The sequence below is a fragment of the Lycium barbarum genome, chromosome 3 (assembly GCF_019175385.1).
Source record: "Lycium barbarum isolate Lr01 chromosome 3, ASM1917538v2, whole genome shotgun sequence".
Classification (NCBI taxonomy): Eukaryota; Viridiplantae; Streptophyta; class Magnoliopsida; order Solanales; family Solanaceae; genus Lycium; species Lycium barbarum.
Window position 1 is genome coordinate 111,671,651 of NC_083339.1, and position 72,089 is coordinate 111,743,739.

General features: G+C 36.9%; 5 protein-coding genes and 2 pseudogenes across 6 annotated transcripts; 2 read left to right on the forward strand and 5 right to left on the reverse strand.

The window, feature by feature from the left end:
* The first annotated feature begins 2,233 nt into the window (after positions 1 to 2,233).
* LOC132631821 (uncharacterized) lies at positions 2,234 to 3,231 on the forward strand. Its single transcript, XM_060347523.1, has 2 exons — positions 2,234 to 2,767; positions 2,864 to 3,231. The coding sequence occupies exons 1-2, from the start codon at positions 2,309 to 2,311 to the stop codon at positions 3,134 to 3,136; spliced, it is 732 nt and encodes a 243-aa protein (XP_060203506.1). The 5' UTR covers positions 2,234 to 2,308; the 3' UTR covers positions 3,137 to 3,231.
* Positions 3,220 to 12,894, reverse strand: LOC132631819 (ABC transporter B family member 28). 2 transcript variants are annotated; one of them, XM_060347519.1, is made up of 17 exons: positions 12,378 to 12,890; positions 9,868 to 10,055; positions 9,098 to 9,121; positions 8,139 to 8,240; positions 7,664 to 7,754; positions 7,127 to 7,227; positions 6,961 to 7,011; positions 6,739 to 6,867; positions 6,439 to 6,501; positions 6,081 to 6,357; positions 5,569 to 5,717; positions 5,376 to 5,465; positions 5,055 to 5,189; positions 4,910 to 4,966; positions 4,759 to 4,815; positions 3,626 to 3,929; positions 3,220 to 3,526 (listed from the first exon to the last, which is right to left on the reverse strand). In XM_060347519.1, the coding sequence occupies exons 1-16, from the start codon at positions 12,757 to 12,759 to the stop codon at positions 3,693 to 3,695; spliced, it is 2,133 nt and encodes a 710-aa protein (XP_060203502.1). In that variant the 5' UTR covers positions 12,760 to 12,890; the 3' UTR covers positions 3,220 to 3,526; positions 3,626 to 3,692. The 2 variants fall into 2 exon arrangements, with proteins under 2 accessions (XP_060203502.1, XP_060203503.1); XM_060347520.1 differs by lacking the exon at positions 3,220 to 3,526 and having other exon boundaries at positions 3,894 to 3,929; positions 4,910 to 4,976; positions 12,378 to 12,894.
* Positions 12,895 to 16,942: 4,048 nt separating this feature from the next.
* On the forward strand, positions 16,943 to 25,632 carry LOC132631822 (uncharacterized). Its single transcript, XM_060347524.1, has 5 exons — positions 16,943 to 17,361; positions 19,513 to 19,774; positions 19,874 to 20,070; positions 24,121 to 24,308; positions 25,025 to 25,632. The coding sequence occupies exons 1-5, from the start codon at positions 17,267 to 17,269 to the stop codon at positions 25,309 to 25,311; spliced, it is 1,029 nt and encodes a 342-aa protein (XP_060203507.1). The 5' UTR covers positions 16,943 to 17,266; the 3' UTR covers positions 25,312 to 25,632.
* A 2,535-nt stretch (positions 25,633 to 28,167) lies between these two features.
* LOC132631823 (dehydration-responsive element-binding protein 1A-like) lies at positions 28,168 to 29,270 on the reverse strand (annotated as a pseudogene).
* Positions 29,271 to 30,001: 731 nt separating this feature from the next.
* LOC132631825 (dehydration-responsive element-binding protein 1A-like) lies at positions 30,002 to 31,424 on the reverse strand (annotated as a pseudogene).
* Positions 31,425 to 34,587: 3,163 nt separating this feature from the next.
* On the reverse strand, positions 34,588 to 36,009 carry LOC132631826 (dehydration-responsive element-binding protein 1C-like). The gene has a single exon (XM_060347525.1). The coding sequence runs from the start codon at positions 35,566 to 35,568 to the stop codon at positions 34,966 to 34,968; it is 603 nt and encodes a 200-aa protein (XP_060203508.1). The 5' UTR covers positions 35,569 to 36,009; the 3' UTR covers positions 34,588 to 34,965.
* A 6,028-nt stretch (positions 36,010 to 42,037) lies between these two features.
* LOC132634008 (dehydration-responsive element-binding protein 1A-like) lies at positions 42,038 to 43,439 on the reverse strand. The gene has a single exon (XM_060350339.1). The coding sequence runs from the start codon at positions 43,085 to 43,087 to the stop codon at positions 42,359 to 42,361; it is 729 nt and encodes a 242-aa protein (XP_060206322.1). The 5' UTR covers positions 43,088 to 43,439; the 3' UTR covers positions 42,038 to 42,358.
* Positions 43,440 to 72,089: the final 28,650 nt, after the last annotated feature.

Consider the following 72,089-nt stretch of genomic DNA (forward strand, 5'->3'; position numbering starts at 1 on the left):
GCATTGACATGTCCCAAACTATTATTTAAACTATAGTATTTTGGGGTTTCTCTTTTTAGATTGGGGCTTTGGGGAGTGGTCTTGTTCCCACCCCACATGGCCATGGAGAATCAAATATTGGTGCAAATACAGTCAATTAGCCTGGACATTGACAATAATAATGGGAAATGTGGATGTGAATATGGATGGTGGCGGGACCATACAACTTAATAAAAAAAAAATTCCATATAAGGGACAAAATCCACTATCATAATTTGTCATGTTTATGCTTTCCACGACTCTATTATCCTTTTTGCTCTGTCCTTGTGGGTACGCTTCTTCTACAGTTGTGTTTTTAAAGTAAAAATTGCACTATTAGCCACTTTTAGGGCTGCCATTTAGAATATATCCAACGTAGGTAAAGTAATTGAAAATAGGCACAACTTAAAAATGTGCCAGAGATTTGTTAGTGTAAAAATAGCCAATGTTGAAGTTCAAAGTTCTACAACTAAAACTTCAGGGCAGTGTCAATTTAACTTTTGAAGAATAAGGAGAGGCCAATAGGGTTATTTTAGTGGTTCCTCAATTACTATTGAACTTTTGAACTACCTGTTATAATTTTTTATTTTTTTTTAATTTCTATATATAATTATGGTGTTCAGATCAGTGTGTGCGTACCTCAATTAATCCCACGGTATTTATTTTATAATCGTGGTGTCCGGATCAGTTTGTGCGCACCTCGACTAATTTCACCGGGTATCTGCTACTTCACAAGTACCGGGTATCTCTGTCCACCAAGACTTGGACAAACGGGAAGAAAATCATCCCGTAGTATCGTTGTCTCCACTAGAAATTGGCATAAGATTTCATAATTTTTCAACTCACTTCATTGATCACATCACATGCCCTTGAGTGCTACCTGTTGTATATCTTTGTCCAAGATCAACTGACTTTATTAATTGGAGGCAAGATAGGGACAGACAAACACAAATGAAATTCGTTAAATTGACCAAGGCGACAAGAATGCTCAATGGACTTTCACATCATTGTAGATTCAGGGCAGTCCAATAGGATATGTCAAAACGATAAAATTCATTTGATCAGTAAGCTTTGAACTTACTCTAGCATGTGCTACAATCATAGGAGTAATAATTTCTTGGAGTACAATCCAGACGCCAAAGAGGGTAAATATTTCAAAAATATTTCCTACCCGGTTTGAGTAATTCTTGTGATGGCCAGACTAACATTTGAATATGATAATGAAAATCCAATTTTAAATAAAATATTTGAACTATAAATAACTATAATGTTCATTTACAAGCTTTTTGGATGTTAAATTTAATGTCATGTTGTTATTATACAATATTATCTATTTTAAAAAGTCTCATAATTACGAGTAAGTCTCATAGTTAAAAAGTATCTGTTGGTTTATAATGACTTATTTACTTTCATTGTTTTCATTTTCATAATTGCTTTGATTTGTTTGCTCGTATCTGACCTTTCTTATGCTTTTTCTTGAGCCGAGGGTCTCCCGGAAACAGCCTCCCTACCTAAGGTGGAGGTAAGGTCTGCGTACACTCTACCCTTCCCAGACCCCACTCTACCCTCCCCAGACCCCACGTTGTGGGATTCACTGGGTATGTTATTGTTGTTGTTGTTGTCATAATTACGAGTAAGTCAACAATTATCAGTAGTGAAAATCTTATAAACAATTTTATTAAACTTTGTTTTTATATTAATATGAACATTTCAAATAGTGCACCTTACCAAATGAGGAAATATCTACTATACCTGAATTTAATAAGATAGGATTTTGTAAGTTCATCAATCAAGGTTTGATAGAAGAACTTCGTAAGTTTCCAAAAATATCCAACAACAACAACAACAATAACATGCCCGATGTAATCCCACAAGTGGAGTCTGGATAGGTAGTGTGTACGCAATCTTACTCTTACCTTGTGAAGGTAGAGACATTATCTCCGATAGACCCTTGGCTCAAGTAAAATAGTTTCCAAAAACATCCAATTTTCTAAAATTTACATACGACCTTTTTGGTATATTGACATTACAAATTGAAAAAGAAACAAATATCCAATTTTTCAAAATATCTATTCCTAAGTGTATGGCTGCAAATTGCAATCATAAGGATGCATAATGACCCGACACTTTGCCCAACTAGTTATGATAAGGTCCTAACTCGTGGACACAAATTGGCCTTGTGTACTCCAACTTGAGGTTCACATAAATGGTACAAATCTTCAAACTTTAACCTTTCTGACTTAACTAAAATTCTCTCTCCATCCTCTCTTCAAGGCACGACATTAACAAAATGGGTTCTCAAATTTACACACCAACTCCTCAATTCTCATGCCAACTTCCCATAACCAAATCAAGACATGTATCTTCATATTCCTCACTTCAGTTAAAACCCAGAATCAGAATCATAAGTTCTCAGCAACAGCCACAGTCTACTAGTGTTGTTACTGAAACACCAATTCCAAGAACTAGTACATACAATGTGGACTTCAAGACTTTTGATGCTTGCAAACTAGGTATTTCTAGATATCCAGATTTTGTGTATAATGCCAAAGGAGGTACAGGTACTGGAACGGGAAAAAAGATTGAGTCAAGTGAGGAGATTTCTGTTGATTTTGACTTGGAAAAGTTGTACATTCCTCCATTAACATCTGCAACTGCTAAGTTCTTGGGATGGCCATTGCCCCCTTTTCTGAAAATTGCTGTTGAACCTGAACTCCTTAGAGGATATGTCAACCAAGAAACTGGCAAGGTACATTGCTTAATCCTGACTTAATTGTCCTTAGCAGAAACATATGAATTCATGAGAAGAAAGATAAACTAATTTTCAAGCTTATAACTTTTATAGGTTAATCTAGAGTTCAAGGCCAAGTTCTGGTTTTCAGTTGGAACCATCTACAGAGCGCCACCACTGCTCGTGGAGACACTTTTAACGTCAGAAGAAACGAAGGGAAGAATTAAAGAAGGAAAAGGGGAGAGGCTAAATGAAGAAGGAAGGTGCAAACTTGTTGGGATAGCAACAGTTGAACCTATTGACGACTTGTTTATGAATACATTTCTTAGCCTTCCAACAGAATGTCTTGCAAAAATGAATGCCACCCTCTTATTTTCCAGTACCTAGACACTTTGCTAAGCAACAGTTATGTGAGATCACATTGTATAGCTCTCAAAGATTAATATAGAAAGAAAGGCCAATAAATTGCGTACTTGAAGTTACATCTCATTTGTAGTTATAGAACAATCAATATTGAATTTTTGTAATACAGAAAGTGTAGAATTCATTGGAACGTGGACGTGTATGTATATTGATACCGGATTTGCATACATTATACTGCAATTATACCAATTTTTACATCAGTTTATAGTATGTAAACTTTGTACAACTTTGCTTTGTTCCAAAAGAAAAAGGGAGAACTTGTCTCTCTGTTTTTCATCCAGCTATATCCATCCATCCTCCAGCCTTTCAACATTTCATCCTAATAGTCGCCCCCCTTCACTGCACAATATCATGCTGCATCAAGCAAAGAAGTAACGATCAGAACGTTCAGGTGTGGTCGAACACAGTTGAACAAACTCTTAAAGCAAGAAAAACCAATTTAAATTAGCATACTCGCATAGTCACATGTTCTGCCTCTGAGATTGTTCTGATAAACTAGCAAAAACAAAAGTGCTATACATTATTCAAATGCAAGCCTCTGAGTGTCAACCAGAGAAGCATATTGACCCTTCTTTTCCAACAACTCTAAGTGTGTTCCCAACTCCGCAATCTTCCCATCAGAACAGAGGGCAATTTGATCTGCATTCTGAACTGTGCTCAATCTGTGAGCAATTACCAAAGTTGTTCGTCCCTTCATCAGATGGTCCAGGGCTTCTTGGACTAGACGCTCACTTACCGTGTCTAAAGCACTAGTGGCCTGCAGAAAACACAGAAAGCAACGCCATATTATCAAATATATATAGTATCATAATCAAAGGCGGATCCAAAATTTGAACTTTATGTGTTCGAGTTCGGAATTATACCACCCCAATTGATTTTTTTTTTTTTTTTTTTTTTTGAGGAAGTAACATGTTTGTCCCATAAAGACTATACAAAAGAGTGTAGTCCCCTTAATTACAGATTTGTGAAGTATAAGCATCTGATCCTGTGTCAGAATCAGAGATTAACACAGGATCAGAGATTAATTCATTATCTTCTAAACCTATTCCTTTACACCAAAAGTAGAACAACCCTAAACACTTCATTTTAATCTTCTGGAAATGGTTGGCTTTGTCTTCAAAACATCTTTGGTTTCTCTCTTCCAAAATTGTCCACCAATTGATTTATAGGGTTTGAAATCTATTTTTTTTTTTTTTTAATATTTGGTGGACTTTTCAATAAATATACATGGTCTAAACCAAAGCTATTGGGTTCAGACGAACTCGTAACTAATGTAGTAGGTCCACCCTGATCACAATATCATCTAATACCTAGGAATTTGTCATTCAGATTTTGCTGTTTTGAGTTGAGCTGGATGGGTATAATTCTATGATGTAAATATTGACTGCGGTCTTCCTAGAGCATATTGGAAAATATGCTTGTAATCCTACAACAATAAAAAGTTTAAATCTGCCTATGCAATTCAGGCTTAAACCAGAATTTACAAAGAGATAGAAGATACTAAAGCCATCCACGGGAACTCTACCGCAGAACTCACAATATGATAATCAATGGACAGAGAGGGAGCAAAGGTGGTCAAAGATTACCTCATCAAGAATCAAAATAGGGGCATTCTTCAGTAGAGCCCTTGCAATAGCAATTCGCTGAAAATGCAAAGATGGCATAATCAATAGAACTCTACAAACTCGTGAAGAGAAAAAAACATGAAAAGCTCTGAAAAGCGCAGCAATTTACTACCTGCCTCTGTCCACCACTCAATAGACCACCACGTTCACCAACCAATGTGTCATAACCCTGTCAGTTTCTAGAGAGATAATTAGCAGATAAAGGACTAAATATTAAATAGTGGGATGAAGAAAACAGCCTTTCAGAAATGACAAACCTGTGGCATTGAAATTATGAACTCGTGAGCATTGGCAGCCTTGGCTGCCTTTATCACGTCATCCTTGGATACATCCTCATCAGGGAGAGCATAAGCAATATTTTCTCCAACCGATACAGAGAAAAGAACAGGTTCCTACAAGCGATATTTTATGCATGTCAGAGACAACTAGAAAGTGGTTGCAAGGTTGAGGACAGTCACTGACACCATCCAGAATTTGACTTCAAGTCAAATCTTCGGTGAAGAGATTTGACAATCACCCTGAGAGTAGTGTCTCACTGCTTTAACAGTGAGTGTTGGAGAGAAAAGAGCAATACATACTTGATTCACTATAGAGACAACCCGTGCCCACTCGCTCTTATCAAATGTTCGCAAATCTTCTCCTGCAACAGTTATGCGACCTCGAGTTGGCTGCAAGGTCAGGTCATTGGCTGATGTATTTACCTTTAGACTTCCTAGAAGGACCACAAAAACTTGTATTCGGGAATATTCAAATAGATAATCGAAAGTAGACCTCATAGAAACGCGCTAATAGCTGTACTACTGTACTTTTCCCTGCACCACTTGGTCCCACCAGAGCTGTAACAGTTCCACATTTTAGAGTTAAATTAAGATCACGAAGGATTTCCACATCAGGCCTCACTGGATACGAGAAATCAACACCTGCATACGAAATATGAAAAGCATTTTATTAATTAGCAATGGTGCATTTTCCATTACTTTTACCCACCTTGTCTTTTTCAGAATATGGAAGAGTGACAAACAATAGATGAACATATAAGAATATGATCTGTTTCTCCTAAACATAAGAAGTCTCCGTAAGCAAGACATTTTACTGAAAAGAGAACAGAAAATCTGCTTGATAAAAAGTTACAGAAAGACCTACCCATCTAAAAAGGAACTAAATTCATTAATCAAACTGGTTATCTATACCCTGTTTGACGACTTATCAAAGTAAATACTATACCCACGTTTCCAGCATTGTACAAGCAGCACAAAATAAACAGATATGGCAAAAGTACATACCTTCAAGACAGATATCACCAGTCTCTGCCAGGTTTCGCACACTGCTACCAAATTTTAATGTAGACATGTATCTTTTCCTAGATTGCTTCTTCTCGTTAGAATCATTCACCAAGTATAATTCTAAAGTCTCATCTTGGACCTTCTTTTGCTTCATGTCTTTTTCTAAAGAATATGCAAGCGCTTCATCAATTTCAGCATCGGATAAAACAGAGTTAATTCTCTCAGTTGCTGCTAAAGCTACACGAAGGTCTCCAAAGGTATTTACGAGGCCTTGAACCTGTAATGCGTATCTGTTAAGAAGATGATGGAAGATAAAAATGAGGGGAAAAGGTGAGCAACAGCACCAAGAGTTACTCACTGCAAAAGTTAATGTAAATGTATATCCGATAAATGAAGCCACAATTCCCACTGACATTTCACCCTGCATGCGATATAATTTGAATGATCAGTTAATATCCAAATAAAATCAAATGCTTAGAGGAAGAGAGTCCAGATATCATATAAATTTCTACTATTGGATGGAAAAAAGTGCCGCCAGATGTAATACTCAAAACTTGAAAACAAGTTACAGCTTAAGATAGATATCTTGAAAATATAAATATCCATCTTTTTTTGCACGTAACATATAAATATCCATCACTTGGCTTAAAGTACTTACTGCCTTTACTTTGCTTCCACCAAGACAATATAAAGCCATCAAGGAGATATAAACGGCCACCCTAGTCACTGACTCATTGAAGGATTTGAAGGTTCCAAGCTTTATGCCGCTACTCTCATACTCGAGTACCTGTAACATGTACACTCTTGCATCTCTAGAACAGCAACTATGGCAATTCTAGTCCTTACTGAATCTAAGGAAATCAAATAGATTCTATGTTACCTGGCGAGCAAATACTGACATCTGACGCTTCTCCCCACTAAATGACCTCACCTGCAGAAGAGGTCAGTGCCGTCGTAAGCGTAAGGGCATCACAGGAAAATCTGAAATTTAATAAAGTTACAGAAGTTAAGGTAAAATCTGAATGGGCAATAGATCATGAACTTACAGTGCGAATGGCAGAAAATGATTCAGTCACAGAATCAGCTATTGATGCTTGGACCAGTCCATGAGCTTTGAAGACATTTACAGTTGACCTCTTGTACACAGCTAATAAGTTCAAAAACATTAGGAAGATGCACAGACAACTCAAAACAGAATACCAGTAATTAACAAGACCCACAAATTATCTTCTTTCTGCATTTCCATTTCGACTTATTACTTGCACCTTTGCTACCAAAAAATCATATTTGATGTGGTATTTCTTTTTTTCTGCGTATATCAAGATAGATACGATCTTGAGCAATATAACTAATCACCACATATAGTCAATACAATCAAGATAAAGTGACAATAGTAGAATTTATAAACTATATTAATTATATTATGTAAGTCAAGTCAAGCTGAAGAATATTTTACTGTTTTATTATGATTACAACTATTAAGTGCACAGTGAGAAACTGTGAGTTCAACAAATGTATTAGCCATATCTATAACTTGTTAGAGTGCACATAAAAGCCACTAATATCAGAAATAAAATATTTACCGACTAAAATAGACACGGCGAGCATGAGTACGCCCAGAATTGGTGCAAGTTGGGGAGATAGAGCAAACAATAAGGATAATGTTCCTACCACCTGCATGAAAAAGAGAATCCAGTGATGTGAAAAGATCATGATGCAAGGTGATCACAGAAAAAAAAAAAAGCAGACGGTGGACGGGAGGAAGGAGAAAGAAAATTAATGGACAATGCATTTGAGCGTCATTAAGGGAAAGCCAGGAGCTGAAAATTTGGAGTCATGAAATATGCTATTGATGCCTCACTGTATACACATTTCCAAGATAAATCAGCAAAGAATAGTTTGTCTAAATAAGGGATTTTAAGAACCAAAAATTTTGAGAAAAAGAACACTGAAATAGTTCTAATGATCCAATGTTAAGACTCACTTCGCAAACAAAGAGAAAGAAGACTGATTCAAAATAAATATAAAGCTCACTTTTGTTTAGTGAGAGTAGCTTGCCTCTGATAGTGCCCTAAAACCACGATCCCGTGAAGTGTTCTCACTGACAATATTTTTGAGCGAACCCAGATCAGATGTTAACAGAGCTGTTAATTCACCAACCTACAAGGAGAAAACCAAACAAATTAATAGGTACGCGTAGGAAGAGCAGTAAACAGAGACACCAAACATATGAGTCTTAAGTAGACAGCCAAACTTGGAAGGCCTACGGAAGAGCAAGACCAAGTATACACTGAGTAGTCCACCCTCCCCAACAGCATCCACACAGGTCATAGTATCATCTGCTCAGGGTTATATGATCTCTCTTATAGCTGAAAAACCTAATTCAAAGTTGCAAAACCACAGTGCTCATAGGCTGCCTCAGAATTTATAACTCATACTTGCATTAGGTACGTTTCTCGAGACATTTTTTAAAAGCTTTAAGCAATCAAAATGGCCACACGAAACCTTCTAGCTGCAGCATACTAATAACATAAGAACTTCTGGTTTGCGCAAGAAAATTGTACAAAATCATGTAGTCTTCCTTTGTTTTTTTCCTTGTTTTCCAGTCTCCGAAAAAGGTTATTCAGCAACTGGAGTATTTATGTATATTTGAAATGAAAAATACAGAAAGAGGTACATATAGAACACTCAAACGGAGAATAAATCAAAAACCATTACAACCACAGGTGCAAGAATTTTCTAGATCAAAAAGGCACTTTGCTTCCTTAATAGTAGAGGAGTCTTCCTTGAAAATAAAACTGGGAAATTGTTAACAGCATGTGTGAAAGGTAGTTCTCTCAAAAGCTGCAACTTAGACCAAATGAAAAGGACCTAAAATGCAAGCAATTTTAACAAGCGCGTCCTTAGACCTTAGGTACAGATAAAAGTAAAATCTGTTTACAATTCACACAAGCACGCAAAGGCATGTACTACCTTGTTATGATGGAAAAGATAGCACAACATATGAAGTATCGTACCTTGTAACGGTCGAAAAAGTCCACCTGCAAAGAGAAAGAAAAGCAAAGCGTTAAAACGGATGTGCTGAATGAGTTTGCAAGAGTAAATCTTGGAAAACATTTCCAAAGAGTTGAAGCCAAAAAGAAATACATGTGTTCCTGCATGTAAATAACTATTTCATAAATCAGTTGATTGATTTTTTTTAATAAGAAAATCAGTTGATTGATCTTTCCCATGCTACAATAAACCTTGACAAACATTAAAAGCAACATATGTCTTTTGGTGCGTCAATAAATATTTTGTAAATCAGTTAATTGATCTTTTCCCATTACAAAAAGGTTATAAGCAGTAACCAGTGATTCTTAACAAGGTTAGCAGAATGCTACAGTTACCAAGGAATCATGAGAAATAAAGTACTAAAGGATGCCTTAAATCCATGAGAGTAGTATGATACAACAACAACAACAACAACCCAGTGAAATCCCACATCGTGGGGTTTGGGGAGGGTAGAGTGTACGCAGACCTTACTCCTACCAAGGTAGGACGGCTGTTTCCGAAAGACCCTCGGCTCAATAAAAGCATAAAAAGAAGTCAGAGAGTAGTATGATAGCAATTCTAAATTGTCCTAGTCACACAAGCTACAAGAACATTTTGAGGTTTGAAAGCTGATAATTCATAGCCTTAGCATTCAAAAATTTTAAGATGTGACTTAAAGTTATGTCATCTTATAACAAACCAATATACATAAAGTTAAAACTGGACAGCTACCTAATCTGATTTTAGCGTTCACCTTTTGAATCAGTACTCTCTGAAAAATTTGAGCCCTTAAGCTAGACATAACCTTCTCCCAAATGGAATTCATGTTCACCACATAGACAATTGTAAAAATTGGCTCCAGGGCGTATAAAAGTCCCACTTTACTAAGCAGTTCCAACAGTGGCTCTGGTCTTGTTCCAATAAGTACCTCAAAAAATCGTCCTGCAATGATAAGCTCAGGCAATTGTAAGGCCTACACAGCATCAATTTTATATTATTAAACATAAATCATATATTTACTCTATCTTCTGTGGTTCCATATGCAATTGCATTGATATCAGGATTTTAACTAGTATATCAAGAAATCAAGAAATTTGGCCTAGAACCACCACTCTATCAAAGTGTCTTTTCACTTGTGCTGAAATTTCACCAATAATCTTGACTAATATGATTGATAGCATCTTGAACTACTAATATAATTGACATAAACACTTTTTTTTCTCTACTCTAAGGGGTGGAAAGGGGCTGACAGATTTTCATCTGCTTGATTTTCTGCAAAATGTAAGTAACACACCAGCATTTCAACCAAAATAAGCAGACAGAAAAGAAATTGGCAACTCAAATTCAACAACTGGCTCTGATTGGTCAAATAACTTTAACATGCGACATCTAAAACTTGAACCTTCCTGCAATAAAATCATATACCCTGATATTTGTTTCGAATTTTGGCTGGAATAGTTCTATGATTTTACATATGCAACCTCCTGTAGTATTGACCATCGCATTGCAAAACCAAACAATGAATACACGAATTCTTTTGCACTCAATCTTGTCATTCCAAAAATTTAAGTGAACTAAAATACTTAAAACTTCTCCAAATGTCCCTATTATCTCTAGCTTTAGCATGTTTAAGAGAGAAATATCCATCATCTTAAAATGCCGTTGCCAGAGGTGCTTAGCATAATCCTAAGCTACTCCACATGTTGACAACTGGTCTTGGATGAACTATATTCAATAGAAACTGATTTTTGAGTACTCACATAAAAGCATTCCACATCCTCACTCTTGAGATGTTTAATAAAAATTGTCCAAAGAGATCTATAATTCTCCAACTCTAATTGCTTTAGATATAGGGCTAGATGTTAAGTTGTTAACTATCGCTATTATTTGTTAACTGTATCATTAACCCACTAACAAGCAGTGGTGGAGACAGAAATTCTAACAAAGGGATTGAAGAATTGCTAGAATGCAACTTTTAGCCCTTGTCAAGAGACAATGTAAAAATATACAAAAAAGTTTTACTTTATTCACGCAGTATAATTTTTGGACGAAGGGGTTTCAATTGAACCCCCTTCGCAATAGGCAGCTCTGCCACTGTTAACAAGCAGAAAAAATAAACATTTCTACTATATTACAGTTTGTGGGAATATATCTTTTTAGACTGAATACTGAAATTTGACATGGAAAATAAGATTTGCATCGCCATCTTAAAACCTGAAATATCCATTATGAAATATATTCTTTCTAGAAAATGGGAATGTTCGCACTTTTCTCCTAATAGCAATCTCCTTTTTTCAACTTATACGACATTCTTTCCAATTTGAGACGTTACACAATACTCCCTCCGTCCACTTTTACTACTAAAAATAGATGTCCACTCTTTTCCGGTTTGGAAAACCAAGACAGAACTTATCACTTAGTTCCTAATTTACCCTTGTTATTAACTATAACCATTTCACAATGCATTTCGCAAAACATTGAATTTATTCTATTCAAGGGTGATATAGTAAGCTTATCATTTTATTAATCAATTCGAGGTGTCCCAAGTCAAACATGAACAAGTAAAAATGGACAGAGGGAGTATTTGATATTGTTCTAATTTTATTCAACTTTCACTCATTGACCTATTCAAATTTCAAACTTCGAGGTAGTGTTTTTCTACAGTATCATTCACGTTATATACTCCCTCCGTTCACTTTTACTTGTCCAGTATACTAAAAACAAATTTTCACTTTTAGTTGTGACTTTTAGCATATCAAGAGGAAACATATCTTCTTTTCCATGTTTTACCCTTACATTAATTACTTACTCCTCAAATCATTTCTCAAGACCTATGATTAAATATCAATAAATATCAGTATTGTGGTAAAAAAACCATATCAATTACTCCCTCCGTCCCAATTTGTTCGAAGGTTGACCAGTTCGGAGAGTCAAACAACTCTTTCTTTGACTATGATTTTCTCCAACTGTTTTTATATATTGTGAATTATTAATTATGCAGACTGACACTACTTTTTATGTAGTTTTCAAATATGTAAAAAATTATTAGAAACATACTAGAAGAATCTATGTTTAATTAAGTAAAAGAAAAAGTTACAACTTCCAAATTGGGCAACAAATGGGGACGGAGGGAGTAGTATTATTTATTTATGTGCAAAGTCCAAACTGGACGAGTAAAAGTGAACAGAGGGAGTAAATACCGTCGTACAAAAGTAAGCAGTAAATTACTACTACTATATTTTATCTTTCTCAAGAAATGCATACCAGAAAGTAAAGGCATGGTGAGAGTACAAGTAGTACAACCAACAAGAGTGAAAACACAAGCAAGTAGCCTCAACTTGTTTCTCGCCACAAGTTTCCACAAAAATCCCCAACTTATAACTTCAATTGGCTCTAAACTGCTCTTATCATCCGATTCTTCAAATTTAGGATCATTTTCAGAAACAATAGCATCAAAAGCAGGGCCTGTAATGTAAGCTGAAGACATAACGGACCCTTTCAGTTTCCGGCACTTAACTAATTGTGTTGAAGAGATGGAGAAATGAGAAGGAACATTGTAACGGTGGAGTAACGGACGTTGGTTGTGACGGCGTTGTGTAGTGACGGAAGTGAAGGGAAGACAGAAGGTGTTGGGTAGAGTAGCCATTGTATTTTTTAACTGACCTGAGTTCGAAAATTGAGCTCTTTAGATATTTTTTGATTTATACATAAATGGCCAGGAGTAGAAGAAGAAGAAGAAGAAGACACACATGTCCATGTCTACCCTTTATCCTTTTTTTTAGTCAATCATGATTTTGGGGATAAAAAATTTACTTGCAACGATATTTTCCCCAAGTTAATAAGGTTGTGTTTGAGTTCAAAATAATTGTCCATCTGTATAATCAAGAAGAAAATAATTATTTTTTTCAAATTTAATCCTATTTGGATAGGTGAATTTTTATATAATCAAGAAATAATATTAATTAGGTAGTACTTAATTAAGAATAAATTAGTCAAAACATCAATTTTTTTTAGAAGTTAATAGTTTCTTTAGGGGTGTGATTAAAGGTCAAGTGGACACTTGCGTTTGAACCGAAGGGAGTACGTGCTAAATTTTTTAGACTGTAAATTTACATAATTTGATATAAATACTCAGTAAAGATAAGTATTTACCCGGTTTTGAGTAACAACGTTCACCCTTTACTCAAGCCTTAAATTTGGACTTTCATTTGGTGTTAGGGGATGTTCTCCCACACGTACGTATTATAAGTTGAAAATATAACAGACAGTTTCAGTTTCCGATAACTAACAAATTGTGAACGGAACAGTTGTGTTGATGAGATAGAGAACTGAGGCGGAACATTGGAACGGCGGAGTAACGGTCGTTGGTTGCGACAGTGTTGTGTAGTGAGAGAGGTGAAGGGGAGACAAAAGGTGTTGGGTACAGTAGCCATGTATTTTTTAACTGAGTTTTGTTTGAAAATTGAGCTCTTTTAGTAGGCGTTTGGCCATAGAAACGGAAAAAAAAAAACACTTTATCTGGAATTTTTGAAGTTGGAGTTGGAGCTGTGTTTGGTTATAGTTTTTGCAAATAATATATTTGGTTGTTTGAATGTTTTTTTTTTCCTTCTAAAAACACATGAAATATGATTTATACCCCCAATTTCTAAAAACCACCAAAAAAATTCATAAACATAACCAGTTGGATGAATCAAAACAAGTGATTACACAATTACATCAAAATAACTGATACATTAATGAAAACAACTTTTAGCAGAATGAAACTTCGAATTCACATACCACAATCCCTCCCCTGACCGTCAACCCCCCACCCCTAAAAAAAGGAACCAAAGCCCTTTTGCGGAAGAGGGAATGGTAAAAACTTATCTGTACTAGATGTTTACACCCATCTCTGTTAAGTTAACCATAGTAATAAACTAAGGTCTAGAATTCTTTTTTTAATGAAGAAAGCAAAGTTAATAATGGAACATCACAGCGGTCTTTGTTATTACAAATTTCTGGTTACCAAAATCTTGTTAGCTATTGCAAATTTCTGGTTATTACAAATATCTGGACCAACATCCTGTTTTTCATTACCAAACCCAACAAGAACTAAAACAAAGAGTTGTAAACACTACCAATGCTAGAATAAACGAGGTTAAATTTATAAAAATAAAAAATTTAGGGTAAAATTTGAAAAAAGAAAAACAAAAGCAAGGGTAAAAACAAAAAGTGAAAATAGTGAAAACAAGATTTTGATTGTATTTCAAATACAACTTCAAGTTGTATTTGAAATTTCATGGCCAAACATTAATATTTTTTTAAAAAAAAAAAAGTGAAAAAATGGGGAATTTCAGAAATGTACAATTCGCTGACTTACATTGCAAAAATATACGCCAAAACTTACATGGTAAAAATATGGCCCAAAACTACTTTTATACAATGTTATACACTTAGGTACAAAAGATAGGTACATTATGTTTATAGGTGTATGAAAGTGTATGATGTGTAGGTATATACGACATAATTATACAATATTATACACGAAAATACGCATTGATCCATATTTATACACAATTATACGATATTGTATAAGTGGGTAAGTGAGTATAAACATAGATCTGAACTGGTTTTGAATAAGAATTGCACTTTTATACAAGACAGATACATTACATATATGGGTATAATAGTGTATAAGAGGTGTGTATATGGGTGTATACACACCTCTTATACACTATTATACATAAACTAACTCCAATACCACCAATGACGAAGCAGAAGTAGCCACCAGCCATCACCAGAGTTCCGTTCTCCAGCGAACTCCGACACCACCAACGACATTCAACAAGCAGCAATAGACTTTTTCCTCTCCGTTCACCTCTATTTCTCCCTCAACGAGATCACGCCGGAGCTCCGGCGAAAAATCACCAACGACACCACCTCGCTCACCGCCATCAAATTTGAGTGGATTTTTCGGTAATCAAGAGAGAGGAGGCGCGGTAGAGAGAGGAGGCTAAGAGAGAGAGGGCGAGAGAGAGAGAGAGAGAGAGGAGAAGGAGGAGGGAGTGGTTCAATTTTTATAAGATTTTAAAAAGTGGGTCAATTTTTGTAGCATTGTTACCCTAATTAACATACAATGTAAATATTTCAAAAAAAATTCGAAAAAAGTGAATAATTCTCATGGCCAAGCGGGTTCTTAAATTGTTGAATGGCCAGGAGAAGAGGGAACACACTTGTCTTCCTTTATTCGGAATACCCAAATTCCAACTTGTTGCCTTCTTCTTCCTTTTTTTTTTTCCCTTCCGGTTAATCATAGTTTTGGGGGTAAAAATTTATGGATTGTTTATAAATTACATATTAGTTACGAGAAAATCTATGTATTACATAAATTCTCTCATAACTTATACGTGTACTAGTTTCTAAATTGCAAACTAAATATTGTATTAGGTGTGTTGAATTTAATACACAACAAAAGAATGCTACCAAACATTATTTATGCAAGATTTAATGCATGAATAACTTAGCTCCTAATCAGCTACCAAACAACCACTAAATACATGATATATATGTTTGTATGTAAATTTTTAAGTATAATAACTTTATCGGATTTAATATAAATACTCGATACAAATAAGTATTTATCAGGTTTTGAGTAACAAATTCTACCCTTTACCCAAGCCTTAAATTTGGACATTTGGTGTTAGGGAATGTACTCCCACAAGTATTAAGAAAATTACTTAAAATAATTTTAATTAAAAGAGTTATTTGATTAAATTATCCTGAAATTTATTTAGATTATTTATTAGACAACTTGATACTTTTGTAAAAATAAAAAAAAATATTAACATCTTTTAAGTACTTTTAAACAATTACTTATTTTGGACAAAATTTGAAAAGTTACAGAAAATCTATAAAATTTGAGATGTTACGGAAAATCTATAACATTTGAAAAGTTGTAGAAAATCGAAGACTACCTCATGTGGCTACACATATTTTTTATTCCTTTGCTCTCCGTGCCACTATTTCTACCGTTAATAACTCTTTGCTCCCATGTTGACTCCTATGCGATTACACCTATATTAATATTAAAATAGTATTCTGTCTATTTTAATTCGTTTAAAAAAATACATCTTTCATTTTTTGGCAATTCTTTAATTCTAATTTTCTACATGATATGTTTAAGACCACAAGATTAAATGACATTTTGGTACATTCTACATCGTTAGTTTTAGACTACAAGATTCAAAAGTCTTATTTATTTTCTTAAACTCCGCGTCAAGTCAAAATCAAACAAACAAATCTAAAAGGGGAGAATTTTGTATTGCATGTTCAAGTCATTTAGCACATTCTCTCCTAGTGATATAGGTGGTGGCGGGATGATGGGAAGAGAGAAAGAGAAAGGAAAGGGGAAGAGAAGATGACAATGGAGGTGGTGATGACTATGGTGGCAAGAAGAGACAAGGAGGAAGGAGGAAGAAAAAGTAATGGGTGGTAGAGGCAAGGACGAAAAGAGATAAAGGAGGAATACTCAAAATTAGGGGAAAAAAATTAATTTTACTCTTGAACTATGTGAAATGATCAAATTTGCCCTCATAAATTTTGTCAAAGGTTTAAATTTACCCTTCGTTTAAGAAAATTAATTCATAACTGCATGATACGTAACATCATCAGGTGCTAAACTTCCACTACTTAAAAATAAGAGGGATTTTATTTTATTTTGCATAGTTCAGGAGCAAATTTAACTCTTTACTCTTAATAATATATATAATAAGTATATAAAAAGATGGAGGGCAATAAAGGAAAAAAAGAAGACGGAAGGCAAACATGTAAAATAGAATGATATTCCACGTGTCTTATCGTGAAACGGCATCTCTGTTCACGAGATTCCATAACACACACCGGTGTCACGCTTTTCAGCTCACCTCACTCTTCTCCCAAAATCCCCCCTCAACTCCCATCTCTCTCTCCGTTGTTATTCATCGATTCCACATGCTTAATATCCTCAAATCAAGACTTCATCAGTGTGTAAATAAATATCCTTTTAAGACACAAACATATTGATGGAAAACAATCAGTCAACTCAATACGCAAAGTTTCACTTTCGTCCGTTAATTCTGTAGCAATTCTTTCCCTTTTGACTTTATTAACTGCTCTCTTCTATATCACGAATCCCGATGGAACGGTGTCGTTTGCTTCTATTCCTTGCTATTCTCTCCTCTATTCTTGGACTCCTTCATGCTAGTGCCGGCGATGCCGATCCGCTTTACAGGTAAACTCATATTTACTATTTTGACCTAATTTAAGGATGTATCGTGTTCCTTTTCAGTTCTAGCTAACTTTGTGGTGAGTAATGTGACTTATAAGAGCTTTTTTTCGGATTTAATTGCCCGATTTACGGAATGCTAGTTGTATTTTCTGATATTTCTCTTCACTTTGTCAAGTAGAGGTGATGTCCCTAAGTTACTTGATTTATTCGTTTGAACTTGGATATAGAAATGCTAGATGAAGAGATATTTTCCGTTGTCTATTGAGGTTTAAAGCTATTCCCTCCGTTCACTTTTACTTGTCACGTGTCGCGTCTCAGAGAGTTGATTTGACTAATCTTTGGAGCTAAATTAAATTAAATTGATTCAATATTTTAAAATTAAAAGTTAGATGTTCAAAAACTATATACAAAAATACTACAAGTTGCAGTTATGTGATGAAAAAATACGTCTTAAAATGTTAGTCAAAGTCCATGTAGCTTGACTCTCGAGAAGCGAAATGTGAGAAGTAAAAGTGAACGGAGGGAGTATTTTGTATGAGATGACAAAATTTAGCTCTATCTAGTGGCATGAAGCTACACGTTGTTGGTTGAGTTGTGCAAGTTTCATGATCCTCCTCCAAATGAAAGGACTTAAATTTCTCTATATCTGCCTAAGCCATGGTGGATGGAGTTACCTGATACCTATACTGATGTTGGAAGGAATGAGTACTCGGTATAAATAGTGGAGCTGTGTGTAAGGTGACCCAGACACCACCATTGTGAAAGAAGAAGTGAATAGACTTGGATTTATAGTCTAACGACTTGAAACTAATAGAGCTTTTTGTGATAAAAACCTGTACATTATCGTCTATTGGTTTTGGGGATACTTAAGTCTGGATTGGAACTTTGTTCTCAAACAGCCTGTTACTATAAGAAAGAGGTGTTGATCTTTAATGAACAGCAATTGGAGGTAACTTGTCAACCATATCGGGCTTTTTGAAATCCTTAGATATGCTATATTTGAGCTTTCGATTAACTTCTGAATGCTAAATCATACAAGTAGGTGCTAGAATCCTAATTTTACTATTGGACAGTGTTCTTCTTTGTGTTCCTTAGATTATAAAGCGTTTCTCGATGCTGAACTATTTGTAGATGTTCCACTAGATGATAATCCCTTTTTAGGTGGATGCATGAGTTTATTGAAAAGTGAAAACTAATGCATCTTGGCCTAAAAGTTTTTGTAGTGTGTTGCCTAGCTAGTTTGGCATAATCGAACTTATATAGGCTCACCCTCAGTGTTCACTTTACCTTTGTTGACTTGATTTTTAATGAAATAAATTAGACAGCCAAACAACCAAGAATTTGCACCAAAATATTTGCCTCATTTTGGGCCGTTCAGCTTTTGTAAGGAATGGATTTCTTTTTCTCACGTATTTGGTTCGATTAATAAATTTAGAGAGTCCTATAGTTGCATTTTATCAAAGTTTGTATTTGATGGATGATGTATTTATATAATGGAACTGCAAAAAAAAAAAAAAAAAAAAAAGAAAGGAAGAAAAATTATAGAGAGAATTGATGCCCATGAGTTGTTTTAGGCTGTCTTTATTTATTAATTACTGGAGGCATCATTATGTCCTCTGGAAATATGGTTGAAGATGTTCACTCCTACTGACAGCTTCGCTGAGGATACCTAATTGATGCCCCTTCCCTTCCCCTCCTCCGTCCCCGCATGGAGAAAAACGGAATTATGTGGCATCGGGAATGACCCAAAAGTTTGGGGTAAACTCGAAGTAGATATTGCAGCTCAAATTTTTTATAAATTTTTGTTGGATTAAATACAACCAAAAAATTATAACATTCAACTGTCAGAGGCATATGTAATCCTGTCAACTGCAGCTTCTTGCTTCTATGCTGAACATAACTTGATGCATATATTGTTCTCTATTTCTAAGCTCTTTTTTTCGTTCATGTAAGTTTACCATTTGGGACATGCTGTCAAAAGCCCAATGAACCAGGCTACCTTCTGGTGTCTTGGGCAGCACCTGTCTTTCACTAATTTACATGGCATTATGGGCTGAAACCCAAAAGACATTCAAGTATCTGTTGTTAATCTACCACACTTCCTTTTGATGTTATGTTCATGCCCTTTGATCTTTGAAATTGCTGGTTTTCCAGAGCTTGTGTTGATCAGTGTGAGAAGACTGGATGCGTGGGCGACAAATGCTCTCAACATTGTAATTTCACTTCCGGTGGGAGTCCCATTGATGGTCCATGGTATCTGCAGGAACCACTTTATCTGAGATGGAAACAATGGGACTGCCTCAGTGATTGTCGTTACCACTGCATGCTTGTCAGAGAGGAAGAACGGAAGAAAGCTGGTCTTAATCCTGTCAAATATCATGGAAAATGGCCTTTTCAGCGTGTCAATGGAATCCAGGTTCTTCACACTATTAAGTTAGCATTTCCTCCTTATTAAGCACACTTAGTTCTAGGCTGCATTGTGGTTAGTCTACTAAACTGTGTCTTTCATGGTCAGGAACCTGTTTCTGTAGCTCTTTCTGCTCTTAACCTTGCTGTACAATTCCATGGATGGGTATCCTTTTTCATTTTGGTGAATTACAAGCTGCCCTTTGGACCAAACAGAAAGCCATATTATGAATATACCGGCTTGTGGCATATTTATGCTACTTTTTCGATGAATTCCTGGTTCTGGAGTGCTGTTTTCCATAGTAGGTGAGAGATTGCTTACTTTTCTTTTTCAGCTCTTTATTTCTTTCAAAAGAGATCGTTGATTAAATTTGTTGCATTTCATATACTGCATTCATCCACAAATCAAGTAGCTTGAAACTGTCTTCTGAAGATATATAGTTTCTCCTTCTTGGTTATTGGCTTCTAATCAGTATATCTCTACTGGCTAAAGTATGGGGTTTTTTCACTGATAGCAAGCTTTGACTGGTGTGTTCATGGATAATTGTGCAAACATTTTGAATTTGAGATAGTCTAGGTCTCTGGGATGCATTTGTTTATCAGAATTTTCAGATGTCAATTTCTCATTTTTCTGGGTGATTGTGCCACAGAGATCATATGAACACCACATTGCTGCAAATTATTATTTTGGTGGCTGAGGGGTGAGGGCTCTATGTTCTCTAGCTTCTCCTAAGGGGTGGAATTGTTAGGGGCATAGCAGGCAGCAGAATCTGGTGTATGTAAAACTAGTTGCTCGCAATTGTTCATTTCTGGGACGATTAGGGTAGAAGAGTAGTGTCGTAATAATTTTTCTACTCATCTTCTCAGTTATTAGTAGTATATCTTTAGCCTTCACGTAGTATCGTGTGTATTCTCCATTTCTTACTACTACGGTTGCTTTATTTGCTTTGTGTGTCTGCCTTTTGCCGTCATTATTTTCCTTTCATTACCGCTTGGATTGCTTCCTTTGAGCCAAGGATCTATCGGAAACAGCCTCTCTACCCCACAAAGGTAGGGGTAAGGTCAGCGTACATCTAACCCTCCCCAGACTCCATTTGTGGGATTACACGGGGCATCATGTTGTTGTTGTTGATGTGGTGATAATGTTCTAGCTTGTTAAAATATTACAACAACAATTACACCTCAATCCCAAGTTAGTTGGGGTTGGCTGTGTGAATTCTCGCCATCATAAATCCTTAGTTTGGGTCCATAATATTTCAATACTATGTCGATTATCTAACACTAGGGTTCTCTAATGTACTCCGGTGATTATTTCTCTAATATGCTAAGGGGTTGTTTGGTGTGGAAACTAGTGGCGTACGCAGGATCTTTGTAAGGGGTGTCACATTTTAAAAAATAAGCCAATGAATAAATTGCTATAACGATGTTATATTAATAAAAAATACTATTCAAATCGTATAAACTACCACAACTTTAAGGTTACTTCAATAATCCAGTTCTGATAACTCTTTATCCAGTTGGGATAACTAATTTTGTCGAACATTCTTCTTAAGCCGACTCCTAGTTAGATTGGTTATCCTAAGTTGATAAGAAATTGGGAGTTCGAACATCACTAGCAACGTGGACTCCTTTTTTTTTTTTTTTTTCAAGACAAAGGGCGAGGAGCTTACGAAAAAACCATAAAAGTAGAATACAATAATTGCACTCGCTTAGGTTCGAACTCAAGAGGATTATTGCACTAGCAAGGCGCCTGACAGCAAGCCACAAAGCCCCTTTTGTCAACCAGTGTCGCTGATATTATATCTATACTTATTCCAGATTATCTGTATACGCATATTTACATAAAATACTCGATGAAGCGGTGTCGGATGACACCCCTTGGCATAGGGTGCGTCCGTCCTGGTGGAAAAAAGGCATGCAGGAATTGTAATGCAGGGAATAGTTATGCTGGGTTGTAATGCAGAGGTTAGTTGTTATCGGGTGTTGGTTCTTTATACTGAAAAGGGAGATATATAGGGCAAAATTTAAATATGAATTTATTTTTTAATATACTAGAAAGGGAATATGTAGGGCAAGATTAAAATATAAATTTATTTGTCAAACATAATAAAATTGAAAAGGTGCTAACGATGGGTTTGAGGAAAAAATTAAGGGTAATTTTGTCTTTTGATGTTTAATACATGTATTAATTGATCCATGTACTGTTATTCCATCCTATAGTAGGTATAGATTAAAATACCAATTGGTATACTAGATTATACAAGGATTAGTTATACAAAATCTAAAATAGAAATCAAACATTGTATAAAAGCAATACCATGCATGCCGTGATTGTTTCACTTATTACATCAAACCAAATTACTTCTAAGAGTTTTCTAATAAGCGTTAGTCGCTTTGGTATCACCTATACAAATTTTCAACTTCCAACTTTTTCCTATCTTCTGCCAGGTATGTTTGGATTTCGAGATATTCTTAGTCTTTTGAGATAGCGCTTCATATGATTTTAGGTCTACCTCTTCCTCTTTTAAGACCTTTAATCATCTTGTTTTCGCATTGAAGAACTGCCGTGTTTGGAGGCAAACCATCTTAAGCGACATTCTCTCATTTTACCCTCTATTATCTGTTACTTGCACCTTCTGATGGATGTGATCATTTTTAACCTTATCTAATTTATATGACTGCACATCATCTTAGCATTCGCATCTCTGCGACACTCATCTTCTAGATATATTGGGCTTTGGAGGCCCACCATTCACTCCCATGCAACATTCTTGGCCTTACAGTCGATTTTATAATTTGCGTTTCATTTTGGTAGGTATCTTCCTATTGTCTAAAGCTCGTGACACTTTTCGATTTCAATCATCCTACTTTAATCCTATGCATAATTTTTTTTATCTATCATTCCATTCTCTTGGAAGTTGGAACAATGAGCCTATATTTCTAAACTGCCTACAGTAAGGAACCTCTATCCATGTAGTCTATGTTACTCCTACTTATCCTATATTCCTTACTCACTAAAGTGCTTCACTGCTTCTCCACAGCTCCAGCTTTGATTGAAATCCTCACTAGTTTCATCTATTAACACAGTATAATATCGTCTGCTTCATCTTGTATACTATTGGAAGTTGGAACTCCTACGGTTCTCACATTTGTGACAGCTCCTTCGTACATATCCTCGATGACATTTATTTATTCACGATTTCTCTTTTTTCTAGCTTGTTAAAGTGTAAAAGCATTAATTTTAGAATGTCAAAGTTGGAAATGTTAAAGTTATATATTCTTTCACATTAGACAAATATAATATGTGTGTTATTCTTGACACCTCCATCTAATTATTAAGCCACATACATCTTCTCTTACTTTATCATATGGTTTTGAAGTTTCTACGATCTTAGTGGGAATTTAAGTAGTTTTTTCTTATTAAGTGACTCCCTCATGCCACTTTCCTACCAGAGAAAATTTTTTGCACTCTTCTCAAGTTTTTAGTTCTTTCTCATAATTGTTCTGGCAATATTACTTCAATTTTTGTTGACTGTTCCTGTGACATCATGCTTATCAGAGACTATTTCAGCGGCATTACGCTTCTTCAGTGACCGTTACAGAGGCACTGCGTCTATTTCTGGTGACTGCCTTGGTAGCATCAGCTCTTTCTAATGAGCATTTTAATAGCACCCCTTCTTTTTGACTAGTATTTTGGCAACGCATCCAGTGATTATTCCAGTCATTGTCTGGCACTTTCCAGCAACATCCATGCGACCTGAACTTTCTTATAAGATGCCAGCGGCTAGGCTTTTCCAATGATTTTCATACAGGTTCTCCATGGCACCATCGAATTCCCTTTTTTTTTTTTTTTTCCTTGGAAGATTTCAATTCTATTATGACTTTTTACTATTGCAAGGATTGTTTGCTCTTATGTGTCGTCAAAATAAGTAAAGTTGGTTTTCCAATAAAATTTGAGGGGGCCGTTAGTATCCATGTGAAGATGTTAGAAGTTTTAAGTTCTTAAGTTTCGATACTGCCCATATGTTATTTGACACTTCTAAATAGGTGTACTTTGTTTTTTGATAACCGAGAAATCCCCGAGAGCTTGAAGTCCGGCAGATAATGGGCCTGTCCTCAATCCTTCTCTGCTTAAATACTAGGCTTTCTCCGCGGCGGGATTGGTATCCGTGATGCGTGCCTAATCCACACGTCACGCCTGCAGTCTTACCAAGCCTTCGGGGCACTTGTAAATAGTTGTACCTTGTATTCATCAAATTATCAAGTCATCAACACATCTTCTATTCTCTTATTTTCTCAAATAGCTTACAGTCATTTGTGAATTTCCATGTTCTGATGTTTTGCAACTTGTTTTAGAGACGTAAACTTGACTGAGAAGCTAGACTATTCGTCTGCCGTTGCATTGCTGGGGTTTTCTCTTATCTTGGCTGTATTGCGAGTTTTTAATGTGAGAGATGAGGCATCAAGAGTAATGGTTTCTGCTCCCCTTATTGCATTTGTGACAACCCACATCTTGTATCTGAACTGTTACCAGCTTGACTATGGTATGTCCACTTTCTCCATTACTTTATGTAGGATAATGCATGATTATGATACTTTTGCAGTATATACAAATTAATTTGTAGCATCAACTCCATTAGTTTCCTAAATGTATCCTCTATTTTACCTCCATTATCTTTCTCATTGAATTTTTAGCCATGTTTAATTTCTCAGTGATCACTGATTGGTAGCATCACACATTTGAAACATTTATGGGATCAAAACGATATGTCCTAATAAAAAAAATATGAACTACTCCATATGTAACAATATACTTCATAAATTAACAAATTGCCATAAACTTGTTACGTTCTGTGACCTTAAATTTTTTTAGGATGCTTGGAACATTACGAGGTCTGGTTATGAGTTTATGTATTGTACCTTCAGCATCAAGAAAACTTCAGTGCTTATAGTTTAAGATGCTTGTGAATACTTTTTTGACTATAGAAAGTGTGATGGAAAAATAAGTAATACGACAAGATAAAATGATGATGAGAAAATGCAGAGGCTATTGGAGCAATGTGTATGAATTGAGAAAAGAAAATATGTTACAGATGACTGAATTTCTTCTGACTTCCAATTTTAGTTGTTGTTACTTGCCTTGTGTCACTTTTTTGAAGTTAAACTATGATGTATGATTTATAGTTGGCTATTTGGTTTTCATAAAGGTGTCGAAGTGTTGTGAAGTAGGAAAACTGATGTTTGCTTGATCACAATGCAGGGTTGAACATGAAAGTCTGTCTGGCTATGGGCATTCTGCAGCTTATCTTATGGGCTGTCTGGGCAGGCGTTACTCGCCATCCATCACGCTGGAAATTATGGGTTGTGGTGATTGGTGGAGGTTTCGCTTCACTCCTTGAGATATATGACTTTCCTCCCTATAGGGGATTTGTGGATGCCCATGCTCTATGGCATGCCACCACCATTCCTCTGACCTACTTGTGGTGGAGCTTTGTGCGGGATGACAGTGAATTCAGGACAACAACTCTCATCAAGAAAGTAAAGTAGATTGAAGAATAGTGTGAAGAATCGTGTATTTCTAATTGCTAATCATGTAAGAAATCATTGCTTGTTCAGGTCTTTGTTAGTTGTCAGTAGGCTGTCCTTTTTTCTCGCAATGTGCACTTCTAGGAGATGCCTAGCCATGCGAGTTTCTATTTCCAGCTTTAGTAGGTCTAGGTCGGATTTGTTGTTTGATTCTCACATTCACCTCCAGTAGTTTTGTAATAACATTTGAAACTCTACGCTGTTGCTTATTGTGCTTTTGTGGCTTGAACTATAAATGAGCTAGGCTACAAGATCAATTCATTTTAAGCTCCTTGACTTGAATTACGTATTACGTGTGTCTCCATAGTTTTCATGGTCTTCCAGAAACCACGTTTAATATTCGCACTGGACATTATTATAGCCTTTAGGTAGTTATACATTGTTGTGAAATACTAGTACTATTCTTTGCTATACATTATTGTCAAATGATTTCAGGTCAGGTGCCCATAAGATGTCATTCCAGATCCATGCTATTACGATTTAGTGGTGTGATATTCATGCATTTCAAATGCCTAAAGCAGATTCTGTAATATTTACAATCTGTATTCCTAAAACCTGGGCTCTTATACTTATTTGTGTTGGTAGTAAATATTTGTCATTTGGTGCAGCAGCAAGTCATATATACATGCAAGCAAGTAGTGAAAACATTGTCCTTTTGAGGTGTACACGGGTGACTTGCATAAAGAGATACTTCTGCGCTGCTATTTAAATAGTTCTTTATTATGATATTTGTGCGAAAATAGCTTTTAAAATTTAATGAAAAATATCTGGATTAAAATGCTCTTTAGCGGTAGAGATGGCACAAATTGGATATTCAAAGCTACAAACAAAGAAGAGAAATAAATACTTTTCAGATATGTAAGTCATGAAAGTGTGACTTCATGCTATATTCAATTTAATTGGCCGAAACATGTACGAAATACTTTCCTAGAAACGATATATGCTCCCTCTCCTCCGAGATTGCTATGGGATTATGTGCAAATAGCTGTAGTAGATATCACAAGTCTTTTGGAAATCTATGCTGAACAAACAGTGAAAAAATCCATCTTAGGAAAGCAAGAATTTTTTTGATTTTCAAGAGCAAGATTTTGTAGAAGAGAAAAGAGTTTTGGGAGGAAGAAAGATACTTTTCAGAAAGAGGAAAAAGTTATTTTTTAGAAAGAAGAAAAAGTTACTTTTCGGAATAATGTTGAATCGATTTTTTATAGATAAAATATTTAATAACCAACACACCATTTTAATAAAAGACACATCCTTTCACTAAAAGACAACTTTCTTATAAAACTCTTTGTATATAATTTATACTTAGATAAAAATTTCAACAAAAAAATCATATTAATCGATCATGATTTCAAAGCTATAAATAAAAATGAGAAAAAAAAAATACATTTTAAAACCGTGGCATACAACTCATAATCGGTATGTATTTCATGTAATCTAGTTGGCCTGTTAAATTAGTCAAAACTCATATCGGATCGTCATGATTTAAAAGGTGCAAACAAAAAAGTATGTGGCATGCAAATCATGTCAAATCATTTAGACTTCGATTGTATTCAACCTAGTTTCCTGTTGCTCAAAAACCATGGTGGACCCCATAATGTCAAAGCTACAAACAAAAGTATGTGACATGCAGGTCATGCCAAATAACTATGATTTCATGCTATGTTCAACCTAATTATCTTGTTGAATTACTCATAAATTATATTGGATCGTCATGATTTTAAATCTACACACAAAGAAACGGAAAAATGTACTTTTAGGTATCACCCGTGAAATACAGTGAAATAGAATTACACGAGTGAGATTGATCTTAAAGAATTATTTTTTTGGTATCATGAGTGAAATCTTAAAGAATTACTTTAAGGTAGTATGAGCAAACTATTATTATACGTACCAACAGAAGAAAAAAAAAAAAATTTTAGAAACCTATCTAAGCCATGACAATCTGATATGAATAAGAATTCATGTTTTATTGCACCTAGTTATTTTGTTGGATTACTCACAAATCATACCGAATTCTCATGATTATAAGCCACAAACAAAGAAGAGAAAATAGTACTACAAGTCATGAACAGAACAGTACTAACTTCATGATATATGCAACCTATTTATCTGGTTGAATCACTCACAAACATATTTAATGATCGTCACAACAAATTTGAGTAGTCATTAAAGGCCCCAGCCTATATTGCAAAGATATATATGTTGTTTGCCTTGTTGGTCAATTTTAAATATGCTCATTTTTATAACTCATATATGGAAAATCGGAACCAAAAAATGAATAATAGTCCCCGAGCAATTTCTTGATTGTACATCTTGAGTCTTTGGTTGTCCGCCATGTAGATGATTTCAACGAGGTCCTTACAGCGTCACTAAGTATGGGCTACTAAAGTGCAATCAGCAAAATATTCTGTGGTTGTAAATCCAACAGCGATATATTGAACTAGTTGGTTACAATGATGAACATGCATGGCTCCTGTGGTGCACTCCGCATGCTTGCATAATCTTCACTAATTATATCCGGTCTTTAATGATTTGCGATTCTAAACTAAAGATGTGTGTAATGTACTAAGTACTCTTTTAAATTTTGTGATTTCAAATTTATCATGTACGGAGTTTGATTTGTAACTTACTAAATATAGAAATAGTCGCTCTCTTTAAAACAAATCAAAAATAAAAATAAGATACTTAGTCGCTCTTTTTAAAACAGATTAAAAATGAAAATAAAATACTTAAATTGGAATGGAGCGATCTAGTAAAATTTAGCTATATACTCAAAAGAAATAAGAAAGAAGTTGGAAGATTTAACATGTTTAATAGTATTAAAATGGAAATAAATTAAAGTGCATTCTAGAATATATACATTTTGTGACAGATGAAATAGCTCCCCAATTTATCTCATTGCAATACAATGAGCTTGAATTGTATGACCGCACATCCCAAAATTTTCACTTGCCTTAAACAAAGTCAACAAATTATAAGATGACCATGTTGACTAATTACTACTACTATAACTCTACTATAACTCAGTGCATGTTTTTTTGTGGTTGGAAATATCTACATAATGTCACTAAATTACAAAACCACTTGTATACGTCCGTACCACCCAAATGTTGAGTGCGAAACTAGGAATATCTCCTAAATCCTTACTTAAGGAACTAAACTTCGAGCATTTCCATTGCATATAAACTGTCAAAGAAGTAATAACCAGAATTACTTAGATAGAATAACTCCATAAAAACATGTCCGCATCATCAGCTTCCGCGTGATCTTCAATTTCCAAACATTGAGGTGGAGGTAGCATCAGTCCTTCGGCCATGTCAGCAAGTAATCCCGGCATGTAAAAGAGCGCTTCCTCATCCATAAAGAACATACTCTTTGGCGTTTCAGGAGAATTGATCACTTCTTCTGACTTCGATGGTCGGAAAGATTCAGCGGCCTGAGCAGCCGCCTTCTGAATATCTGTGGTGTCAGAGGAAGCCGGGATAGGCAACCTCCAAGTAGAGTCAGCAAAATTCAAGCAAGCAGAACGACCCTTCAATGCTATAGCTGCCACGTCATGAGCTCTTGCTGCCATTTCTACTGTTGGAAAAGTGCCAAGCCACATCCTTGATTTTTTATTTGGTTCGCTGACTCTAACTTCACAAACCCATTTTCCGGAATTCCTTTTCCTCACTCCCCTGTATATCGGATGTCGAGTTTCCTGAAACTTCTTTCTTCCCGCTCGCTTTTTTGGGTTATTTGAAGCTAACATCATTGATGAATATTCAGTAAGATTAGTGGAGCTGCTACTATCAGACGTTGATGATAAGTCAGTCAGTGAGTCCGAATAATAACGTCTAAAAATATCCATTTTTGGTCACTGTTGGTTGAGAGAGAATTAGAGTAAAGAGTAGTCTTGGATATTTCTTCAGGTAGAGGTTTTTACTTTCTATGTATTTATAGAGGAAGTGAAGCATTTGTTGAAGCTAAAAAGTACGAGGACGCTAAAATACACGGTCTGTGAGGAGATAGGCTGGATTTTTTTGTGGTTCAAAATATCCCAGCTGTTTTGTGGGACAAGTGGATTGGTTTCAGAAAAGTATAACAAGTATATAAAAAGATGGAGGGCAATAAGGGAAAAAAAAGAAGACGGAAGGCAAACATGTAAAATATAAAGATATTCCACGTGTCTCATCGTGAAACGGCATCTCTGTTCACGAGATTCCATAACACACACCGGTGTCACGCTTTTCAGCTCACCTCACTCTTCTCCCAAAATCCCCCCTCAACTCCCATCTCTCTCTCCGTTGTTATTCATCGATTCCACATGCTTAATATCCTCAAATCAAGACTTCATCACTGTATAATAAATATCCTTTTAAGACACAAACATATTGATGGAAAACAATCAGTCAACTCAATACGCAAAGTTTCACTTTCGTCCGTTAATTCTATAGCAATTCTTTCCCTTTTGACTTTACTAACTGCTCTCTTCTATATCACGAATCCCGATGGAACGGTGTCGTTTGCTTCTATTCCTTGCTATTCTCTCCTCTATTCTTGGACTCCTTCATGCTAGTGCCGGCGATGCCGATCCGCTTTACAGGTAAACTCATATTTACTATTTTGGCCTAATTTAAGGGTGTATCGTGTTCATTTTCACCGGATTCAGAATTTAAATTTTAGGAGTTAAATTGAACCCCACTTATTATGCTATATATGCCCCTGTCTACCGTGACTTTGGTTGAGGGTAAGCACTTTTCCATCTAGAAAAAAAAAACCCTCTTTGAATACTGCAAGGGCAAAGACTCCGATTATCGTGTATACGAATATCTGTCTTAAAACATGGATTATCCCTCTCAACAGTTGTGTTTCTGTGTTGTGTTATCAGATCATTATGTCTTCCCATTTAGTGATGTGCTAATTAAACTGGGATATGCACGGCTCCAGAGCTGCAGTCCTGAATAGTTTTAACTTCAGCATGTTTGCATAATCTTTGCTTACATCGGGTCAAAACACTAAAATTTAGCTACTTAAAAATCTAGAAAATAAGTTGGAAATTTCAGTTCTTTTAATATCAAAATGACAACTTGCATACATCCGTACCATCGAAATATTGAGTACGAAACTAGGAATATCTCCTAAATCCTTATTTAAGGAACTTCACATTGAGCATTTCCATTGTATCTATACTGTCTAAGAAGTTCTAAAAACCAGAGTTGTTTATCTAGAATAGCTCCATAAAGACATGTCAGCATCAACTTCAGCATGGTCTTCGATTTCTAAATATTGCGGTGGTGGAGGTAGGATCAGTCCTTCAGCCATATCCGCAAGTAATCCCGGCATGTAGAAGAGTTCTTCTTCATCCACGAAGGACATACTCTGTGGCCTTTCAGGAGTCCATGATTCTCCTGAAGCACTTTCGGACTCTCGTGGACGAAAAGCTTCGGCAGCCTCTGCAGCTGCCTTTTGAATATCTTTGGTGTCAGAGGAAGCCGGGGTAGGCAACCTCCAAGCAGAGTCAGCAAAGTTCAAGCAAGCAGAACGACCCCTTAATGCTAAAGCTGCCACATCATGAGCTCTTGCCGCCATTTCTAATGTTGGGTATGTCCCCAGCCAAATCCTTGAGTTTTTATTGGGTTCTCTGACTTCACAAACCCATTTTCCTGAATTCCTCTTCCTGACTCCCCTATATACTGGATGTCGAGTTTCCAGAAACTTCTTCCTCCCAGCTGGCTTCTTGGGGTTGTTTGAAGCTAACATAACTGATGAATATTCAGTAAGATTAGTGGAGCTGCTATTATCAGACGTTGATGATGAGTCAGTAAGTGGGTCCGAATAATAGCTTCGAAAAATATCCATTCTTGGTGAGTCACAGCTGGTTGATAGGGTAAAAAGTAGTCTTAGATATTTCTTGAGGTAAAGATTTTTTCTTTATGGGTGAGGTGGCTCTATATATAGTGGATGTGTAACTACTGTGATAAGTGAAGCTAAAAAATTTGATGGCTCAAGCAAAACACGTTGTTTTTGGGGCTAAAAACTAAAAAGTGGACAGTCTGGATTATGGGACGAGTAGATTGGGTTCCAAGTATTAAGTATACTGTCTCTTACTCGTTTGGGTTTCCTTTCTACTTATGTGGCAGCTTGTGATTCGTTCTAGTTTCTACCTCTTCCTTCATTTCCTTTCCTTTTGGAGAGTATACTTTATCTAGAGCATTTGACTATTTAGTCTATTACTGACCATCTCCGACATTTGAAAATCATAAGACAATTATAATTGTTTGTTTAAATTAATTAAATTTAAAATATATATTGATAATATAAATTCTTTTATTAGTGAATTATAACATGTGATAGCCTATTAGTTATTCTATTGACATTAATGCTTATCATTAAATTTGATCTATAATTACTTAACAAGTGACTTAATGATATTTTCGATATTGTGTGCATTAAACTTAACTACTCCACGTGTTTCAAAATATTTGTCTTACTTTCCTTTTAGTTCGTTATTTTTTTTTTTTATAGCTCTTTAATTTCAATTTTCTACATAGCATGTTTAAGATCACAAGTTTAAAAGATATTTTAGTACATTGTACATATCTTTAGTTAACAATCATAAGATTCAAAAAATTTCTTTACTTTCTTAAACTGAAAGTGCAGAGGAAGAAGTGGCAGAAGCTCTCTGCATTAGCTCCTTCTTCATGTCATTAAAATTTCCAAGAGGAAAACTTGGTGTTGCTCCTTCAAACCCATTTGCCTTTAGCTTCCGATATGTCAGTTTAGGCAGAATCCACCAAGAATATAATATTTTGCATAACAAAGAGAAAATGGTGACCATGCCTAATAGGCTAGCAACTTGAGAAAATTGGATGAATTCCATTTTTCTCACTTTATTGATCTTTCTCTCAATAGAAGAATTGTCGAGGTTGATTAGTAAATGGGTTCTTAAAGTAATGGAAAGTACAGAAATTGTGTTGATGAGTGAGGAGAGTTTATAGAAGGACAAGTTTGACGAGCCCTCAAAGAAGTCAAATGATGACAATTGACCAATGTCAGAGAAATTAAATAACCAGTTTGGACGTATTTAATTTGAACATGAATATATTACGAGGAGGATAATCAGAGCCAATTACTCGGGATCAATTAACGGCAGGTAAAACCTGTGGAAGGTGAAGGTTGAGTGCCTTTTGGAGTTGTGGTGTAGGACTAAATGACAAATCAGTTGTATCCTCCTATAGGGGAGAGTCCAAATGTAAAGATCATGTTGAAAAATAAGTTAAAATAGTTGACCTTTCAAATACTTGAAGCCATTGATATTTTTGTCTTACTGAACTACACTCGCTCATTCACTCACTTGCATTAATACACGGTTTAATTAACAGTTAGCATCATTTGTAAATTGCAACTACCTGCCCTTTGCAAGAAATAATGAAAGAAACTAGTGGACCACGTGGAGCACGTCCAGTAAATAGGAATCTCACGGGGACAAGTGGATTGGTTTCAGAAAAGTAGTAAATTCCAAGTTATGAGTGTGTATCTAACTCGTGTGGCAACTTGTGAATATTTCTGGTTTCTGCCTCTTTTTGAAGTAAAAAGGCATCTTATTCGAATTTTGCCATTTAAGTGGTGTATCCTGCATTTTAAGTTTTTTTTTTTTTTTTTTTTGTACAAACGTTTGATTCCCTTTCAAAATAGATTTTTTGTCCTTCACAAAACACATACAGAGACGCCACACCCATAAGGAATTTAAGCCCCATATTTTGCCAAGTGGATTACGGGTCCAACTTCCAGCAAAAAAACGACCTAGCCTCAGCCCCACCATATTACACTCTCTCTCTCTTTCCGTTAGTCCAGATTTATGTTACCTTTATCTTTACCACCGGTTATTCAATAATCAAGCACTTTAAAACTAAGTAGTAGTAATTCTTTCTCTTTATTCTTCTTCTCTCAAGTAATTCCATCATTTTTTGAATGTCATTCAAATCCATAAATTACTTTCAAGAAAATAAAAAGAAACATAAAGGAAGAACACCATTAACGGCCTCGACAAATAATTAAGTTTTGATGCTGTTTCTGTGAAACCCATCGGCAACAAGCAGCAATGCATAATTTTGTACACAATATTAGCTGGGATATCCCAATATTAACTATGGAATTAATTTTGTATCATGTTTGGTAGAAGGTAAAAAATTATCCTGGGATAAATTTATACCTTGTATCAAAGAAAGTATAAAGTGCATCCCAAACTTAAAGATGGGATATCCCATCTTATCCCATTAATCTTGAGATTATTTTATCCCATCTCTTGGAACTGATTGAGATGAGATAAATCAGTCCCAAGAGATGGGATAAATTAGTCCCAAAATTATAATCCTGAGATACTTTTGTCTACATACCAAACGATCCCTTAGAGATTTCACAATTTCGTTATTCAACGACAGCGTTTTTTTCCTTCAATGAAAGTGCTAAAACATTAGAAAAAAAAATAACCTACATGTCTAAAAGGATAACATGTATAGATAGTTGAATTACCATTTAAAATTGATTTCTTGAGGACAAGAAATGGAGAAGCAAAAACAGAATTTACATTGGCTACTGGTAAAAACAAAGAAAATGAAAGGAAGAGAGAGATGGAAAAAGGTGAAAGCAAAATGCTGAAAGTGGAACCACTAGTCCAAGTGTCTAGTAATAAAGGGATCACACAAGCATGACATCGCAAATGAGATTCAAAATAAAATTTGCTTGTAGATTTTTTTTTGGCAAGACATAACCAACAAAAGTCGTGTGAAGCACACTCTATGTTGGACAAGTGGAGGTCTCCACCGGTAGATACTACTTGATGATTAAAAGTGCTTGTCGTTTTGCCGAATGGAATAAGTTATCACAAAAAATTAACAGCCACAAATCATAAAGAGAAATGGCCCATATAAAGAATGACTACTTTTAAGGAAAACAGGTACCTCGTCCGTCTCAAAATATACCTTTGGTTTTAACTTGACATAAAATTTAAAAAAATAAAAAAGACTTTCGAATTTTATGTTTTTATATTAAATATGGGTAGAACCTAAAGCGAAGGAGCTGGGACACAAATGGAAGTCTTTCAAAAGAACTACTCATTGGTTCTAATGATGAGACATAGCTCCGGTAGTGCACTCCGCAATAGTTTTAATTTCAGCATTGCTTGCATAATCTTAGCTTACATCGGCTCAAAATATTAAAATTTAATTACTCAAAGAGATACTACAAAAGAAGTTAGAAACTTCAACTTTTTTAATATCAAATCATTGAATATACTGAACATTTTTTACAGATGAAATATCTCCTATATTAACTTCTTGAGCAAGTCTTTCATTCAAATACAATGGCTTGAAAATGACAAAGCCAATTTTCTCTCACTTGTCTAAACCAGGTCAACAAATTATTAGATGACCATGCTGACATATATAGGACTACGCACTAAGTGCTACTAGTACATGTTTTTTTTCTTTTTCACTTCTATACATCCCTTCCATCAAAATATTGAGTACAAAACTTGGAATATCACCTAAATATCCTTATTTAAGGAACTTCACATTGAGCATTCCCATTGCATATTGAACTGTCAAAGAAGTAATATAACCAGAGAGTTGCTTATATTGAATAGCTCCATAAAGACATGTCAGCATAAGCTTCGGCATGATCTTCGAATTCTAAACATTGAGGTGGAGGTAGCATTAGTCCTTCGGCCATATCCGCAAGTAATCCCGGCATGCAGAACAATGCTTCCTCATCCACAAAGGACATACTTTGTGGCATTTCAAGAGTGCATTCTCCTAAAACTCTTTCCGACTCTACTGGTCGGAAAGATTCGGCGGCCTCAGCGGCCGCCTTTTGAATATCTTTGGTGTTAGAGGAAGTCGGGGTAGGCAACCTCCAAGCAGAGTCAGCAAAGTTCAAGCAAGCAGAACGACCTCTTAATGCTATAGCCGCTACGTCATAAGCTCTTGCCGCCATTTCTACCGTTGGGTAAGTGCCAAGCCAAATTCTTGATTTCTTATTGGGTTCTCTGACTTCACAAACCCATTTTCCTGAATTTCTCTTCCTGACTCCCCTGTATACTGGATGTCGAGTTTCCTGAAACTTCTTCCTTCCTGCTGGCTTCTTGGGATTGTCTGAAGCTAACATAACTGACGAATATTCAGTTGATGATGATTCGGTAAGTGGGTCCGAATAATAGCTTGGAAAAATATCCATTTTTGGTCCCTGCTGGCAGAGAGAGTAAAAAGTAGTCTTGGATATCTTAAGGTAGAGGTTTTTTATTTATGAATTATGATGAATGTGAGGGGTGGGTCTATATATAGTGGATGTGTAGCTACTGTGATAAGTGAAGCAGTGAAGCTAAAACATTTATGACGCAAAGAGAAAAAAAACACACGGTGTTTGAGGCTGAAAATGGACACGCTGGATAATTTTATTGGTTCAAATGGTTCAAAATATCCCAGCTCTTTTATGGGATCGGACGAGTGGATTGGTTTCAGAAAAGTAAATTCCAAGTCTTCATAAGTGTGCCTCAAACTTGTGTGGGAATTTGCTGATGTGGCAAATTGTGAATCTTTCTTAGTTTCTGTCTTGATCTCTTTCTTTCTTCCTTACTTCCTTTTTTGAGTAAAAATTTCGTGGGGCATCTTAGTCGAATGTTGCCATTTAAGGTATATGTATCCTGTATTTTAAGTTTTTTGTACAAATATTTGATTCATTTTCAAAATGGATTTAGGAAGATCTTTTTCTCCTTCACAAAACACACAAGGAATGGGAGCCCCTATTTTCCAGTGCTTCCTATAGAACTTTTTTGTTTTTTCTCTTCCGATCTCGTTTTACGGCCAAACTTAATTTTCATCTGAAAATTTACACCTTTCTTGACTGCACACGCAGAAGCAGTACCCACCGTCATAGGCGGATTCAGGATTTAAATTTTAAGAGTTAAATTTTAAGATTTGTCGACTCATTATATTTTTAAAGTTATGGGTTCATATTTACTATTTATTACAATTTTAATAATTTTTTAAATATAAATTTATGCTCCGCATCAAAAATTAGGAGTCAATTGAACCCCACTTATTATGCTATATACGCCCCTGTCTACCTTGACTTTGGTTGAGGGTAAGCACTTTTCCATCTAGAAAAAAAAAAACCCTCTTTGAATACTGCAAGGGCAAAGACTCCGATTATCGTGTATACGAATATCTGTCTTAAAACATGGATTATCCCTCTCAACAGTTGTGTTTCTGTGCTGTGTTATCAGATCATTATGTCTTCCCATTTAGTGATGTGCTAATTAAACTGGGATATTGCGTCCTCGCTATATGTCAACGTTTCTGATATCCCAAAGCTAAAGAAGACCTTGTTGGCTGTTCCAGAACAAATTTTGAACTAAATTGGCCTGCTCTACTCTGCAAACTTCAGACGAACTAGTGCTGAATTTTTTTATGGCTATTTTGGGTGAGACACAATCAGTGCTGAAACTATTTTTTTTTGGCTATTTTAGGTGAGACACAATCAACAAAAGTTTTGTGGGGCTCATTCTTTATTAAACAACAAGTGGAATTTGTAGGTCCCAACCAGCAGGGCGATAGATGCTATTTGATGTTTAAGAGTGCTTATTTTGCAGAATGGCGTTGAGTGAGTTAAGGCAAAAAATTGCCAGCCATAACCATAAAGCGAAACGGCCCACCGAAAGAAGCTCGGACCGGAATGAAAGTCTTTTCAAAGTACTACACGTTGATGATGATTCGGTAAGTGGGTCTAAATAATAGCTTGGAAAAATATCCATTTTTGGGCCCTGCTGGTCGATAGAGTAAAAAGTATTCTTGGATATTTCTAAAGGTGGAGGATTTTTCGTTATGATGATTGTGAGAGGTGGGCTCTACATATCGTGGATGTGTAGCTACTATGATAAGTGAAGCAGTGAAGCTAAAACATTTGATGACGCAAAAAAACACGGTGTTTGTGGCTGAAAACGGACACGCTGGATTTTTTTATGGTTCAAAATATCCCAGCTGTTTGGGATGGGACAAGTGGATTGTTTTGAGAAAAGTAAATTCCAAGTCTTTATAAGTGTGCCTCAAACTCGTGTGGTTTTCTGGTGATGTGGCAAATTGTGAATCTTTCTTCGTTTCGGTGTCGATCTCTTTTTTGAGTCTGGAATCAAAATGCCCCAAAAAATTTAATTTGAATCAAAATATCCCAATAAAAAAAATATTACAAAACTATCTTTAACGTAGTAATTTACTGCGCTAAAGTAGTTTACAGAGACGGAGCCGTTAACTGCTTTAGCGCAGTATTTTATTATGTTATAGAAGCTGTTAAAAAAAAAAAAAATCTATAACGCAGTAAAATACTGCGTTATAGAAACAGGACCAAAAAAAGAAAATTGGCCAATTTTATTTTTTATAACACTTAGTGTTTTTTTTTCATTATTTGACCAATAATTAGTCGTGTGTCAAGACTCCGAAACGTCAATATTTTATATAGAACCTGATATTTTTTTCTGCGTACAATAATGTAGGCTCAATACATCAAGGATACGTAAACATTCGGATCGTCATTTTAGGGGTTGAAAAGGTGCCCGAAGTAAGTTTTGTTTGTAAACTTTAGGTTTAAGTGTTCTATATACATAGACGTCCATTTTTGTTTGAAGACTTGTTGTCATTAGCTTAAGGTTTTTTATTTTTAGGGTTTAGATTTATTGAAAATAAAGCCGTTGCCAAAAGGTTTTTAACTGCTTTAGCGCAGTATTTTACTGTGCTAAAGAATATTTTTTTTGTATGTATAGTGCAGTAAAATAGCGAGCACTAAAAAAAAAAAAAATTTGACAATTTTTTTTTTTTGCAACACTTAGTGTGTTTTTTCATACTTTGACCAACGATTAGTCGTGTGTCAAGACTCCGAAACGTCAATATTTTATATAGAACCTGATATTTTTTTCTGCGTACAATAATGTAGGCTCAATACATTAAGGATACGTATACGTTCGGATCGTCATTTTAGGGGTTGAAAAGGTACCCGAAATAAGTTTTGTTTGAAAAAATTTAGTGTTTGACTGTAAGGTTATTTTAGTCAACTTTATATGTCGAGGAAATTAGTCAGCTTTATTTTCAAAAATTGAAACCGCATAAGTGAAATTGACATTCACAGCTACATTACCCCGAGATTTTTACGTTGAAATCTATTGCGTATCATCATCTTATAAGTAAATAAAACTGAAAATTTCACGTCAATTTGGGGAAAAATTGAAATTGAATGGGATAAAAGATGTTTTTTAAAAATCGGCTCGGCCAAACCGCCTTGCGGCTGTGTGTCCGCATAGATCTTGAAAAACTACGCAAGTTCAAAAAAAAAAAAAAAACGAGTAAATTGGACATCCGAGCGCAAAGTTATGACCATCGAAAGTTTGACCACTTTACAACTAGCTTTTCTCCCTATATTTTTTAGAATTATATTTATATTCAAAATAAAGTTATGTCTTGATTAAAAAATAACACGCTTAAATCAAAACCTTAAAAAATAAAACACTTAAACCTTAAACAAAACTTACTTCGGGTACCTTTTCAACCCCTAAAACGACGATTCGAACGTTTACGTATCCTTGATGTATTGAGCCTACATTATGGTACGCAGAAAAAAATATCAGGTTCTATATAAGATAATGACGTTTCAGAATCTTGACACACGCTAATCGTTGGTTAAAGTATGGAAAAAACACTAAGCGCTGCAAAGAAAAGATTTATTAAAATAAGATGTTGCAATCTTTTTATGAAAAAATACACTAAGTTCCTTAAGTGTGTTATTTTTTAATGCGTAACTTTCTTTTGAATATGTTGCAAAAAATCACGTAAATCGAACGTCCGAGGGCAAAAAATCGCGTATATTCGAAATAAAGTTACGCTTTAAGAAATAACACACTTAAATCTAAACCCTAAAAATAAAAAACTCTAAGCTAATGACAACAAGTTTTCAGACAAAAATGGACATTTATATATATAGAACACTTAAACCTAAAGTTTACAAATAAAACTTATTTCGGGCACCTTTTCAACCCCTAAAATGACGATCCGAGTGTTTACGTATCCTTGATGTATTGAGCCTACATTATTGTACGCAAAAAAAATATATCAGGTTCTATATAAAATATTGACGTTTTGGAGTCTTGACACACGACTAATCATTGGTCAAAGTATGGAAAAAAACACTAAGTGTTGCAAAAAATAAAGTTGGCCAATTTTTTTTTTGTCCGCATAGATCTCGAAAAACTACGCAAGTTAAAAAAACGCGTAAATCGAACGTCCGAGCGCAAAGTTATGACCATCTAAAGTTTGACCACTTTACAATTAGCTTTTCTCCCTATATTTTTTAGAATTATATTTATATTCAAAATAAAGTTATGTCTTGATTAAAAAATAACACGCTTAAATCAAAACCATAAAAAATAAAACACTTAAACCTTAAACAAAACTTACTTCAGGTACCTTTTCAACCCCTAAAACGACGATCCGAACGTTTACGTATCCTTGATGTATTGAGCCTACATTATAGTACGCAGAAAAAAATATCAGGTTCTATATAAGATATTGACGTTTCGGAGTCTTGACACACGACTAATCGTTGGTCAAAGTATGCAAAAAACACTAAGCGCTGCAAAGAAAAGATTTATTAAAACAAGATGTTGCGATCTTTTTATGCAAAAAAAAAACACTAAGTTCCTTAAGTGTGTTATTTTTTAATGCGTAACTTTCTTTCGAATATGTTGCGAAAAAAAAATCGCGTAAATCGGACGTCCGAGCGCAAAAAACCGCGTATATTCGAAATAAAGTTACGCTTTAAAAAATAACCCACTTAAATCTAAACCCTAAAAATAAAAAACTTTAAGCTAATGACAATAAGTCTTCAAACAAAAATGGACATCTATGTATATAGAACACTTAAACCTAAAGTTTACAAACAAAACTTACTTCGGGCATCTTTTCAACCCCTTAAATGACGATCCGAATGTTTACGTATCCTTGATGTATTGAGCCTACATTATTGTACGCAGAAAAAAATATCAGGTTCTATATAAAATATTGACGTTTCGGAGTCTTGACACACGACTAATCATTGGTCAAAGTATGAAAAAAAACACTAAGTGTTGCAAAAAATAAAGTTGGCCAATTTTTTTTTTCTTTTTTGGTACTGTTTCTATAACGCAGTATTTATTGCGTTATAGATTTTTTTTTTAACAGCTTCTATAACGCAGTAAAATACTGCGCTAAAGTAGTTAACGGCTCCGTCTCCGAGAATTACTTTAGCGCAGTAAATTACTGCGCTAAAGGTAATTTTGTAACATTTTTTTTGTTGAGGTATTTTGGTTCAAAGTGTTTTTTTGGGGCATTTTGGTTCCGGACTCCTCTTTCTTTCCTCGCACCTCTTTGGAGCAGAGATTTTATGGGGAGCCAATCAAACACTGGAAAATGATCTAGAAAATCTTTTTCCAAGCTAGCTGAATACTATTGTTCATGGAAAGCATTTCCACGAGAACTACTTTCCTCCATGCTAAACTCACCCTGTTGGAATTTAATGGCACAACTTTTTCTCAGTCCGAATTGTACTAGGCATTCTTATTGTTAATATCTCATATTGTCTTTATAGAGGAAAGCAATTGATCAAGTGACACGGATTGAACAGGAAATGGAGGAATTTTATTTCCTTATAGCTTACCACAATACATTGAATATTACTAGTTCAGTGAAATTCAAAAAATAAAGCTTGAGGATTATGTACGTAAACTAAATCATTGCTTCACGATTATCCCCATTAGCGCATCAAGCCGGCTGCTGTTTAGAGCCGTGCCAAAGAAACTTTTGTCAATGTTTTGTGTGATACGATCGACAATGGTTATCAAGAGGCTGCTAATGAAATTTGCAGCACCAATCACACTAAGGTATAATACAATGCCCAAGCTTAGGTATGGAAGCCCCTCTTTCTCTAAAGCTCCTTCTACAAAATTCTTTTTTCCCTTCTGTTTTCCAGCCACTCTTTTCATCGAAAACATACACCTTTTCATGACTTTTATTGAAGGTAAGGACCTTTCCTTCTAGCAAAAATCCTCTTTGGACACTAGAAGGGAAAAGACTGCGATCTTATCGTGTATACGAGTACCTGCCTAAAGGAGATCTTGCTGGCTGTTCCAGAAAACAAATACATGAAGCTCAAAGAAGGTTTGAGAGATGTGAGTAGACATTTTGAACTAAACTGAACTGCTATGAAGTTTGATGTGTTTCATATGATACTACACTCTGCAAACATCAAGACAAATTTGTGTTGAGTTTTTTTTATTTTGGGTGAAACGACACACCCCAAAAAAGAAGAAGTTGTGGGGCTCACTCTTTGTTATTAGACAAGTAGAATTGGTAGGTTCCACCAAGTATATACTACTACTTGATATTAAAAAGTTATGTGAGTGAGGCTTACTCTTTGTTAGACAAGTGGAATTTGGAGGTACCAGTAAATACTACTTGACGAATAAAAGTGCTTGTCGTTTTGCAAATGGTGTTAGAATAAGAGTTATCACGTATAAGAAAAATTGTCAGCCACATCTTAAGAAGAAATGGCCCACACAGAAAGCTTAGACTTTTAAGGAAAACACGTATATAAGCTTAGACTGAAGGAGCTGGGGACACAAATGGAATTCTTTCAAAAGAACTACTCAGTTGGTTCCAATGATGAGAATGCATGCACGGGTACGATGGTGCACTCCGCAATACTTATAAAGCTTGCATAATCTTCGCTAACATCGGCTCAAAACATTAAAATTTAGATACTCCAAAAGCTAAAAAAGTTAGAAATTTCAGTTCTTTTAATATATATCAAAATGACATGTTTACATCCGTACCGTCCAAATATTGAGTACGATACGAGGAATAACTCTTAAATCCTTATTTAAGGAGCTTCACAATGAGCATTTCCAGTGCATATAAACTGTCAAAGGAGTATTAAAAGCCATAGTTATTTATAGAGAATAGCTCCATAAAGACATGTCAATCATTTCTGCATCAGCTTCCGCATGATCTTCTATTTCTAAACATTGAGGTGGAGGTAGCATTAGTCCTTCCGCCATATTAGTAATTAACCCAGGCATATAGAAGAGCGCTTCCTCATCCATAAAGAACCTACTCTCTGGTGCTTCCTCATTCATAAAGAACATAATCTCAGTCGTTTCAGGAGTACTGCTAGATTCTTCTGAAACTGTACTTTCAGACATTTCAGAAGTATTGTCAGATTCTCCTAAAATTCCTTCCAATGGTCGGAAGGCTTCGGCGGCCTCAGCAGCCGCCTTTTGAATATCCTTGGACTCGGCGGAAGCGGGGATTGGCAACCTCCAAGCAGAGTCGGCAAAGTTCAAACAAGCAGAACGACCTCTTAATGCTAAAGCCGCCACATCATGAGCTCTAGCCGCCATTTCTACTGTTGGGTGTGTGCCAAGCCAAATTCTTGATTTTGAATTGGGTTCTCTGACTTCACAAACCCACTTGCCAGAGTTCCTCTTCCTGACTCCCCTGTATACTGAATGTCGAGTTTCCTGAAACTTCTTTCTCCCTGATGGCTTCTTGGGGTTGTTTGAAGCTAACATAACTGACGAATATTCAGTAAGATTAGCTCTACTAGGGGAGCCGCTGTTATCAGATGTTGATGATGAATCAGTAAGTGGGTCCGAATAATAGCTTCGAAAAATATCCATTCTTGGTCAGTCACTGCTGGTTGAGAGAGTAAAAAGTAGTGTTTGATGTTTTCTTCAAGTAGTGTTTTTTTTTTTTTTTTTTTTTCTCTCTTTATGGTCAGTGTGAGAGGTGGGCTCTATTTATAGGGGAAGTGAAGCAGTAATGTTAAAAAGTATTTTTCTATGGCGCTAAAAAACACGTTTGTTTGAGTTCCAAATATCCCAGCTGTTTTATGGGGCCCAAGTGGATATGGTTAAGAAAAGTATATTCCAAATCTGAAGTTTATCCATAACTCGTGCGGGTTTTCTTTCTACTGATGTGGCAGCTTGTGAATCATTTTAGTGGGTAGTTCTGCCTCTCTTCCTTCTTTCCTTTTCTTTTGGAGAGTGTATTTTCTAGAGCACTTAACTTCTTAAGCTTATCGACCATCTTTGACATTTGAAAATGATAAAATTAATATACATTCATCTCAATTTAAGTGTCTTAATTTGATTAGATACGAAATTTTAAAAATAAAATAAAAATTTAAATTTTATAATTTTAAATTAAAAATGTGTATAATAATGTACCAAAATATTCTTTGAATCTTGTGATTATATACTTACAATTTATGATATTTGACTTGTCAACTTATTAAATATAAAAAGAAATTCTTTGTTTTGAACATACCAAAAAGAAAAGTAAGATACTTAAATTGGAATTTTATTTATTTAAATTAATTAGATCTAATTTATATATATTGATAATGTAAATTCTTTTTCTTAGTAAATTATAACATGTGATAGCCTGTTAGCTATTATATTTATATCTACATTAATGCTTATCATTACCTTTGATCTATAATTACTTAATAATGAAATAATTATACTAGTAGCTTTTACATACAATGCATGAAATTTACCAATCTATATATAATATAATGCTAGCATGTACAAGGTGATATGACACCTCTCTATGACCAGCGTTTCTATTTATCTTTTTTTCTCATTTTTTTGAAATTTTTCCTTCATTTCTTGGCATAATAATCTACTAAATACCTCTTCTGCATCTATTAACCTCCAATTAAGGAGGATAATGAAAAGTTGAAACATAAAGGATATCCTTATTGTTGTAATAGAGAATGAAAAGTTTGTAACAGTTGTCAAGAACTTATTGCAATCAATCAACAAAAAAAGTATAAAAACTAGGTAGGAGAGTACATAATCTGTAGGTCAATTGACGAAATTGAAGACCATTGCAAGAGAAGCTTCACTGCCTTAGGTAAATTGAAAAATCGAAATCTTGATTTGTCTCTATAAATAAATCCAATAGAATATACATGTGTAGATTTGACATTTTATGTCAATAGGAATTGTTACAAGATCTAACAAAATAAGAACTAAATCTTATTTCTCCAAGGAGCTCAATAAACCGAAGATCGAGAGTCATCAAGATCTCCTCTAAAACCCAATTGTGAATCATGAGGATGAGTCCAGCGCCTAAAGGGCATGTTTTTTAAGCCAAAATTCCAAAAGGGGTTTATCGTGTACTAGTCCAAGATTTGTAGCCTCCTTTAACGGCCTCCTCTACCGTTCATCTGTGAGTCCCCATTTTTTTTTTTAAAATATTTTTCTTGCTACACGATTTGCAAAGCATTTAAAAAAAAAATAGCAAATCGTGTAGGGGTACACGATTTGCCTTATGTTTTTTTTTTTGTTTCAATAAACACATAATAAAAGAGAAAAATATGATAGTTAGTCCTTTTATTTGCCAACCATAATAAAAAGGAATTTTGTCATCAAAATTGAAAAAGGGTTAGATTTTTTTGTTGAATCATCAAAATTTAAGTTCTCAAATTGTTTGCTCAAACTGTTTAGACTTTAGATTATATGAGAAAAAGCTTAGATTACATTTTGAATTTGTTAGATGGCTTCATTTTGGATAATAATAAATAAGAAAATTTCTTAGATTGCATGTGATATGGTAAGTAATTAACCCTAAGTGGTAAATTTTATACTTAATTCAATATCTGATTAAGCATATTTAATCTTAATTAATTATAATGTGCATTTTTTGATACTTTTGTTAGTCATATTCATAAATTTACCATAATTATTGCTGTTTCGTTACTTAATTACCCATATGTTATGATATACTTGTAAGGTTACTTCATATTTGACGGTAATATCATTATAAAAATAGTCCATATATATATATATATATATATACACACACATCCTACATAAAAGGATTAATTAAATCACACAATTCAAATGTATTAAATATGATAGTTATATATTAGAAGGACAAAATTCCTTTTTATTATGGTTTTCAAATAAAAGGACTAACTATCATATTTTTCTTTTTTATTAGTATGTGTTTATTGAAAAAAAAAAACATAAGGCAAATCGTATACCTCTACACGATTTGCTCTTAGTTTTTTTTTTTTTTTTTTTTTTTTAAATTGGGGACTCACAGACAGACGGTAGAGGAGGCCGTTAAAGGAGGCTAAAAATCGTGGACTAGTACACGATAAATTCCTTTTGGTTTATCGTGTAGTCCACAACCCCTTTTAAAATTTTGACTTAAAAAACATGCCCTTTACGTGCCGAACTTTCATGAGGATGGTGCCCACTATAAAGTATCAATTGTTCTTTCTTTCTAGTCCTTTAATTTGTACAAAAAATAGGGATTGAAGGAAAATATTTTATTGATAAACTTTATAAATCTCTAGACGCTCTCTACAATCTCCACAATCACTCTTGTTCTCTTATTATGAAAATAGTTAGTAGCACCTTTTTTATTATAGTAAGAAACCCACTCTAACTTAAAACAGGAAAACCTATTCCTATACTAAATTGACTAGAAATCCTAACTGGACATGGATTAGAATATTAAATCCTAACCAATTTTGGTTTCCTACAATTTTGAATTATTATTTCCAATATTCTACCGTAATTCAAATTGTATATGTAATTCTTGATCCACTTGTCAACATCTTTATGTTGACACATAATTTTTGACCTCCAGTAATTTATTTTAATTACCCAGAGTTCTTGAATTTGAAACAGCGTGAAATATGTATTTTTATAAATAAAAATGATTTTACAAAATTATTCTGAAATATTTTGCCATGCCATTTGGCAAAATAATTTCAAATATATATTAAGTTATTTAAAAAATAATCTACATAATTTTGCTATTAATATAAAGGCATTTTCCGATCTTAAATCAGAAAATAATTTAAAACAATTATACAATTAATTGTGAAAATTTGTCACGACCTATTTTGCCAAAGTCGTGCGGGCACATAACTTCCCACCTTGGTAAGCGAACCCTCAACCCAACAATGAATAGATATATAAAAGAATGAATTAAAGCAACGAAATGGAGTAAATACGTATATATATAAGTAGTAGAATAGTGCGGAATAACGATAAACACCCCCAGGGTTTCATCTGAATAACACAAGAGCATCTAGACGAAAACAATATAATTTGGAATACTAATACATAAAGTGTCTATGTGTCTGAATAGAATAGGACATAAGATGGAAAAGTCTTCAAGGCAGTGGACGATTACCCTGGAAACTCAAGAGAAAGCTGAAGCGACGATCAGCCACGCGTTACGGAAGTGGATCCGACCTGATAATCTGCATTCATAAAAGAATGCAGCAAGTGCAGGTCAGTACAATACAACAATACTGGTAGGTATCATCGGCCGACTAAGCATAGCTAACACAATTCAGATAATAAAGCAGATAAGCAGTAAACCAACAAGCATAGGACAATATAATCAATTCCAAGTATCCATCATCGCCTATGTAAAACATCTAATTCTAAATATGCCAAGTCCAAATATATCCAATCCATTCCAACATCACAATACAATCGCAAAGCATCACAATCAAGTCATAATGCAATGCAATGCAATAATGGTATGAAGGCAATGCAATGCCATGTAAATGCGGTGTACACATGTACTCCGGAAGAAAATATCGACGTCTCAGTAGCCCAACCTAGCGTGACTCGCGAAGTCTAAGTGCCACCCATCCCGGATCTTTGCCTAACAGACAGACGGACCCCGGATCTTTGCCTACGGGGGGTTCTCAACGGTACCACTCTGGGGGAGCAGCGGAGTCCATGCACTAACAACGATTCCAGAACTAGTCCTCGGATATCAACCATGCAACAACGATTCCGAAATTGATTATCGGACATCGGCCATCTCATATCACTCAAGTAAAAAGAGTTTTATCAAGTATCAATTTCACTCAATCAACGATTCCGGGATGAACATCGGACATCGGCCATCTCACGTCACTCAAGTAAAACTGAGCCCAGCTCATCAAGTGTTTCGTCAAATATCATCAATACCTCAAAAGTGCATCATGAAAATGAGAGTGCGTGCAATGAATGAATCATATCAGTAATCATGCTCAATCACAAGTACCAACAAGGGGTACGCCAACAATATATCCGAATCACAAATACCAACAGTGGGTATGCCAATAATATAACCGAATCACAAAGTACCAACAATGGGTACGCCAACAATATATCCGAGTGCAAATACCGACAATGGGTATCCCAGCTATATCAAAATAAAGATGATAAAACAAAATCCAATATCTACCAACCACTCATGGCACCAATCCGACACAATAGAACAATGAAGTCACACATAATGGCATGGCTAGCCCCAACACACAATAGGGCCCAACCTAAGGCAATATCTAACCCAAATTCATACCCGAAGGTTCACATGTTGTCTCCAACAATATAATCTAAATATGTGCTTCGCTATATGAAGTCTCACCAAAGGTAAGCCATAACCTACCTGGATGGCCGAACCGCAGCACCAACAACTCATTCCGTTGCCTTGCCTTTCCGCTGAACCTCAGAACCAAAGTGGTCGAAGCATAATCGAATTCTAGATTAGAAATCATGAAGAATGATACTAATATTGCTACTATTCAAATTAGGTCAATTCTAGCGCTAGAAATTGGGGAAATGGGCCCACAAGGACAAAATGGGAAATTAAAAAAAATGCCAAATTAAGTACTAGGTGATCATAACCCAACTACTAATTGATGATTTAGCTCAGGGATTAGCCTAATTTCTAATTTCAAGTAAGACCCCCAAATTGGGTATAAACCCTAATTCCTTGATTCCGAAATTCAACACTAGGAATGGAAAATATATGATTAATAGGCTTAGATTTACCAAAATCTAACATAAACATCATCAATTTCCTCATTAATGAGCCTAAGGAAAAGTTCATCAAAAACTCTCTTTCAACTTCCATCACTACGAGATTATTAAAGGGAATGGGGAATCCAAGATGATTATGATTAAAGAAAGAGCAAAGAAACAAGTAAGATTTACCTCCAAGAATGTCTTCAAAATATCTCTAAGAACTGTTCCCCAAAGCTCTAATTTTGAAATGGGAAATAATGAGGGTCTAAGGGCTTTTAACACTTTATTAATTTTACAAACTGGCCGTCACAACCTTAGCGTCCCTGGGACCGCCCCAAGGCGCTACTTCAACGGTCAAGCCTAAAACGCTTAGGCCGCTCCAGCGGCAGGGTTATCGCTCCAGCGGTACTGTTGCCACCACAGCGGGCACCAGACACTAGAAAACTTTTCAGGTTTCACAATTTGATCCACTTTTACGACTAGTTTCTGATGCCATCTGCTCACATACCATACACATAAACACACATAAAAACGCGCTACAGACAATCTGTGGCCTCAAAATTCCCAACGGAGGTCTCGTTTACTTAGTCAACCCCCGATGCCTTAATTTCAATTTTCCAACCCAAATCCCGAAATGCATCTGAGTTCATTGGGAGCCGAACCAAATACACACCCAAGTTCTAAATGACCCTCCGGACCTCTCGGAATCAACGAACTTTCGAAAAAGGTTCGTTTACCCAAAAGTCAACTGTGGGTCAACCCATTTTCATTTTAGGCCTATATTTCACAAAGATTGCCCGAATCTGATTTAGACACTTCGAAAAGCATGCCAACGGTCCCCTTGGGTCAAAATTGAGCTAATCAATGCTCAGGAAAGGGCCAAAATACTAAAAAGACTATAACGACCAAATGGGTCATTACATCAGATACCAATTGAACCGTCGCTAGTCCTCGAGCGAAGAAGAGAAAAGAAGGCGGAAACATACCTGAATTAGTGAACAACTGGGAATATCGGCTATGCATGTCGGAATCGGTCTCCCAAGTAGCTTCCTCAATAGGACGGTGCTTCCATTGCACATTCACAAAAGCAATCTCCTTTGACCTCGACTTTCAGACTAGTCTATGCAAGATCGTGATAGGCTCCTCCTCATAAGTCAAATTCTCATCAAGCAATATAGAATCCCAACGGATAATTTGGGTATTGTCGGCATGGTACTTCTTCAGCATCGAAACATGAAAAATTGGATGAACTCCCGCCAAGCTTGGCGGCAATGCCAACTCATAAGCTACATCACCGATCTCAAATGGACCAATATCATTGGGGCTCAACTTGCACCTCTTACCAAACCTCATAACACCCTTCATGGGTGAAACCTTTAACAGAACCTGGTCACCAATAGTAAACTTCAAATTTCGGACCTTTCGATCCGCACACATTTTTTGCCGACTCTGAGCTGCCAAAAGCTTGGCCTGAATAAACCTCACTCTATCAAGGGACTCTATCAACAAATCTGTACTCGAAGGTCAAGCCTCGAACCCATCAAACCACTTAATCGGAGATCTACATCTTCTACCATACAAGGCCTCAAAAGGCACTATACCAATACTCGAATAATAGTTGGTATTGTAGGCAAACTCTACCAAGGGCAAGTGCTGATCCCAATGAACACCAAAATCAATAACATGCGCTCTGAGCATATCCTCGAGCACCTGAATGGTCCGCTCAGACTGGCTATCAGTCTGGGGATGAAAAGCCGTACTGAGATCCAATCGGGTACCCAATTCCTTATTAAACGCCCTCCAGAAATGGGAAGTGAAAATAGTACCCTAATCAGATACAACAGAAATAGGAACCCCACGTAATCTCTCGGATGTACATCTTGGCTAACTTCTTCGCGGTGTAGGAAACCTGAACTGGAACAAAGTGAGCGGACTTAGTCAACCAATCCACTATTACCCAAATAGAATCGAACTTGCCAAGGGTCTTCGGAAGACCCGTGACAAAGTCCATGGCAATCCTCTCCCACTTCCACTTAGCAATGGGCATCCTCTGAAGCACTCCACCGGGTCGCTGGTGCTCATACTTAACCTGTTGACAATTTTCACACTTAGCCACAAAGTCAACTATATCTCTCTTTATCTGATGCCACCAATAGTGTTGTCTTAAATCACGGTACATCTTAGTTACCCCCGGATGATTGGAATAGTGAGAGCTGTGGGCCTCAGATAAGATCAACTGAATCAGATCCCCAACACGAGGAACGTACATGCGTCCTCTACTCCTCAGAATGCCCTCAGAATCAATCACGGCCTCCTTGGCCTCACCTCTAAAAAATCTATCTCGGATCTTGCTCAACTGAGCATCCTCAAATTGATGAGTCCTGATCCGATCCAACAAAGACGACTTTGCCTCTATAGCGGCCAAAATCCTGCCTGGGGCTGAAATATCAAGACGGACGAAACTGTTGGCCAGAGTTTGAACCTCTATGGCCAACGGACGCTCGAAAACAATCAATGGAGCTAAACTCCCCATATTTACTACCTTGCGACTCAAGGCATCAACTACCACATTGGCTTTCCCGGGATGATACAGAATAGAGATGTCATAGTCTTTCAGGAGCTCCATCCATCGACGCTACTTGGAATTAAGATCTCTCTGGGTAAACACATACTGAAGGCTATGGTGATCGGTGAAAACCTCACAATGGACGCCATACAAATAATGCCTCCAAATCTTCAAAGCGAAGACTACGACCAATGACTCCAAATCATGGGTAGGGTAATTCTTCTCATGAACCTTTAACTGACGGGAAGCATAAGCTATCACTCTACCCTCCTGTATCAACACCACACCCAAACCCATACGAGAGGTATCACAATAGATAGCGAAATCCTTACGTTCCACAGGTAATGCTAGGATCGGGGTTGTGGTCAAAAGAAGCTTGAGCTTTTGAAGCTCTCCTAACAATCATCCGTCCACTAGAAGAAAACATTCTTCTGAGTCAATCTAGTCAAGGATGAAGCAATGGTAGCAAAACCCTTCACAAAGCGGCGGTAATAACTGGCCAAACCCACAAAACTACGAATCTCAATAACCATAATGGGAGTCGCCCAACCCCTCACAACCTCAATCTTCTGTAGATCAACCATAATCCCATCCTTAGACACCACATGGACCAAGAATGCTATAGACCCTAACAAGAACTCACACTTGGCAAACAGGCTATGTTTCTTCAACAACCCAAGAATAGTACGGAGATGGATCTCATGCTCCTCTCTACTCTTTGAATACACCAAGATGTCATCAATAAATACAATCACAAAGGAATCAAGGAATGGCCTAAATATGCCATTCATCAAGGTCATAAATACAACCGGGACATTTGTTAAGCCCAAAAGACATAACTAGAAACTGATAGTGGCCATATATCGTCTGAAATACCGTCTTTGGAATATCCTCTGCCCTGATCTTCAACTGGTGATAGCCGGAACACAAATCAATCTTTGAAAATACCGAAGCACCGTAAAGCTGGTCAAATAGATCATCAATACGAGGTATAAGATAATTGTTTCAGATAGTGGCCGTGTTCAACTGGCGATAATCAATACACATCCTCATGGTCCCATCTTTCTTCTTCACGAATAACACAGGAGCACCCCAAGGGGAGATACTCAGTCAATTGAACCCCTTGCTCAACAAATCCTATAACTGCTCCTTAAGCTCTCTCATCTCCGCAGGTGCCATCCGATACGGTGGAATGGAAATAGGACGGGTGCCTGGATCCACGTCGATATACAAATCAATGTCTCGATCAGGTGGCATACCCGGTAGATATGATGGGAATACCTCCGCGAACTTGCTCACAATGGGGATAGACTCATGAGGTGGAGATGCAACGGTCGTATCATGAATATGAGCTAAATAAGCTAAACACCCCTTAGTTGCTAATTTCTTCGCCCAAAGGAAGGAAATGATCTTCTTTGGAGTGGGACTAGGAGTACCTCTCCACTCAAGCCTAGGGATGCCCCGACATGGCTAAGGTGACTGTCTTGGCGTGACAGTCCAAGATCATATGATAGGGAGAAAGCCAGGACATACCCAATATAATATCAAAGTCCACCATATCGAGAATTATCAAATCTACCCAAGTGTCATACCCCATAAAATTAACCAAACAAGACCGGTAGACTCGATCTACAATCACAGAATCTCTGATCGGAGTAGACACATGAATAGGTATATCTATGCTATCACAAGGCAAATCCCAACCAACGGCATGGAATGCAGATACATACGAATAGGTGGATCCAGGATCAAATAATACAGATGCTGCTCTATGACAGACATAAATGGTACCTGAAATCACAACATCTGAGGCATCTGTCTCAGACCTAACAGGAAATAAGTAACAATGGGTTCCACCACGCCCAGTTTGAGATCCCCCTCTCGTACTCTGGGAACCACCTCTAGTTGGCTGGGAACCACCTCTAAAACCATAGGAAATACTGCGGCCTGATTGAGCACCGTCTCTCTGAGAAGTCCTACCGTGACCCCTAGATGACGTAGGAGTCCTCAGCGGATGATAATCCCTCCTGGGTGGGGGACATCTCCTAGCAACATACCCAACCTATCCACAAGAATAACAGGTAAGAAGAGTCAAATGCTGAACAACGGAAGCTGAAGACCCGGATGAAGTAACCCTGTCCACTGGTCTGGAGAACGAACTCTCAGGAGCTCTCTGCCTAGGTGGCTTATTAGAGGAAGTCGGTAACGCCGAATGCACGGGACGATCGGAATATGGCTGAGGTGGTCTCGAAAACTGACCGGCGCCCCTCGAACTAGAACCCCCAAAACTGCCAGTCTGACGTGCCCTCTTGTTACCACCTCCAAAAGCACGGGCTTAGCGTCCTTAACCATAGAAGCATGCTCGATAATGGACTGGAAGGAAGTCCCCATGGACTCCATCTAAAGAGGAAGGAATCTGTAGAGAGCCCACTGGTCCTCCAACAAAGCGCCTAATCCTATCAGCCTCAGAGGGATCAACGGAGTAGAATAACGAGCCAGATAAAGGAAACGGGTCACATTGGACTCCAAAGACATGCTCTTCTGCTCCAGGTGTAAAAACTGCTCCTATGTGCCTTTTGCAAAGATTGAGGCACATACTTCTAAAGGAAGGCCCGGTAGAACTGAGTCTAAGTCTAAGGAGGGGAGCCCTCAGGTCTGCACGCCACAAAATGCCTCCACCACGTCTTCGCGTCGCCACGAAACTGGTAAGATACATAGTCAACAGCATGGGTCTCCACTATCACCATACGGTGCAACAACTCTTGCATATCAAGAATAAACTTATAGGCATCCTCAGACGAAGTACCTGAGTACCTCGGTGGGTTTAATTTCTTGATCTCCCAACCAGGTTCTGATCAGCCGCTGTCATAACAGCGCCCTCCATGGGCCTAATATCCTCACCAGGGATGGGTATTGCATCAATGAGAGGAGCCATAGCTGCGGCGGGATGTGCTGCCCGCGTAGGTCCCTGCTCTGGGGTGTACGCCCCAACCTTAGTCTGTGAACCCCCGTTGGGAGTAGTAACACCGGCGGCCACCTGCTGGGCATCAAGGTGAAGTAGAATCCTGGCCATAGGGCTGTGCACGGCTTGGTCAGATGTAAATTCAAGCTGTGTCCATGCTGGGGCCACACCATCCTCTGCAGCCTGGTCTCTATCCGGCTGATACTGGAGCTCGGGAGATGGAGACCTCTCTCGCCGCTGGCCCACCGCAGGAGCCCTTCCTCTAGCTGGGGCAGCCTCGCAGCCTCTCGCTCTGCCATGCCCCCTGGCTGTAGCGCGCCTTCGGGTTCTAACCGTAGTTCGGGCTCTGGCACCTGACCTCAGGCCGTCATAGCTCGAGTCCTCACCATCTGAGAGAGAAGAGAATATAGTCAGATACCAATTTGACCTTTCATGGTACCAATTTGAATAAAGTAGCACGAAGAATGAAAAGAAAGTCAGATTTCCTAAATGTCCTATAGCCTCCCGCAAATAAGTACGAAGCTTATCGTACCGATCCACGAGACTTTACTAGACACGCTCTTGTATTTAAGACCCGACCTAGGGCTCTGATACCAACTTGTCACGACTTATTTTGCCTAAGTCGTGCGGGCACTTACCTTCCCTCCTCGATAAGCGAACCCTTAATTCAACAATGAATAGATACATAAAAGAATGAATTAAAGCAACGAAATGGAGTCTGAATGAAGATAAGTAGAATAGTGTGGAATGACGATAAACACCCTCAGGTCTAGTCTGAATAACACAAGAGCATCTAGAGGGAAATAATACAATCTGGAATACTAATACATAAAGTGTCTATGTCTCTGAATAGAATAGGACATAACATGGAAAAGTCTTCAAGGCAGCGGACGATCACCCCGGAAACTCAAGAAAAAGCTGAAACGACGATCAGGCACGCGTCACTGAAGTGGATCCGACCTGATACTCTGCATTCATAAAAGAATGCAGAAAGTGTAGGTCAATACAAGACAACAATACTGGTAGGCATCATCGGCCGACTAAGCATAGCTAACACAATTCAGATAATAAAGCAGATAAGCAGTAAACCAACAAGCATAGGACAATGTAATCAATTTCAAGTATTCGTCATCGCCTATGTAAAGCATCTATCCCAAATATGCCAAGTCCAAATATATACAATCCATTCCAACATCACAATACAATCACCAAGTATCACAATCAAGTCATAATGCAATGCAATAATGGTATGAATACAATGCAATGCCATGCAAATGTGGTGCACACATGTACTCCGGACGGAAATATCGACATCTCGGTAGCACAACCCAGCATGACTCACGAAGTCTAAGTGCCACCCGTCCTGGATCTTTGCCCAAAAGACAGACGGGACCCCGAATCTTTTCCCACGGGGGGTTCTCACCGGCACCACCTTGGGGGGACCCGTGGAGTTCATGCACTAACAACGATTTCAGAACTAATCATTGGATATCAGCCATGCAACAACGATTCCGGAATTGATCATCGGACAGCGGCCATCTCACATCACTCAAGTAAAAAAAGTTTTATCAAGTATCAATTTCACTTAATCAACGATTCCGAGATGAACATCGGAGTTTGGCCATCTCACGACACCCAAGTAAAACTGAGCCCAACTCATGAAGTGTTTCATCAAATATCATCAATACCTCAAAAGTGCATCATGAAAATGAGAGTGCGTGCAATGCATGAATCACATAAATAATCATGCTCAATATCACAAGTACCAACAAGGGGTACACCAACAATATATCTGAATCACAAATACTAATAGTAGGTATGCCAATAATATAACCGAATCACAAGTACCAACAGTGGGTATGCTAACAATATATGCAAGTTTAAATACCAAAAATGGGTATGCCAACTATATCAAAATATAGATGATAAAACATAATCCAATATCTACCAACCACTCATGGCATCAAGCCGACACAATCGAACAATCAAATCACACATAACGGGGTGGCTAGCCCCAACATAAAACAAGGTCCAACCTAAGACAATATCGAACCCGACTTCACACCCGAAGGTTCACATGCTGTCTCCAATAATATAATCTAAATATGTGTTTCCCTATACGAAGTCTCACCAAAGGTAAGACATAACCTACTTGGATAGCCGAACCGCAGCACCAACAACTCACTTCTTTGCCTTGTCTTTTCGCTAAACCTCAGAACCAAAGTAGTCTAAGCATAATCAAATTCTAGATTAAAAATCATGAAGAATGATACTAATATTTCTACTATTCAAATTAGATCAATTGTAGCCCTAGAAATTGGGGAACGGGCCCACAAGGGCAAAATGAAAAATTCGAAAGCAAAATGCAAAATTAAGTACTAGGTGATCATGACCCAACTACTAATTGATGATTTAGCTTAAGAATTAGCCTAATTTGTAATTTCAAGTAAAACCCCCAAATTGGGTATAAACCCTAATTCCTTGATTCCGAAATTCAACACTAGGAATGGAAGATATATGATTAATAGGGTTAGATTTATCAAAATCTAACATAAACATCATCAATTTCCTTATTAATGAGCCTAAGGAAAAGCTCATCAAAAGCCCTCTTTCAACTTCCATCACTAAGAGATTATTAAGGGGAATGGGGAATCCAAGATGATTATGATTAAAGGAAGAGTAAAGAAACAAGTAAGATTTACCTCCAAGAATGTCTCCAAAATATCTCCAAGAATTGTTCCCCAAGGCTCTAATTTTGAAATGGGAAATAATGAGGGTCTAAGGGATTTTAACACTTTATTAATTTTACAAACTACCCGTCACGGCCTTAGCGGCCCTGGGACCGCCCCAGGGCGGTGACCACTTCAGCGGTCAAGCCTAAAATGCTTAGGCCGCTATAGTGGCAGGGTTACCGCTGCAGCGGTACAACTACCGTGGTGATGTTGCCGCCAAAGCGGGTACTTGACACCAGAAAACTTCCCAAGTTTCACAATTTGATCTACTTTTATGACTAGTTTCCGAGGCCATCTGTTCACATAACATACACATAAACGCACATAAAAATGGGCTAGAGACTCATTCGTGGCCTTGAAATTCCCGACGAAGGTCTCGTTGACCGAGTCAACTCCCGATGCCTTAATTTTAATTTTCCAACCCAAGTCCCGAAATGCATCTGAGTGCATTGGGAACCGAACCAAATACACACCTAAGTTCTAAACGACCCTCCGGACCTCTCGGAATCGATAGACTTTTACCCGAAAGTCAAATTTGGGTCAACCCTTTTTAATTCTAGGCCTATATTTTGCAAAGGTTGCCTGGATCCGATTAAGACACCTCGGGAAGCGTGCCAACAGTCCCCTCAGGTCAAAATTGAGCTAATCAATGTTCAGGAAAGGGAGAAAATGCCGAAAAGATTATAAAGACCAAATGGGTCGTTACAAAGTTATTGAAGATTTAATTTTCAAGTATTTTACTCCGTTCAATTCAAGAAAACCGGATTAATTAAATAAATAATCATTTTACCTCTCAAAATTTTTGTCTCTGCATAATTAATTTTCATTTGTGAAATTTTTAGATTAATCATAATTAATTGAATGTTTAATTGTGGTTATATTTATAAATTTTTTATTATGTGATAAATTGCAGCTACAATTGAAATAATCAATTGTTAGTTAAATACGACCATAATTGAAATAATCAATTTCACAGTTTAAGTCAATTAAGGTCATAATTGCAATTTAAGTCTTTTACATAATTAGACATGTTTTTAATCTGATTGATTAGTTATTATATTTTAATTTGGTCTAAATTGGAAGGTTTAATTATCGGACAGTTTCGATTTTGGTTATTTAGTAAAAGGTCACCTTTTATCCCTCCCTATATACGCATATATACATGTACACATAGATATACACGTATGTATATGTATATCTCGTATATATGCTTTGGGCCGCCTTTTTTTTTTTTGGCCGAGTCCAGCCCAATATAAGGCTGACTTGGCCCAATTCCGTTATTCGCACAAACATACACAGAGGCCTTATGCCAAACTGATATGAACCAACAAGCACAAGGCCATTCACTAGGAGTCAAGCAAGAGAACTTCAAGAGTTGCAAGCCTTGTTCATGAAAAAGGAAGCCTTGGAGGAGATTGGAGAGAAGACCTCCCGAATTTACAACATTTAGGAGTTGGCATTGGAAGAGTTGCAAAGTGGGTAGATGCGCAAAATGGATAAAAGTGTAACTATGGGTCTAAGATTGCAATTGGAAGTCATACTTGCAAGTTATGAGGTTAGAATGACTATTGGAGGTCATAATTGCATGTTAAGGGAATTTGGATGCAATTGAAGACCCATGTGGATATTTTTGCAAAAGAGCCACTTTAGGGCCTTTTGGTGTAATAGGCATTAGTATAAATATGACACTTAGCCTTCATTTTATTTTTGGCTTGCATATTGATGATAAATTCAAATTGAGAGATTTTAATATAGTTTGTTTGGTTATTGTTCAAGTATGATTTCTAAGTTGTGAATTGAATTGCTTATCCATTGAATTCATCTAGATTGCTCATTTGTGGATTCAATTGAGTCTTCTTCCTTGAATTCAAATTACTTAGGTTCTTGGTTCAAATCCAATTAGAAGGGATTAGGTTTCACATACCTAAGTTTACCTATAGATTTCATTACCAAATGGGTCTAGTATCTATCTTCTAATCCTCCTCATCCCCAATTCTCACCTATCTTTTGTTTTTCTTTGTTGTTTGTTTGATTCTTAGACTTTCCCTAGTTAGATTGTTATCATTTGGTATCAGAGCTTAGGTTAAAGGATTGTTCCTACAATTCTCAATCCTAAGTTCAAAATCCGAAAATTGCAAAACAATTCAAAAATTCAAGTTGTGGTATGATTTGGACATTTTTAATGTTAGATATGAGCTTGTTGATCTAAAAAACCCTTGAATACGAAATTTCAAGTTGTTTGGGAGAGTTTTGAGGTTTTCACCATTGAAGGACCTTCAAAGCTTAAAAATATAATAATTCGAAGTGGGTTTGTTGATTGAGGGTGAAATTGGATTGAATTGGTATTGGGATTTGTTCTCCTAGTTGAGGGGAGCTTAGATCCAAATTTTGGTGAAAAATTGAGGTGAAAAGTGAAGGATTCAAGTTTTGGGTGTCCTTCATTGTTCTTAGTGTTCTTCATAACTTGAAGGAGAAGAATCTTCTAAAGTGAAGATTGATCCAAAAAGAGTTTTAGGAAAGTGCAAAAGGTGATCAGGACAAAAAGGAATATTCCAAAAAGGGAAATTTGCTGAAGAAAATGAAGGTACAAGATCAGATTTGACACAAAAATCGAGAAACAAAACAAAATTTAAAAATTTGACAGTTCATGCAAATTTGAGGTCATGTTTGCGACCGCATCCTACACTTGCGACGCCGCAAGTCGGTCGCATCTCCAAAATAGTAAGTTTGCATTTTTTCAAAGTTTGCGGCCAGGTTTGCGACTGCATACTATACTTGCGACGCCGCAAGTTGACTGTATTTGGCCACATTTTCTCATTTTCATTTCATCTCAATTCATTTCGCAAAAAATCTTTTGGACCCTTGATTGTTAAGTTATTGTGTCCCTATTTCTTAAGTAGGGAACAAAAAATAAAATAAAATAAGAGTATAGAAATTTTAAATTTTTCATTATTTCAAATTGATGCATTGGATCAATTGAGGCTTCAAGGCCGCGTTTTCAAGGTATCACCTACTCGGGGGCCAAAATTTTATTTATTTCCCAATTTTAGCATTCCATTTTCTTGTGTCTCTCAACTAGCAGCCATTTAATAGTTGTTCCTACTTGTGTTTACTAGTTCTTGTGTCCGCATTTCTTTCGTGCTAATTTTTTTTCAAGCTTTTCTTCATTTTATTTCGTTGAAACTTTATTGGCTCTCGTCCATTTTGCTTTGAGTCGTTCGTCATTCATCTCACCAAGAATCTATTCTACCACAAAGGATAAGAAATGAGTGTATTTAATTGGATGAGCGATTCATCAACAACTTTGAAAGATCACGGAGTATGGTATGGTTGAGAGTTCAATACGAGTGACCTGAGACTTTTATTACTAACGGTGTTTGCTAGTTTTGCAGGTCATAATGTCTAATCAAGGAGATCGAACTCAAGAAGGGTAAGAACCATCATACTAGGTGAGTTCAATGAACATGATCATTAGTCAATTGTCAACATTAACGACGAATGTGGACGGATTGACAGCGAGCATAGATAGTTTAGAGGCGAAAATAGTGCAAGTTGAATCCTCAAGTAGAATGGGCACTCCCTCTTCTCAAGTTGAAGGGGATTTGGGTAAACACGTGGAAACTACTCTAACCATTACACCCTGGAAAATACAAGCATTGTGCTTCCCACCTACCACTTCATCACCAAACCCTGAAGCTCCACGACAACCATCTAATACTCAAAGCACCAATCGACAAACCTATCCCCAACTATACCGAACATCCCAAAGTGAACCTGCACCCCAAAGAACCCCACAAAATGTTCCACATATTCCCTAACAACCACCCCAAGACTAATTCCAAAACCCCCTTTATGATGAAGAAGCGGAGGAAGTTGCCTAAGAGAGGTGGTGGGATGAACCAAGGCAAGGAGGAAGGCATGGGGAGTTGAACAATCGAGATAGAGGAAGGCAAGAAGGTTTTGCAAGGTTCCAAGGCCTTGAAGTGATGTTCCAAGGTCATGAAGACCATGGGAGATGGCAAGGAAATGAAGCACGTGGGGACAATGATCGAAACTTGATACCATCAAGGTAACACTTCCTAGATTCAAAGGAAATAGTGACCCGGAAGAGTTCCTTGAGTGAAAGTTGTAAAGTGAGGGGATATTCCTTCACCCACAATGTGTCGGAAGCTTTGAAGGCAAGGTATGCCCTCACCCAATTTGAGGGATATGTATCAACTTGGTGGGAATCCAAGAAGCGGGATAGAGCTCAACGCCAAATTTTCGACATTCCTACTTGGGATGAGTTGATTGAGCTCATGGAAGCGAGGTATCTACCTCCTACATACTATCAAGAGGTGCTGAAGAAGGTATACATGTTGAAGCAAGGTTCCAAGAGCGTTGAGGAGTACTTTGATGAATTCGAAAACTTGAGGATGAAGTGCAAGATTGAGGAGCACTTTAATTACACTCTCGTAAGATTTGTAGCCAACCTAAATTGGGATATTTCCAAACCCATGAGGCTACAAACTTATAATATCTTCGAGGAAGCTTTTCATGATGCTTCCATGGTTGAAGCGGATTTGAAAGACGAAAAGGCTTACAAAGCCAAGGGCACTCTATCTTCAACTTGGAACAAAGGGAAAGAGAAGTGGAAAAAGTCCACTTAGGAGAAGCCCAAGATCACTACTCCCACTCCTCAAGCCAAGTTTGACTACAAAGCTAGTGGAGGTAATAATGCTAAACCTAACTTCCCTCGTCTTTCTACCATTCAATGTTTCAAATGCCAAAGTAGAGGGCACATTGCGAGTGAGTGTCCCAATAGAAGGACAATTATGATCTTGAGGGATGGGTACCAAACCGATGAGGAAGAAGAGGGCGGGGTTGGTCATGATAATGAGGGAGAAAAGTGTGAGAATGAGGGTGAATCCGAGAGTGATGTGGAGGAGTGAATGGAGGAAAAGCTAAAGTTTGCTATTGTCGCTAGAAGAGCCAAGAGGGCATTAGCTAGGGAGGAGAGTGACCAAAGGGAGAACTTATTCCATGCGAGATGTAAGGTAGTGTACAAGATTTGCTTATTGATAATTGATGGTGGGAGTTGCACAAATGCGGTAAGCCAATTTTTGGTCGAAAACATGAATTTTCCCATAAGGAAACATCCTAGTCCCTACAAACTCCAATGGTTCAATGAGTGTGGTGAAATGAGGGTGACCAAGCAAGCCGTTATTAAATTTTGCATTGGGAGGTATCAAGATGAACTCTTATGTGATGTGGTGCCGATGCAATCTTGTCACTTATTGCTTGGTAGGCCTTGGCAATTTGATAGGGATGAGCAACATAGTGGAAGGTCCAACAAGTATTCATTTGTACTTGGGGGATGAAAGTTTGTTCTTGCTCCATTAACACCCTATCAAGTGAGTGAAGATTATAGAATTATGAAGGAACTTCGAAAAAGGGTTCAAGTGGAGGAAATGTAGAAGTGTTATAAGGGAGCCTTAGTGGCTATTGGTGGAGAAGGGTCATCTCAAGATGGACCCAAGAGATGCATGTTGCGAAGCCAAGCAATTTCTTGAAAGGAGTTGATGAGAAGCACTTCATGGTGTGCCTAATTAACAAAGATCTATTTTTGCATGCTAACCAAGATACTAGCACTTTTCCTAGTATTGTGACTTCTCTTTTGTAGGAATAATATGAGATCTTTTTGGAAGAAATTCCAAAAGGATTGCCTCCGTTGAGAGGTATTGAACATCGAATTGACTTTGTGCCGGGATCACAAATTCCCAACAAACAGGCATATATGAGCAATCCAGAGGAAACAAAAAAATTGCAAAAACAAGTTGAAAAGCTTTTAGAAAAGGGTCCAGTGAAGGAAAACCTTAGTCTATGTGCCGTGCCGGTGATTTTTGTTCCAAAGAAGGATGGCACTTGGAGGATGTGCATTGATTGTCGAGCCATCAATAAAATCACGATAAAGTGTCGTCATACTATCCCTAGACTTGATGAAATGTTGGATGAGCTTTGTGGCTTAAGTGTGTTTTCTAAAATTGACCTTAGAAGTGGCTATCACCAAATTCGTATGAATCTCGGTGATGAGTGGAAAGCGGCCTTCAAGACTAAGTTTGGTCTATATGAGTGGGTTGTTATGCCATTCGGCCTAATCAATGCACCTAGCACCTTTATGCGTTTAGTGAACCATGTGTTGAAGCTATTTATTAATAAATTTGTTGTTGTCTATTTTGATGATATTCTTGTGTATAACAAATCAATGGAAGAACGTGTGAGCTATTTGAGGCAAGTTTTTGATGTTTTGTTGCGTGAAAGATTGTTTGCTAACCTCAAGAAGTGTGCGTTTAGGGTTGATAAAGTGGTATTCTTGGGTTTTGTTGTGAGTGTGAATGGTGTAGAAGTTAATGAAGAAAAGGTGGAGTCCATTACAACTTGGCTAACTCCCAAAAATGCAACTGATGTGAGGAGCTTCCATAGGTTTCCAAGTTTCTATAGGCGTTTTGTGAAGGGGTTTAGTACCATCGCCTCCCTCTTAACTGAATTGATAAAAAAGGATGTTACTTTTGTGTGGGGAGAAGAACAAGAAAAGGTGTTCCAAGAATTGAAGTCTATGTTGAGCTCGTCACTTTTGTTACAATTACCCAATTTTGAGAAAACCTTTTAGGTTGAGTGTGATGCTTCCGGGGTTGACATAGGTGGGGTCTTGATACAAGAAGTCAAACCATTGGCCTATATTAGTGAGAAGCTTAAAGGGGCGGCATTAAACTACTCTACCTCTGACAAGGAGTTGTATGCACTTGTGAGGGTATTGACCCATTGGCAACATTATTTGTAGCACAAGGAGTTTGTGATTCGTTCGAATCATGAATCCTTGAAACATTTGAAGAGCCACTCCAAACTTAACAAGAGACATGCAAAGTGGGTAGAACTTATTGAAGCTTTCCATTATGTAATTCATTTCAAGAAGGGTAACGAAAATGTGATGAGGGATGCTTTATCTAGAATGTATATTTTGCTAAATATCATGATGTCTAGGATTATAGGGTTTGAAAGCCTTAAGGGATTCTATTCTCAAGATCCCGATTTTAGGGAAGTTTCTAACGAGTCGACTCAAGCGAGGAGGGGTGACCGGTTCCAACTTGTTGATGGGTTCTTGTTCAAAGATGGCAAGGTTTGTGTTACTTTGGACTTTTGGAGAGAGTTGTTTGTGAGGGAAGCCTATAGTGGAGGTATGATGGGACACTTTGGAGTGTCCAAAACACTTGACATTCTCTTTGAACAATTTTGTTGGCCCAAGATGAGGCATCATGTGGAGAAGTTTTATGGGCAATGCTTGGAGTGCAAACAAGCCAAATCAAAGACTCGGCCTCAAGGTATGTATACTCCCCTTTCCACTCCTATTGGTCCTTGGATTGATATTTCGATGGATTTCATGTTGGGTCTTCCAAGAACCAAAAGGGGTCATGATAGCATATTTGTTGTGGTTGATAGATTTTCAAAATGACTCATTTTATACCATGTCATAAGTGTGATGATGCATCTCATGTAGCTTCCTTATTTGTGAATCATGTCCTTAAGTTGCATAGAGTCCCCTGCACTATTGTTAGTGATAGGGAGTCCAAATTCCTTGGTTATTTTTGGAAGAGCCTTTGGGGTACACTTGGTACCAAGCTCATGTTCTCTATTTCTTGCCACCCTCAAACGGCGGACAAACCGAAATAGTGAGTAGCACTCTAGGGAGTATGCTTAGATGTATGATTAGAGGAAAGCCCACTTCTTGGGAGGACCGTTTACCTATTGATTGAGTTTGCTTACAATCGGTCCCTCCATTCCTCTATTGGCATGACTCCATTTGAAGTATGTTATATCTTTAATCCTTTGATTCCTTTAACCTTAACCTCTTTGTCTAGTATTGTTGTTGTGAGTTTAGATGCAAAACAAATGGCGGCAGAAATGATAAAAATCCATTCCAAGGTAAAAGAGAGCATTGAAAAGGTCAACACTAAGGTATCCAAGAGACAAAATCACGGGAGAAGAAAAATGGACTTCCACCCCGATGATTGGGTTTGGGTTCATTTCCGAAATGAGAATTTCCCTCAAATGAGAAAAGGGAAATTGAGTCCAATGGGAGATAGACGATTCAAAGTGCTTGAAAAGATCAATGACAATGCCTACGAGATCGACTTGCCAAATGAGTATAATGTTTTCAATGTGAGTGATCTTTCCTTTTGTGTTGTAGGTATGCCTTTAGATTCGAGGACGGATCTTCTCCAAGAAGGAGAGGCTGAAATGAACCCAACAAGCACAAGGTCATTCACTAGGAGTCAAGCAAGAGAACTTGAAGAGTTGCTATCCTTGTTCATGAAGAAGGAAGCCTTGGAGGAGATTGTAGAGAAGACCTACCGAATTTACAACATTTGGGAGTTGGCATTGGAAGAGTTGCAAAGTGGTTAGATGCGCAAAATGGCTAAAAGTGAAACTATGGGGCTAAGACTGCAATTGGGGGTCATACTTGCAAGTTATGAGGTTAGAATTGCAATTGGAGGTCATAATTGCAAGTTATGGGACTTTGGATGCAATTGAAGACCCATGTAGATATTTTTTGCAGAATTGCCACTTTAGGCCTTTTGGTGTAATAGGCATTAGTATAAATATGACACCTAGCCTTCATTTTAGTTTTAGCTAGAATATTGATGATAAACTCAAATTGAGAGATTTTAATATAGTTTGTTTGGTTATTGTTCGAGTGCGATTTCCAAGTTGTGAATTGAATGGCTTATCCATTGAATTCATCTAGATTGATCATTTGTAGATTTAATTGAGTCTTCTTCCTTGAATTCAAATTACATAGGTTCTTTGGTTGAAATCCAATTAGGAGGGTTTAGGTTTCACATACCTAAGTTTGCCTATAGATTTCATTACCAAGTAGGTCTACTATCTATCTTCTAATCCTCCTCATCCCCAATTCTCACATATCTTTTGTTTTTCTTTGTTGTTGGTTTGATTCTTAGAGTTTCCCTAGTTATATTGTTATCACAAACGACCACTTCACATAAAAAACAAGGGTTTCCTCGTCAATCCCTAGCGCTGCTTCCCCTCCCTTTTCTCTCACCGCGTCACCACTTCTAGAATTGACAAAAATGCTGGACCACATTGTTATGTTGACTTTTGTGTGGCCGAGAATGGCAAGAGCATTTTTTGCTCTGCCATTTCTCACCCAAATCCGTCGACACACCACCCAAATGAGGTATTAAACCCTTTTTTCTTTACTTTTCCTGCATTTGAAGTTCAAACGAGTACATTTTTCGTAATGGATTTTGTCTTACTTTCATTTGAATACTCGTTTGCCATTAGTTCATGAGGAACCCAACGGATTGAATAGATTTGAGTTAAATCCGACCCTTTATTTGCTTAAATCCTAGCCATTGAATATTGGATTGAGGGAGGGCCCATTTTACTTAGGCCGTGAGGGCACTTACCTTCCCACCTCGGTAAGCGAACCCTCAACCCAATAATGAACAAATACACGAAGAATGAATTTAAAACAATTGATAAAACAGATACGTAAGTCTCACGATATATCTATATATAAGTAGTAGAAAGTGCGGAAGATGATAAACACGCCCAGGGTCTAGTCTAAATAATACACGAGCATCTAAGGAGTATAATACAATCTGGAATACTACTACATACTGTCTCTGTCTCTGAAGTAAAAATAAGACATATGATAGGAAAGTCTTCAAGGTCAGCGGACGCTATGCTCCCCCTGGAAACTCGAGAGAAGCTGAAGTGTCGATCAGCTACGAGCCACAGAAGTGGATCCGACCTGGTACTCTATATTCATAAAAGAATTCAACAAGTGCAGGTCAGTACAAACAACAGTACTAGTAGGCATCATCGGCCGACTAAGCATAGTTAACACAATTTAGATAAATAAGCAGATAAACAAATAAACCAACTAAGCATGAGACAACATAATCGCAACTGATTATCCGTCATCACCTATGTAAAACATCAAAACCCGAATATGTCCAGTTTGAGTATATCCAATCCAATCATCAAACATCTCAATCAAGTCATAATGCAATGCAGTGCAATAATGGTATGAATATGATGCTATGCCATGCAAATGAGGTATACACATGTACTCTGGACGGAAATATCGATGTCTCGGTAGCACAACCTAGTGTGACTTGCGAAGTCTAAGTTCCACCCATCTCGGATCTTTGCCCAACAGACAAACGAGACCCTGGCTAATTGCTTACAGGGGAGTCTCACCGGCACCACCATGGGGGACCCGCGGTGTCCATGCACTAAAAACGATTCCGGGATGTCATCGGAATCGGCCATGCAACAACGATGCCAGAAAAGATCATCGGACATCGGCTATCTCGCACTCACTCAAGTAAAAGAGTTTGTCAAATATCAGTTTCATACAATCAACGATTCCACAATTGAACCTCGGACATCGGCCTTCTCACAATCACTAAAGTAAAAGAGTTTATAAAAAATTGGTTTCATATAATCAACGATTCAGGAATGGATCTTCGGACATCGGCCTTTTCACAATCACTCAAGTAAAGAGTTTATCAAAATATCAGTTTCGCTCAATCAACGATACCAGATCATCACCAGATATCGGCCATGCATCATGAATATGAGAGAATGTATGCAATGCATATGTAAATCGATCAAGTTCAATATCACAAGTACCACAATGGGGTAAACTAACAATGTATCATATCACAATACCAACAGTGGGCATGCCAACATCTATCAATAACTTAAGTACCAGCAGTGGGTATGTTGACACCCAATTTTGTCCCTCCTTTATTTAATTTTATTTACTCGGGCTTCTAAATTTACTGACGAGCTAAATACTTTATTTTCACTATTATTTTACTGCTACTACTATTAATATCATTACTTCACTACTTTACTATCAACATTACTAGTATTACTTTATCACAAATTTTTAATGGTTCGTCATCGTTTCATTTTAGGATTTGTACTCGTTAAATTAATTTTTACTTTCTACATACTAATTATTAATTGTCTTCACATAATATATTTTGTACTGGTTATTAAGTTAAAAGCCCAAATAAATTAATTGAAGGAAGAAAGGGCCACATTTTCGGACCAACAAACGGACCAGCCCACATATTAAACAGCCCAAATCAGCTCACCATTACAAACGGACCAGCCCATTACACATTTTTAATCCGACCGGCCCACTATAATCCCTAAATTCCTTCATCACCAAAAAGAACACAGCAGCCGACACTCCCTCTTCTTCAGCCGCACTTTACACCTTCTCCCTCCTCCTCTCTCCTCACGCTTCATCTCTCCCACGCTCCTTCCACTTCCCCTTGTCCCCCACGCCTTTGTCTCCTCTGTTCCCCACGCCTGTCCCCCCGCTCCTCTCTCTCATACGCCCCTCTCTCTCCTCATATTTTCCTATAAAGAACAGAATTACTCAACATTTTAGGGAGGTTTTTTGCTTAGCGTTCTTGAGAAAACAATTATTCAGCGTTTCCCAGAGCTTACCCTTATATTTCGTACACTTTTGATCAATCATCATCTGTTCTCGAACATTTACTCGACATAAACTTTCGGGTCTGTTTCAATCTGAGGTTCGAATCGTTTGTCGTGTTCGGGTCTATTCATAACGAGAGAGTAGATTCGACGACCTCGACGCCCCAATTCACTGCACCTAAAGCAGGTAAAATCTGGTCCTTTTCGTCTCTGTTTATGCGATTGAAATGAACTTTTTTTTTACTACTAGACGTGGCTTTTATGTTTAGTAAATTCGCTCAGTCTTTCTATTTTTTTGTTTTTTGTTACATTGCTGTTCTCTGTGCTTAATATTTGTGGCTCTGCTTTCTATTTTGTTCAAAGTGCAATATGGCTTAGTTGATGTCATTTTCTAAGTACTTTAGCTTAACTTTGATTCTGGTGTGTGAAATTGCAATGCATGAATCATTTACAACTTTAGGTACCCTTTATATCTTCAAAAACGATTCTAATCTAAGAATATTAACTCAAAGCATGGGCTGTTGTTTTCTTTTATGGAAACTCACGTTAGATATGTTCGTTTCCCGCTATTCTTGTTTATTTATTATTTGTTCGAGATGAGTATAATTTGGGATTTGTTTCGTCGTTAAATATGTTAAAATATGCGAATTTCCTACCGGCTTGAATGTGTGTACAATTTAAGTGAAGTAAAATAAAGAAGAGCTAGAAATAAGATCATCAATGTACTTGAAGACTGATTTCATATACTTTTTGGCAAAAAAAAAAAATCCTACTAAAAAGATTGTTGTAAACACAGAATGAGCTAAGAAGGTGACGATTCTTGGTCGTCAAAGAACAAGTGAGTGTTAGAAAAAGAAGAAAATGAGGCAATAAGTGGAATAGTAACAACATTAGATTTTGTTGCAGTTGGTGTGGCTTTCGCTACATGGGGCATTTTAAGTTAATTGGTGAAAAAATGAAGAAAAATAACAACGAGATGATGAAAAGCTATATCTGTGATCTTCGTGGCCAGAAATGAAATTGAATCCCATTTTGATTTCTACTTGTATTACAAGTTCTATGGTCGAAGTAGTTGAATAGGAGGATCACTATAACTATAGCCCTTGTAAGTTTACCAAAGACAAAAATGATTTATTTGATATTATGAATGACTCTTAATTTCTTACATTTTCTCTGCAAGCTGCTTTGATATTGCACTAATGGTTGTTAACCCCTTTTCTTATATATATGTTGTGTACTTGTTTAGAGCTTGCCATAATAGGGCGTTAAATCTTTACTGTTAGCCAATAATATAATTCTATCATGTGTTTTTGTTTACTTTATTCTCATGGAAGATCCTGGTTATGATTTTTATTTAAATAATGGAATCTTTGAAATACATAGTAGTTCTAAGGAGAATATTTATACTTCAAGCGGGGAAAATATTAATGCACTCTGTTAGAGGATTTGTAAAATTGTATCATGAATGCTTACGGATTTGTTGTTATATTTTTGACATCTTGCTACTATTGAGGGGTCATAGAGTATCTTCTAACTCGTTATTTTTCTCCTTTTTTCTATCTTGCATGAACACCGGAGCCGAAGGGTTTCACTTTGAGACTCCACGACATCGCTGCCACCCGAAGTCATACATCATCTTCTTTCGGTCCTTCTGGTAAATAGCGACATTGAAAGGATTTCCTCCTTTCGCAGAAGTCGGATCCGAGTCGATTACTTTATTCCGTCTCCGTCTTGTCTTTTATATGACTTGTTGCTTGTTGTTCGACTAAATTACCATCGTTTATTTTGGGCGTGACTTTAGCTGCATAAAAATGGAGATTTCTTAGTATTTGGACCTTAGCTAATAAATAGTTTTTTTTTTTTTAAATTTCGTGGTAAAAGTTTTAAATTTATAAGTGTCGCATGGTAAAACTAATTTCTTAAGATGTTAGTATAACATGAGAGTTTAAACTTTGAGTTAGAACTTGAACCAAATGACATTAGTTCGTTATTTTAATTTTATTGGATGAAGATGTTCTGCCAAGTTAAATTTCCTTTCTAATAAAAAAAAATATATGTTATGCTTGCTAATTTTATACTCTATATTATATTTATACGCATATGTTCAGATTACTATCATTCATCGTGATTTATAAAACGTTACACATCCTGCATTTTTTTAGTTTATTTATAACTAAACTCTTTCATGCAAATTATTATTTTCCTACAAATCCCATTTTAAACAACATTTTTTATATATCTATCTATAACTTTAGCAATACTTACTGAAACTATTTTCTTTTCTATAATATTACGTTTACACTTAGCCTAATTAATTATAAGTCCGGTCGGTTAACCATTGTTAATGAGTCTTAAAGGATGCCTAATACCTTCCCTTTAAACTAATTGAACCCTTACCTAGAATCTTAAGTTTCGTAGACCTTAAACAGAGTTAACTTTAAATATAACTTTAATAAACTTTAGGTGTCCTAATTCACCATAAATAATTAGGTGGCGACTCCTTAAATTAAACGATAAATAGGAATCACCAATATGTTGTACTTCTAATTTAACCCGGTTAAAATGGGGTATGACAGGGTATGCCAACAATATATCCAAGTACGAATACCAACAACGGGTGGGTCAAATATATCCAAATCAAGATGAAAAAACAGAATCCGATATCTACCAGCTACATATGGCATCAAGCTAACACAATGAAACAATCAAGGCACACATAACGGGGTGGCTCGTCCCAACACACATCAGGGTCCAACCTAAGGCAATATCCATTCGACTTCATACCCAAAAGTTCACATGCTGTCTCCGACATTATAATCTAAATATGTGATTCACTATACGAAGTCTCACCAAAGGTAAGCCATAACCTACCTGGATGGCCGAACCGCAACACCAACAACTCACTCCTTTGCCTTGCCCTTCCGCTGAAGCTCAGATCCAAAGTATTCTAAGCATAATCGAATTCTATATTGGAAATCATGAAGATTGATACTAATCTTGCTACTATTTCAATTAGGTTAATTTTAACCCTAGAAATTGGAGAAACGGGCCCACAAGGGCAAAACGGAAAATTCTGGGGAAAGATACAAAATTAAGTACTAGGTGATCATAACCCAACCACTAATTGTTAATTTAACTAAAGGATTGGCCTAAATCTAATTTCAAGCAAAAACCTCCAAATTGGGTATAAACCCAAAGTCTTTGATTCCGAAGTTCAACGCTAAAAGTGGAAGATCTATGCTTGATAAGCTTAGATTTGTCAATATCTAACATGAACATCACCAATTTATCATTAATAATCTAGGGAAGATGTTCTTCCAAAAACCTCTCTCAAATTCCATCTCTAAGAGATTGTCAAAGGGAAGGGGAAAATCTAAGATGATTGTGATTAAGGAAGAGTAAAGGAATAGGCAAGATTTACCTCCAAGAATTTCTCCAAGTTATCTCCAAGAACAGTTTCCTCAAGCCCAAATATGGAGATGGGAAATAATGAGGGCTTAAGACTTATTTAAAACACATTTAATGAAAATACCTGCCCGTCACCGCCACGGCAGTAGAGATGCAGCTATAGCCGCACCGCTACAACGGCTGGGAGACCGCCACAGCGGTATGACCAACAATATACATGGCCGCCCTAGTGGCCAACACACCGCAACAGCGGTGCCGCCGTTGCGGGCACCAGGTACCAGAATTCCTCCATTTTTCTATGTTTTCAATTGAAATCTCGGGTAATTCCCGAGTCCATCTGTTTGTAAACCAAACACACGGACCCACTCAAAAACACGCTACGAACGCGCTCGTTGTCTCAAAATTTCCAACGGTGTCTCGTTGATCGAGTCAGCCCCCGATGACTTAATTTCAATTTCCCATCCTAAGTCGCGAAATGCATCCGAATGCATTGGGAACCGAACCAAATACACATACATGTTTTAAACGACCATCCGGACCTCTCGGAATCGGCAAAATTTTGAAAATGATCCGTTTTCCCAAAAAAGTCGACTTTGGGTTAATTGTTTTTCACTTTAAGCCTATATTCTCACCAAAGTTGCCTGAATCCGATCTAGA

Coding starts and splice junctions, on each gene's coding strand:
- LOC132631821 (XM_060347523.1), top strand. CDS start 2,309: ATGGGTTCTCAAATTTACACACCAACTCCTCAATTCTCATGCCAACTT. Junction 2,768..2,863: donor TCAACCAAGAAACTGGCAAG/GTACATTGCTTA, acceptor TAACTTTTATAG/GTTAATCTAGAGTTCAAGGC.
- LOC132631822 (XM_060347524.1), top strand. CDS start 17,267: ATGGAACGGTGTCGTTTGCTTCTATTCCTTGCTATTCTCTCCTCTATT. Junction 17,362..19,512: donor GATGCCGATCCGCTTTACAG/GTAAACTCATAT, acceptor CTGGTTTTCCAG/AGCTTGTGTTGATCAGTGTG. Junction 24,309..25,024: donor CTGTTACCAGCTTGACTATG/GTATGTCCACTT, acceptor ATCACAATGCAG/GGTTGAACATGAAAGTCTGT.
- LOC132634008 (XM_060350339.1), bottom strand. CDS start 43,087: ATGGATATTTTTCGAAGCTATTATTCGGACCCACTTACTGATTCATCA.
- LOC132631826 (XM_060347525.1), bottom strand. CDS start 35,568: ATGGATATTTTTCCAAGCTATTATTCGGACCCACTTACCGAATCATCA.
- LOC132631819 (XM_060347519.1), bottom strand. CDS start 12,759: ATGGCTACTCTACCCAACACCTTCTGTCTTCCCTTCACTTCCGTCACT. Junction 7,012..7,126: donor CATTTTCTGCCATTCGCACT/GTAAGTTCATGA, acceptor CCTCTTCTGCAG/GTGAGGTCATTTAGTGGGGA. Junction 6,868..6,960: donor TGTCAGTATTTGCTCGCCAG/GTAACATAGAAT, acceptor TACATGTTACAG/GTACTCGAGTATGAGAGTAG.